This window comes from Aquarana catesbeiana, linkage group LG04, assembly GCF_042186555.1.
Source record: "Aquarana catesbeiana isolate 2022-GZ linkage group LG04, ASM4218655v1, whole genome shotgun sequence".
NCBI lineage: Eukaryota > Metazoa > Chordata > Amphibia > Anura > Ranidae > Aquarana > Aquarana catesbeiana.
In genome coordinates this window covers 327,857,222-327,929,310 of record NC_133327.1, presented here as the reverse complement: position 1 = coordinate 327,929,310, position 72,089 = coordinate 327,857,222, and the positions used below count along the sequence as shown (strand labels likewise).

The following is a 72,089-nucleotide window of genomic DNA, read 5'->3' as shown; positions in this document are numbered from 1 at the left end:
GTTTTTGTTTACAAGCTCTGTAGCTCAAGCTGCAGTTTACACACAGAAGAGGATGATTCTTCAACAGTGACCCATCTCTTATGGTACAGTTCTTAATACAAAGTTTCAATCAAAGTCAGCCAAGAACTATTCTGTTGTTTGTTTGCCCTGCCCCATAGTATTCTGGCAATAATCTGTCATGTATTAAATGTTTATGTGTAAAAAGTATACATTATATATGGTATACAGTATATAGTTAAAGCACTACTCCTGGATAATCTTCTCCCCTGCCCACCCCCCTTCATCTGATTGCTGGATTTTAAAAAATCTCTATCTAAATGTCCTTTACTTACCTTAAACTGCAGTCATGTGATTCTGCAGCCGAGTCATCTGTTCTTCTCTTTACTTCCTGTTTGGGGTCCTTCTTTGGGTGACCATGTCAGTGCCAGCATGAATTGCACAGTTCCTGTTAGATGTCCAGTGGCAGGATCCTGAAGAGGATGACGTTAGATGAAGGGGGCAGCAGGGTTACCAGAGATCTGGGAAGAATGTCATACCATTCCTCCCACCCAGAACCAGAGGCAGAGATGGACCTGATGGGGGACTTAGAGGAGTATATTTGGCTTCACAAGGTAAGGAGAAAATATTACATATCACATGAGTTGGAGGGGGGTGGAGGGCAAGGATGGTGACAAAAAACAGATATAAACAGTTTTAAAAAAAAGGAAACTTAAAAAGAACAATTGAACAAACAGGCAGTGCTTTATTTTTTTCTGAAACAAGTTTTGCCTTGCTTTGTTCTTTGCAAATGTTGTGCTGACTTTATTTTACTTAGAAAATCAGTAAAACGCGTAATTTGGTGGAGGGACCCAATGCGAGTCACAACTGTCACATTATTTCACAGTACTGTACTGTACAAGTAGACTCGCTAGCCTTTTAGGCCCACCCTACTTTCCAAGGTGGCCCCAGGTCAATAGAGCAAGCACCTCCAGGTATGCTTCCAAGATGGCTTCCAGCTTTCATCTGACATGTTTACGTGCAGCCAAGGTTTCAACACAAAGGATGCTGTTTTTCCTCCAAAATGTAATTTTGGGTTTATTATGGGGACATTAGGGGCAAATAGTGCTTCCTGTAATATGTCTTTAATGCTGCTGAGAGGTATTTTACATGGTCCAATCCAAATCAGGTATCCTGAAGATGAATTTCTTCACTGTTTACAAATATTACTCTTAGTCTACAGCGATATGCTATACAGCTGAGAAAACAGAAAGAGAAAGAGCTCTTGTGGACAGACAAATAGCTCAATAGCTCTATAAATATGCACTTAGTTTTAGATGAATTTCCAGTTTAATCTGTCATCTTATAATGACAGATTTTCTCTTACTACAAATGATTTTGTAATCGCAAAGGAACAATCAAATACAAGTGAGAACAATTACATGGACTTTTTCTCTGTCTTGCCTTTTTTTCTAAGGTAAGTATTTCATAATAAACTAGTATGCGATGCATACTAGCTCATTATGCCTTTGTCTTACAGGTTTTTTTTTTTCTATAGGGTTTACAACCTCTTTAATATCACTTTATCTATTTACTAACCAGAAGATAAAATGCTTTACATGTGGTAATAAAAGAGGTTGCTGACCTGACTGACGATTTAGAAATAATCCACCTAATTAAAACATACATTTCTTTATAACCATGTTCCCTTCTTTCGTGCTGCCTAAAGCAGATCTAATTGGTGCGTATCGATTTAAACAGATTCCAAGCACAAGCAACACCTCTTGCAATCACAGTGCATCCCTCCTTCTACAGACGTTACAGAAACAGTTCACTCTTCCATCATGGTAGGATATAAGGGCAAATTAATAATAAAGGCTATAAATGTTACCTATTTATAAACTTATCTGAAAGTATTTGCCTTTTAGCACTTGACCAAATGTCTGTATGACAGTGACAACTATAGAGATATTCAGCCAAAATGATTACCCACAGTAGAGGCACCGTTACACTGAGCAAAATTATAAACGCAACTAGGGATGAGCCCGATGTTTGAGTCAAACTTAAGTTTGACTCAAACATCGGGTGTTTGCCCGTTCGTCGAATTTAGAACATTATAGGGCGTTTGCAGGAAATTCGAGCACCCGCGGAATGCCCCTTAATGAACGGCGAGACCATCAATGCACTGCGAGATCGCAGTGCATTGATGGCTGCTGATTGGCCAAAGCATGCACCTGATCTGCATGCTTTGGCCAATCACAGCGCGCTCTGCTGTGAGAGCCAATTAAGGCTCAGGGGGAGTCCATGCCCCACATTATTTTAGGCTGCTTACATAGCGGCCCTACATAGTTTTATGAATGAGAGCAGCAAAATTACATTGGTAAAGGAAAAAAATGTCATTTAAAACTGCTTGCGGCTGTAATGTAATGTATATTAAGCGCCAAAACCTGTGCCAAAATGTAAAAAAAAAAATGGCGTGGGGGTCCCCCTTAAAATCCATACCAGGCCCTTAAGGTCTGGTATGGATTTTAAGGGGAACCCCATGCCAAAATTTTAAAAAATGGCGTAGGCATCCCCCCAAAATCCATACCAGACCCTTATCCAAGCATGCAACCTGGCAGGCCGCAGGAAAAGGGGTTGGGGATGAGAGAGCGCCCCCCCTCCTGAACCATACCAGGCCACATGCCCTCAACATGGGGAGGGTGTTTTCTATAGCGTCTTAAAAAGCCAACGTACAGCTAACATGGCTCGCTTTTATTATGGCCAGCCTAAGGCATACCTGTGCAATAATCATGCTGTCTAATCAGCATCATGATATTCCACACCTGTGAGGTGGATGGATTATCTTGGCAAAGGAGAAGTGCTCACTAACACAGATTTAGACATATTTGTGAACAATATTTGAGAGAAATAGGCCTTTTGTGTACATAGAAAAAGTTGTAGATCTTTGAGTTCAGCTCATGATAAATAGGAGCAAACACAAAAGTGTTGCGTTTATAATTTTGCTCAGTGTATATTGTGTATGGGTTTCTGTGAAGTTGCCTTTTTTTCTGGTATTGTTATTATAAAAATGTTTTATCAAAGCTGAACTCCTGACAGGTATAAAAAGCACACAATCATTCAGTTCCGTTTTCATAAATAAATCAATTGCATTTATTTTTACAAATGCAAGCAGTGTAAGTACACAAATTTGACTTGCTACTAGCCACTTGCAGTCTACTATACAGTCTGCAAAACAGAGATCAGAGTATTCAGGGGAGAAGTAGCACAAGGAGCAAATCGGTTGGCAGAGAGAAGAGCTCATCAGTGTGCTACTTCTTCTTTCACTGTCTAGTCACAGTAGGATTGATTTACTAAAACTGAAGAGTGCAAAATCTAGTGCAGCTGTGCATACTAGCCTATCAGCTTCTAACTTCATCTTGTTCAATTAATCTTTGACAAAAAAAACCTGGAAGCTGATTGGTTTCTATGCAGAGCTGCACCAGATTTTGTACTCTCCAGTTTTAGTAAATCAACCCCAGTGTGTGTGAAGACCTAGTAAGTAAGTGAAAGTGAAACGCAGCAGAAAAATTCAGGTTCCTAGACAGGACTGTGCTGTAGGGTAGAGCTATAGGACTGGATGGACAGAAATACAAATCCTCTGGCAAGTAAAACAGCTCCTATATTTCTAGTGTTTGCAAAGGCGTAACGTTTTTTACCTTCGTGCAAACTATGTATGAATATAAAGAAAACCTTCTGTGTGCTGCTCCCCCCACAGGCCCCCCCCCCTCCGCCCACCCAGTACTCACCTGAGCTCCATTTTCAACCAGTGATGTGCTTGGGAGACTCAGCTGTCCCAGGACTCCCTCTCCTCATTGGCTGAGACAGCAGCTGGAGCCATTGGCTCCTATTGCTGTCAATCACAGTCAGTGCTGTGCTATTTTTAGCAGTGCTTTACCGTCGTTTTAGCAGCCGACTAAAGGGTTATAAGTGTCCGCAAAGCACTGCTCCCGTGGCGCTTTGCAGGCACTTCGGCGGCGCTGCCCATTGATTTCGAAGGGCAGGGGCACCTTAGGAGTGGTGTATACACCACTCCTAAAGCGCTGCAAAGATGCTGCTTGCAGGACTTTTTTTAATGTCCTGCCAGCGTACCTCTCCAGTGTGAAAGCCCTCTGGCTTTCACACTGGAGTGACAGGAGAGGCGCTTTACAGGCTCTATTTTTAGTGCTATAGCGCCTGTAAAGCGCCTCAGTGTGAAAGTAGCCTTATGGTCGCATAGAGCAGGGCTCGGGAGCGACCATGCACTAGTGTCCCAATAGCAATCGACTTGCTATTGGGGACACTGGTCAAGGTAGAGGAGCCAGGAGCGTCCGCAGGGGACCCAAGAAAAGGAGGATTGGGGCCGCTCTGTGCAAAACCACCACACAGAGTAGGTAAGTATAACATGTTGTTTTTTTAAGCCAAACCTTTCATACCACTTTAATATTTCAAAGCAGTGAAAACAATAACAGACCTAATAAGAAAAAGAGATGTTAATGAATTTTTAGGAGCTCCCTGGGATGTACTTTCTGATAAGTCATAGGTGGGTGGGGTGACGGGATGACAACAAACCCGGCACCCTTTGGATTTACATGTCTTTTAAAAATAGGGGCAGAGACAAGTCTATAAGATGCTTGCTCCGGACACCCTGGCAGAGCTGGGCATTACCCATGTTAGCTCTGGGATAGTATATAAGGGCTACATTGCATTGTGACAGACCAGCCCCCAAAAAAAGAAGTGAGTGTGAAGTATTTGTGTGTGTGTCTGGGGGTAAGGGATACTAATGTACACCTGTACTCATTTCCCTAAGAGGGATAGATGTCTGGATACTCTCTTATAATAAAGGGGACTTCCAGATTCCACCATACATCTCCCCAATGTAACCCAAATTCCTTCTTGGGGCACCAGATCCTCATGAAAAGACTCTCTCCCCACTGTATAGTATTTTTTTATTTTTCAATGTAGCATGTCCCCCCTGGCAATGCCTAACTTACCATAAATAAGATAGTTTGCCTAGTTCTCCTTCAAATTGCCAGAACTTACTAACAAGATTTGCCTACCATAATGTGGTTTAATGCTAATTTGGGGTTTGAACAATTTTTTTAAGCAGGATTTTATGAACCCCCAGCAAACTGAACCCCAACAAATCTATTTATCTCTACTCATTATTGAATGCTGAGACTGTCTGGTACAACCCTTTGCATAGCAAGCAGTTTGCCAATGTAAAATTGAAAATATTAAATTGCTCACACCATGCAATTGTCTTCCTCTGTCATTGTCCACTACACTATGATAACTTACCTTAGGGCATGAACATCTGGTCTTTTTTTCCTTTCTTTCGATGTCAAAATGAAAACAAAATGCCATGACTGAGGTTGGGGCGTAGTATTTAAATGGTGTTCTCCAAAAGTGCTTGAAACAGAAACCCTAACACACTTCAGTGACCTACTAGAAGGGTTTTCTAAGCTGTATTTAAGATCAGCAATTCAAGCAGATCTGAAAATTCTTCCGCTGCTCAGTAAAATGTTGAAATTAGTAAATAGTAACACATGTGTTTACTTCGGTAAATAATAACAACTGAAGAACAGAGAGTTTATTCTTTCCCATCTTAAGGCATCTCTGAGAATATCAATGTGTAGTAGAACCATTTGTTAAACAAAGTGCTTACATTTGCCTCGGTGTCCCATGTCAGGCGATGTAACACTAATGATGTTTAAAGAAGAATGACACCTCCCCAGCGAAGGGCCATTATCCCAGCTGACAAATGTACAGCTAATTGACTTGTTTGTATGGCTCTACTCCTGGGAAAATAGGATCGTGTGCTCAGCCCCATGTCATCCAGTAGTGCCAGCTCACACCCACCGATAGAAAATCATTAATAGCATGCTATGGTTACAAATGTCTATTACAATCAATATTCTTTGTGTTATTTATTTCAATCCAATCCAAAAAGTTATTTCTCATTTTGTTGGGTAGTCGCAAGTGACGTGATGATTTTGTTATTGATGGGATACACATCATCTTCAATTATCATTATGATCTGTGTGATTATCACGTATATGCATTGAGGGGAATTTACTAACTGGAGCAACTGGGCAGGACAAGCAATCAGCCCTTGTCTCCTATCTATCTATCTATCTATCTATCTATCTATCTATCTATCTATCTATCTATATACTGTAGCTATCTATCTATCTATATATCTATATATATATATATATATATATATATATATATATATATATATATATATATATATATACTGTATCTATATCTATATCTATCTATTTATCTATCTATCTATCTATCTATCTATCTATCTATCTATATATTTATATATATATATATATATATATATATATTACATTTTTACCATTTCAATGCCACCATACCTGCACCCCCTCCAAGGAGTCACATAGCTTAATGAATATGGTGAAGCTGCTTTAAATTCAATGATTTAATACTAATTAAGCAAAATTTCATTTTGTTTTTTTTTTTGTTTTAACATGCTTTGGTAGTCTAAGAGGCTAATTAGGCAAAGGTCTAGATGCTCACTTAGCAAAGTAATAATGTTCAATGGGATTAGTAAAAAAATAAAAATGAAAGGGATCAACCAAAGATTTGCAAGCTATTGTTTGAAATTATTTTTAATATGATTCAGTTTTAAAAATGGTCACAGCTTTATCTTATCTACTAATATTCACTTATTCCCTTTGCTATGTGAACACGCATTTTGCAAAGAGAACAGTCTTTAATAAATCAGCCCTAAGGTGAGCACAGATTTATCTTTTTTGCTAACCATAAGAACATACTGTACGTTTTGCAAAGTGAACAGTCTTAATCAGTCCTAATGTGCTAGCTATAGGAACATACATTTTGCAAAGTGAACAGTCTTTAGTAAATCATCTTTAACTTTTTTTAAGGTGAGCACAGATTTGTCCAATTTGCTAGCTATAAGAACATATATTTTGCAAAGTGAACAGTCTTTAGTAAATCAGCCCTAAGATGAGCAAAGGTGTCTGTTATTCGCTAACTTTCACTGAGTGGTACATTTTGCAAAGTGAACAGTATCTACTCTTTTGGTAAATGAACCCCAAAGAGATCACAGTTTCACCTTTTCACTGACCTACCTGATCATTCACCTTACAAGTGAACATTGTCTATTCCTTCAGTAAATCACCCCTCATTTACCTCTCTCTGGTTGTTAATTCTGATATTTAAAGCCTCAGTGATTGAAGCCGCCAGGATAGGTATTCCATATAGAAGATAGCACTTGTTTCCCAGCTGATAATACTAGCCTGCTTATTATCAGTATACACTGACAGCAATTTACCAGTGCTGGATTCTCAAATCTATATAGTTCATGTAGATTGATTGTTTCTTTGCTTTTCATCACTTACAATGAATTACCTTCTTAAATTTTAGACCTCTCTACTTTGTCAAACATGCCAGATGGATTTTCTTCCTATTGCAGTTTTACGAGAGAGGAAAGGCTCCCATATGTGTATACTACACATCGTCGTTAACAAACATGACAAAACAGCATCCCACAGCAAGACAAATAGAAGGCTGAAAGAACTCACATCCTCCAAAAAAAAAAAAAATTGATTGGTTTAGCGTGCGAGAAATTATGTAAAAGTATCTTAAAAGAGATGGCTGTCACATTATGATCTGTAACCATAATAGGAAAATTGTGTGACTTTGTAACTGTATTTTGTTACCACATGAATGCTTTTTTTCCCAGACCATTAACCAGCAATGATTCCTCCTTAGATAGTAAGTATCCAAACTCCACGATGACTACTTCGTCCTATAGTATTGATGTGCTGTCATAAAACTAACCCCTAGAAATCAACTAAACTATATATATATATAGTACATGTACACAGTATATAAAAAATATACACATAAATGTATATACAATAAATATACAATAAATATATACAGTGTTTATATATACTGTACACGCACTGCATACATATTATGTATAGTTTTCATATAGTGTGTACTGATGAGTGGCGTTATATAGGTACTTTACATATACTTATAAGTTTATATGGTTCAACTAGTGTGTACTGATGAGTGGTGTTATATAAGTACTTTACATATACTTTTTCAACTAGTGTGTACTGATGAGTGGCGTTATATAGGTACTTTACATATACTTATATGTTTATATGGTTCAACTAGTGTGTACTGATGAGTGGCCTTATATAAGTACTTTACATATACTGTACTTATATGTGTATATTTTTAAGGGGCTATATATATATATATATATATATATATATATATATATTATACTGTATATATACTTATATATGATGTACTGATGAGTGGCCTTATATAAGTACTTTATATATACTGTACATATATGTGTATATTGTTCAAATAGTACGTGCTGATGAGTGACTTTATATAGATACGTACACATACTTAATGTGTATATTTTTCATTTACTGTGCACTGATGAATATATCTAGATAGATAGATAGATAGATAGATAGATAGATAGATAGATAGAATACTGTACATATACTTATATGTTTATTTTGTTCAAAAAGTGTGTACTTATGAGTGGTACTTATATATGCATGTTGTTCAAATAGTGTGTGCTGATTAGTGTAAAATGTGTATATTTTTCATATACTGTGTACTGATGAATATATATATATATATATATATATATATATATATATATATATATATATATATATATTACTTTACATATATATATGTAAACTTTACATATACTTATATGTGTATATTGTTTACATAGTGTGTATTGCTGAGTGGCTTTATATAGTTTTATATAGTTACTGTACATAGCTACATAGCTCCAGTTAGCTGTGCAGCCTATATATATATATATATATATATATATATATATATATATATATACATATATATATATATATATATATATATATATATATATACATATATATATATATATATATATATATATATATATATATATATATATATATATATTACATGCACAGTATATGGAAAATATACACACACGTATATACAGTAAATGTTTACTGTGTGTATATATACACTGTACATACACTGCATTTGTAAATTTTTCATATAGTGTGTGCGGCTTATATATATATATATATATATATATATATATATATATATATATATATATTGCACATATATATTTATATGTGTATATTTTGCATATAATGTGTATTGATGAGCGGCTAGATAGATAGATAGATAGATAGATAGATAGATAGATAGATAGATAGATAGATAGATAGATAGATAGATAGATAGATAGATAGATATAGATGCATTTGTATGTGTATATTTTTCATATAGTGTGCACTGATGATTGGCTTTATTGTATCACCAGTGTAGTGTTTGTTTCCTCCATGCTTGCATTTGGCTATTTTTCTTCCAAGTTTATTTCAATAAGCAGGATTCCCTTGAGGGATAAATCCCAATTTGCTGGAAAAATCCCCCCTTTTCTTTTGAACAGTTGTGAGTGTGGTTGGGGTAGATAGGACAATATGCCCCTGGTGACAACTCTAAATAAATATGGTTTTACAGCTGAGACAAATGTAGACATATCCCATTGGAGTCAGTGGGGTTTGACAGGTGTAGCTGGGACAATCATCAGAGTAGCATAACAGCGTTTGTTATGATTATATGTTTATTATATGTACCGAAAGGTAGTCGAACCGCATGATTGTAAGCTATGATTTGTCTATAGACCAAGAAATAGAAAAGAGCCTTGTTTTCTATGATGTCATAAAGAATTGTTTTGTAAGCTAAATGGTCATATCATATGTTAGAACATGGCATAGATTGTGCCCCTGTGTATTGCACCCCATTCCCTCATGCCATGATATATGATAGTCGTGGAGTTTGTGAGCCCTCTGTAATCTGGAGCTATGACCATGATAAGCCGGCACCATGTACCCACCACTGGCACAGTCCACATCCACCACTTATCCTTCATTCTTCACACTGGCTCAGCTAAGGGACTTGTTATGGCTCTGACTGCAGGAACTCAATCCTCCAATTCCACTGGCGGAATCCGACACATCACCATACACCCCGACCTCGGGGAAGATGGCATTCATCACTTTAATTGCATCACCTGCTGAAAACTTCACATTGTAGCTGCTGGACATAAGAAGAGATCGGTTATTATACAACGCCTGCATCATTGGCATAGAGAGGGCACTCAGGGGCTTGTCATTCAAATACACAGAAATACAGGAGTCAATCTATTCTTACTATTTCTCTAAATAATAGCTTTGCTCTCCGTGCTGTGCTTTTTATCATTTCTAATTTAAATGAATTCAGGGATTCCCTTTTTCTATTAAAACGATGTCTCCAAATGCTCATCAATGCTATTACTGAAAAGTTACATAGGATGAGTTTTTATCTAGTTTACGATATCTCTGCACTACCCAGTTATTTATGCCATGTTTATTTATTTATGGCAAATCTACAACAGGATAACTGCCAAGATCTGGGGGGGATTTGCTAAGACTGGAGCAACAGCATTTGGTGCAGCTTGGCATAGTAACCAATCAGTTTCTAGCTTCATTATTCAGTTCAGTTAAGCTTGAAAAATGAAAGAGAGAAGCTGGTTGCCACGCACAACTGCTTCAGATTCTGTCTTCTTAGGTTGGTCGGTTTTAGTAAATATGTATGTTAGTAATAATAATAATAATAATAATAATAATAATGTTGCTGTTATTATTTCCCCCATGCAGGCATACTGTTCTTATGTTCGTCAAATATTTAGCACAGAATATCCAGAACGCAAACTTAGCTATTTAAAATGTTATAATATATAATAATATATAATGCTATGCCAGGGCTAGAGTTCTGTGTGCGGTTACCTCTACTTCAACCATATAGAAATTCTGGATATATAGCAGTTTAACTTTAATTACTCCATTTATTTCATATCCGTAGCATGTATCGATCAAACTCAAAATAATGGTGAATGGGAGTAGAATATTTTGATGACAAAAAATAAATAACTAGTGAAAATCACTGACTTCATAGTGAGATGAAAAGAAATAGTTCAATTTTTTCATTAAAAAAATAGACATATTAATTTATTATTATTATTAATAATAATAATAATAATAATAATAGTAGAAATAGTGATAATAATAATAAAAACAATAATTATTATTATTTGTGTTATGTATGTTATTATTATTATTAGCAGTAGTATTAGTGGTAGTAATGATAACAAATCAAAGTAATAACAATAATAATAAAAATTATTAGTAGTAGTAGAATAATAATAATATTATTATTAATATTAATACTACTACTACTACTACTACTACTACTACTACTACTACTACTACTACTACTAATAATAATAATAATAATAATAATAATAATACATTATTATCATTATTATTGTTATTGTAATAATAATAATATTAGTAGTAGTAGTAGTAGTAGTAGTAGTAGTAGAAGAAGAAGAATTGTAATAATAATTTGGTGTAATTACTATTCGTTGTTTTCTTTGTCTGATTGCAAAGCAAGGGTTAAAAGAAAGAAAAAAAATGATTCAGCCCACATGTGTGCATACCCTGAGATCCCCAGGTTCCAGCCAACACAAGTGAGCTGTATATGAGAGACTTAGAGGCTGAGGGTATGCTGGGAACAAAGTCCTATTTCCTTCTCCTCAGTCAGGAAAGCTGTGAAGTCCTCCATCCCGTTGCACCTCTAAACATTTTAACAACTCCCAGCATAAACCTTCTCAACCTATAAAAAGGAAGCCTTAACTTTTTATTAAGGTGCTAAATTCAACTTACTGTGGTAAAAACACCAATGTTCTTCTTCTTTTAGGAAGGGAAAAGCCTCAGCCAGTGTGATAAAATTATACTATAATTAGGTGAAAACCTGACTAATTGAGATGAAAATGCATGCATAAAGTTTAGAGCATAACTTGCAAGAGCCCATATGTTTAATGATGTTACTGGAACGTGTTTACATCTCCAACTAAAGTTTGCCATTCTGTCCAAAAGTTCATTTGATTGTGTCCCAAAATATTACCCAGAATCCCAAGACCCTTTTACAAGCTTTGTTCTGGCTGACCCAACTAAACTATGGCTCATTTGCAGATAGTTAATGGGACCCTGTCACCTGATGCAACACCCCAAGTCCTAAATGAGTTTTTACATATCAACTTAAAGAAATATTTACTATTATTAACCATTTCGTGGACAATCTACTGTAAAAATGTATTTCTCGTGGGGAAGATTAATGGCGTTAGAAGTAATATAGGCTTAAAAAGGTTATGCACTACATATACACTCCAGTATACTACCACACTGCTACCGTTGCAATGACTAGAGCCATTGATGCTGGATTACTAAGGAGTTATACACTGTATACTATAGTTGCAACGGCTAGAGCCATTGATGATACATTTCTAAAGTCTATCTATCTATCTATCTATCTATCTATCTATCTATCTATCTATCTATCTATCTATCTGTATTAGCGTTGCAATGACTATAGAACCATTGATGCTGAAAGAACTTATACACTATGGGGTTGTTTAATTAAAACTGGAGAGTGCAAAATCTGGTGCAGCTGTGCATGGTAGCCAATCAGCTTCTAACTTCAGCTTCTTCAATTAAGCTTTGGCAAAAAAAAAAAAACTGGAAGCTGATTGGTTTCTCTGCAGAGCTGCATGACATTTTGCACTCTTCGGCTTTAGTAAATCAACTCCTCTGCATATTGTATAGTTGCAAAGACTAGAGCCATTCATGCTGAAGTATTAGGACTAATACACTAAATACTATAGTTGCAATAACTAGAGTTATTAATGCTGAATTACTAAAAACGTTATATACACGATTCGTAATATAGTTGCAATGACTTAAGCCACTGATGCTGAATTACTAAAGGGAGTATATGTTATAGCTGCAGCCACTAGAGCCACTGATGCTGAATTACCAAAGGGAGTATATGTTATAGTTGCAGCCACTAGAGTAGAGCCATTGATGCTGAATTACTAATATATATATATATATATATATATATATATATATATATATATATATATATATATATATATGCTATAGCTGCAGTGGCTATCTATTGATGCTGAATTACTAAAAGAATTAAAAGGAATTATAGAATATATATTATATATACCATAGTTGCAATGGCTACAGAGATTGATTCTATATATGTATATATATATATATATATATATATATATATATATATATATATATATATATATATATATATATGTGTGTGTGTGTGTATGTGTGTGTGTGTGTGTGTGTGATGTTGTAGAGAGACTATGGTATAGACTATGGTATAGCTGCAATGAATAGGGTTGATTGATTGTTGTATTGTAGTATTAATACTGAATTAATAAGATTAATAAAATAGCGAAACATTTTCAGCCATAAATATTCATTCTAATTGTCCAATCATGTGAAAAGCCAATTCTTCTCCCCCTATTTGGTCTACACATGATTGGATTGGATTAGTTATAGTGATCATTCACACAATTTGATGTGTGCAGCTTCTTTTTTCTTTTCTTTTTTTTTTTTTTTTACTCCTTTAGTAAATCAGTGTCGATGCGGATATATTGGAGTGTCCAAACTTTCTTTGCAGACCTTGAGATGCATGATCAGCGAATTCTCCCCATAGTTAGTATGAGAGCAGATTTTTGCCTAGACTAATGAAGGCTGCTTGGAAATGATGGGCTGTGAGTGCAGTATTGGGTGGGATGAATGAGGAATAATAATGAGGAGAGCAGGGTTCCAGGCTTGGGGACATGACAAGCTCAGACCTTCCTCAGCCTAATTTGGAAGTAGGTCCGGCTCTGCACTAATGATGGCACTGTGATTGGTCCGATGTACGTGTGATTGACACATGTGACGGCTCCTCCCTGTCCTGCAGCTTTATTGTCACTAATGAAGCAAGTTCTTCCCGGCCCTCTCCTATCCGAGTGCTGACAGTCCCAGGCTACAAATTTCAATTAGCAGCTCTAATTTGTGTCCGGGGCTCTGCAAGCCGTGTCAGTGTGTCCTGGCCCGCCGGACGAGTCACAGCTTGGAGGAGGAGGGAGACAAGGAGAGGAAGCCTTCACATCCCAGTGTGGGGGGACTGAACATTCCCGGGACTTATACAGGACTGGATTACACCTAATGCCTGAATAGAGCCTGAAATCTGCACCGGACATACATGGCAGACAAGAGGAGGTCACCTTGTACCATGAGCCTCAAGGCACACGCCTTCTCCGTGGAGGCTCTCATCGGGGCTGAGAAGGAGAAGAGGAAGAAGAAGAGGAAGCTGGAGGATGGACATGGCGACCGGAGTTCTGCAGAGGGATCCGAACTTCTCTCCGGACAACAGTCCGCGGTCACCGACCTGGATCACTCTGTGTGCGGGATACTGGGAGCCTGTGAGTGTACCCCCACTCTATAATAGATGTAACCCCACCCCCCCCATAGATGTACCCTACTTCTTCATGATATATGTACCCCCCTTCTATAGTAGATGTACCCTACTTCTCTATTATAGATCTACCTCCTTTTTATAGTAGATGTACCCTACTTCTCCATAATATATGCATCCTCTTTCTATAGTAGATGTATCCTACTTCTCCATAATATATGTACCCCCTTTCTATAGTAGATGTACTCTACTTCTCTATCATAGATCTACCCCCTTTCTATAGTAGATGTACCCTACTTCTCCATAATATATGCATCCTCTTTCTATAGTAGATGTATCCTACTTCTCCATAATATATGTACCCCCTTTCTATAGTAGATGTACTCTACTTCTCTATCATAGATCTACCCCCTTTCTATAGTAGATGTACCCTACTTCTCCATAATATATGTACCCCCTTTCTATAGTAGATGTACCCTACTTCTCCATAATATATGTACCCCCTTTCTATAGTAGATGTACCCTACTTCTCCATAATATATATACCCCCTTTCTATAGTAGATGTATCCTACTTCTCTATCATATATCTACTCCCTTTTCTATGATAGATGTACCCTACTTCTCTGTGATAGATCTACCCCCTTTCTATAGTAGATGTACTCCCCCATAGATGTACCCTACTTCAAGCTCTATGATAGATCTACCCCCCTTTCTATGGTGTACCCGCCTCATAGATGCACCCTACTTCTCTATGATATATATACCCCCTTTCTACAATAGCTGCACCAACTTTTTCTATAATAACTATATCTCCTTCTCTGTAATAGATGAATTCCCTCCTCTACATATACTCCACTAAATGTACAATTAAATGTACCCCCTTCTCTGTAATAGATGAATTCCCTCCTCTACAATCCATGTACTCCATCTCTGTAATAGATGAACCCCATTCTTTAAAATAGATGAACCCCTTCTCCATAATAGACGAACCCCTTCTTTATAATGGATGACACTCCTTATCTATAATCTATGTGCTCCTTTAAATGTACCCCTTTTCTATAATAGATTAACCCCCATTTTTTATATTAGACGAACCCCTTCTCCATAATGGTTGAACCACTTTTCCATAAAACATAAACCCTCCTCTCTATAATCCATGTGCGCCATTAAATGTACCCCTTTTTTTAAATAGATGAACCCCCTTCTCTGTAATCCATGTGCTCCATTAACTGCACCCCCTTCTCTATAATAGATGGACCCCCTTCTCTATAAAAGATGTAACCCCTTTTCTTTATAGTCCATGTATTCCATTAGATGTACCCACCCGTCCCCGTCTCCCTCTCTCTATACCCTACTTATAATAACTGTACCTCCTTACTTATAGTAGATGTACCTTCCTTCTCTAACAGATATACTCCATTGGATGTAATACTTCATTAACACACTGCTCCAGGAGACACACTGCCCAGGGCAAAAGAACTACTTTCCCTTCACTAAGCAGAAAACTGTACTTTTTTCTCTTTCTCCTCACTTTAAAAAAAAAATCTTTTAAAAAAGTCAACTTTTTTTATCTTTGTATTTCGAGATATATATATATATATATATATATATATATATATATATATATATATATATATATATATATATATATATATATATATATATATTTATATAGATCTATAGATCTATAGAGAGAGAGATAGAGAGAGAGATCTATATATCTATATATCTTCGTATCTCTAAAAATATTTCAGTATGTTTTATTATATAAATTCTTGACTCTAAATATTTTCTATATATCTCTAGGGCTCTATTTATCAATGTTTTCACTCAAGGTTCACACATTTTTTTTCAGAACGCAGAATTCTATTAGAAAATGTGTGAAAAGATATTTACACACTAATTAGATACAGACATAAGGGTTTATTTATCAAGGTTTTTACCTATGATTCACACATTTGTCAAAACGTAGAATTCCCTTAGAAAATGTGTGAATCTTGGGTGAAAACCTTGATAAATAAATCCTTATGTCTGTATCTATATATGTATATAAATATCTTTGTCAATGGCTCGCTATCTCTGTGTATGTATATCATTGACCTAAAGTTAACTTCGTTGATGAGTATCACCTAGAACGCGACACTATGTACATTTTTTTTTAAATTGTATATTTTCTCCAGCAAAATGGACCCACTAATTATATGCGTTCTATAAAACATATCTAGCTTTGAAAAATCCTCACTTGGGTTACATTTGATTTGAACCATTACATACACCGAATCACAGGCCCATAATGTGTTCTTCATTTTAGAATTAAAATCTTAGTATTTCCCCCAGATAGAAATGAAAAAAATTAGGATGTTGTAATTGTCAGTGAACATGGATACATTTTCCGACGTTATCAAAGTGAGGGATGGTATATTTATGCATATTGTTGTGATCACATTTTTTGACATCTTGCTAAGATTGTCATGACAAAGTTACAAAATGTTTGCTGTGTGGTGTGATTGGTACAGAACGATGTGTACCGCTAACCTGATGGGATGGAACTCGTATCTCCTCACACCTCTGAGCATAACCTCTCTATAGAATGCTAGAAAGAAAGAAAAAAATCTAGAATGCATCAAATATATTTTTAAAAAATAGTATATATGTGTATAAATATATATATCTCCTTTAACAAGTAAAAGAGCAGTTTGACAGATTTATGGACTACATATCTATCCTTTGATTGGATATATATATATATATATATATATATATATATATATATATATATATATATTCATATAAATATAATCATCCAACAAACAAAATATATAAAAAACGTAAACACAATCTCCAATCAGAAAAATATTTACTTCCACATGGAAACTTCTGTATAGTGAATGTAGCGATTGTACAGTTCAAGCATCCCTGCTCTTCATCAAGCTGTGTGGACAGAATATCTATATCTATAGCTCAAAAGATGTTTTAAGGGTTGCAACACTCCAGGATATTTTATCACACAAAAATAAAATAAAAAAATAAATATGCAAAACGGTTTCAAAACTGTCCCCAAAATACTTTAGTATATTTATTTATAAGACAAGACATTGGATTGGGCGGTACACCCCATGTGTGTGTGTGTGTATATATATATATATATATATATATATATATATATATATATATATATATATATATATATATATATATATATAAATGTTTACATTTATTTTATTTTATTTTTTTTTTCAATGTATTTATTTATTTGCATACTGATGCTTACACGCTGTTGCTCCCATTGAGTTTTATATTTATGTGTCAGAAGCATGTTTTTCATACGATATACTACTAATAATGTATAAATATACAGCTGTCGCCCTGAGATGTGTGGTTATGCTCCGTGTAGTAGACCCTAGACGGTGTAGGTTGTCCCTGACTCCCGACCCTTGTGTCCTCCCAGCAGCTCCCAGTGAGGACTCATATGGAGGAGTGAAGGCAGCAGCTGTCTCGTGCAGTCCTCCCCTGACGTCCCCCGTGGTGTCGGCCCCGGTGGGCTCCTCTTCCTCGGTGATTCGTGTTGATCTGCAGGGAGCAGAATTATGGAAACGATTCCATGAGATCGGAACCGAGATGATCATCACCAAGGCCGGGAGGTGAGAGATCTCTTCAGTCTCCAGAGCTAAGGCGATGGAGGTCACTCTCCAGGTTTCCAATCCTCGGTGGAAATGTTGAGGGAGATGTAAGGAACGCTGTGAAGTAGCTTGGTGTAAATGTACATGAGCCAGAGAGCAGCCAAGCCTAAAGCTATCCATCATCATGCTGGATGTAGGGTGATTGCCAGGGGGCCAGTGACATCCTCCTAGACATGTCTTGGCTCCCTGCTTCTTGGTAGAGGCCAGCTATTTCACTTAGAATATTTCCATCATGATGTATTTGTTGGATAAACACCATGCACTGTTAATCACCTCTGCCATTACCTAGACTACAGCCTGCCCCAAAACCTGAATTTCTCACACCATTAAGGGATATTCACCTGGACCTGAGGCCATGAGGCCAGCATCTCTGCCAGTAGTAGAAAATAAACAAGACCAAGGATAAAAGGGAACCCTGAAGCTGATTTATGAATCCAGGAGGTGTGATGTGCTCATAGTAACTATTTAGATTGCAGCTCTCATTTTTGGCAATGTACTGGTTGCTTTAGGCAACCCATTTTCCCTCCACGGTGTTCCCTAACCTACAGGTTCATTCCTAGGTTTACAAGTATATGAAGGCTAGTCTGGGTTGTGTGATAACAGTGCCAACAGTGTGTCAACAAATGTTGCCTTAGGTCAAGATATGAGCTTACTTCTGATTTAGGAACTGCTTAGGACAGATTGACTTGGGTCTCTGACTCAATGATTCTGCTAAGGAACACATCCACATAGATTTCCTTCCTAGCACTGATGTCACCACTTTCACCCTGATCATCAAACAATTGCTGATCTTACAGATGTTTACAATAAGCGTTTTGCCTCACTCCCCAAGGAGATCGGACATCTAGATTTACATATTTGAAAGATATCAGTATAGGGTCCCAACACCTAAATTGAAACTTACAGCATGATGAAGTGACTACAGATGGCAAGTCTATTTTATCAGCCTTTAACATGGAGCTGAGTCTGTGTAGTGCTCATTAGAGCGAGATCCATGAATTCCGTCTTCTTCAGAAAAGACATGGTTCAAAGACAGATGTACAAGGAAACCTGGCTATTATACAAGGAACTCAGCTTATTAAAGATTGCAAAAACATATTTGATTAAATCCATGTGTTACAGGCTACATTTCAGTGCCTCTATAACAGTGATCTAAATGCTGTTCCAATCGGCACAATGCAGCATTTGTCCAGTGGATTTTCAGCCAAAGGCTGTGTGTTTTACAGGTGCACAGACTTAGAAAATATGAAGACATTTTCTTGGCTGTCAGTGCCTCTGTAGAGGGTCTGCCATACACCGGGGGCTCTAACTGGACACAGAGTCTTCATAAATCTTCTCAGAATCCACTGGAGAGTACTCCTATCTGGAGGCCTGATGTTTGCTGCATCCTCAGCAATCAGGATATGGGGGTTTACAATATATTGGCCAGCTTGTTACTGGGATTACGTCACAGGGGAAAAGGCAATATGCCAAATGGCCAACACAACCAATTGGCAATTTTGTTTCATTGTATTGATTTCACTCACTGATAAGAGTTGGCATTTGATTGATTTCTGCGAGGCTGATCAAACAAACGGGAAAAAAATGAATATACAACTGGAGTTGTTGTCTCTGACAACCAATCAGATTTTGCTGTGTGAAAAATGAATCAGGAATTTGGATTGGTTGTTTTAAGTATCAACTTAATTTGGTGCTCATTTTTCATTTTGTTTTGATGAATTAGCCAGTTTGGGTCATTAGGCCTTAAGCATTATTTTTATTTCATTAAGTGTCTCCTCAAAGCCATACTAGTCTTTCAATCCGAATGGTTGTTTAATGGCAGCCTAGACAGGCTGACTTAATTTTCCCCCTAGGAAACCAATTTCAGTCTGGAAAGAGATGTTGGGCCCATTCACACCAGAAACTGCACACAACTGAGCGTTTTTGACTGCAGGTTTACATGCATTTGAAGTGAAATTTGAAGCGCGATTGACGTTCGCTTGACGTGCGCTTGAATGCATTTTGCATACGTTCTGTGGTGCGTTTAGCACTGTATTTGCAGTGCATTTTTCTATATGCTTTTGGGTTTAGCTTTCTTGGCTTAAAGGGATGCAGTGCAGTGCATTTGAAGCACATTTGTAGTGCGTTTGTAGCATGTTCCCTTCATTTGCGGCACAGAAAAATGCAGCATGCTCTACTTTTTTTAACTGTGCTGAACTGCACTGCAATGATGTGAACTATGCCCATAGGATTACTTTGATTCTGGGCTGTCTATGCATTTGGAGTGCAGTTCAAAATGCATCCAGCTGCAGCAAACTGCATCCAACTGCGTTCAAGGTAAAAAGAGCCCTTTAACCACTTGCCGACCTGCTCATGCAGATATACTGTGGCAGGTCGGCTCTCCTGCGCAAACTTTTGGACCTGTACGTCAGTCCACAAAAGCAGGATAGCAAGTGCGCAGGGCAGGAGCATGCCCGTGGGTCCTGCAGACTCGATGTCCGCCAGCGGCACGCGATCGCGGAGAGGAGAGGCAGAACGGGGAACTGCCTATGTAAACAAGGAATTTTCCCATTCTGCCTAGTGACATGACAGGGATCTACTGCTCCCAGTGATTGGGAACAGTGATCTCTGTCATGTTTCGGTAAGCCCACTCCCCCTACAGTTAGAATACGCTGTGGGAACACACTTAACCCCTTGATCACCCCCTAGTGTTAAACCCTTCCCTGCCAGTGTCATTTTTACATTGATCAGTGCATTTTTTTTGGTCCCCAAAAAGTGTAATTTGGGGTCAGATTTGTCAGCCGCAATGTCGAAGTCCCGCTAAAAATTGCAGATCGATACTAGTAAAAACAATAAAACAAAAATAAAAGTCCCTAAATCTTTCCCATAGTTTGTAGACCCAATAACTTGTGCGTAAACCAATCAATATACGCCTATTGCTTTTTTTTTTACTATAAATATGTAGAAAAATATATATAGGAGAAACTGATGAATAAATAATTTTTTTTTATATTTTTGTTTTGGATATGTATTATAGGAGAAAGTAAAAAAAATAGTTTTTTTTTTTTCAAAATTGTCGGTCTTTTTTTTGTTTATAGCACAAAAAATAAAAACCGCAGAGGTGATCAAATAAGACCCAAAGAAAACTCTATTTGTGGGAAAAAAAGGATGTCAAATTTGTTTGGGTACAGCATCGCACGACCACGCAATTGTCAATTAAAGTAACGCAGTGCCGTATCGCAAAAAATTCTATGGTCATTAAGGGGGTAAATCCTTCGGGGGCTGAAGTGGTTAAGAGTTAATTTTTGCGGTTTGGAAACAAAAATCACATAGCAAAATATTTTAGGTTATTTCATAATCTGTCTATTAACATAAAGACAGATGATTTACATGCTTTTAAGATAGAGCTGTATAACATTTAAATCTCTATTACAGGCGGATGTTTCCAGCTATGAGAGTGAAGATCTCTGGGCTAGATCCACATCAACAATATTACATAGCCATGGATATAGTGCCCGTGGACAATAAAAGATATCGGTAAATATGCAACTAATGTGCATGTGTACATTTGCTGTAAGCTGTCACTCAAATCTGCTTTGGAAGAAGCTTGCTGAGGGTATTTTAGGATGTAGTGACGTGTGTTACATATGATGATTGCTGCATGAGAATGCCTATATGTGTATATGCAACATCTGCTGTTTAGTAGTGATGTGAAACATTATTATTTTGGTCTCTAAGGATCTAATTCAGCGTACAGATTTATATGATTTAATTATACGTATGTGAATTATAATTATTTATGGCCCGTCTAATCCCCTTGCTTAGGGTTGTGTCAGGAATATTGATTGTACTGCATGACCAAACTCTATTTGTAACTTTTTTTTTTTTGCAATGCAGCATAAAAGCCTAAAGTGGAAGTTCAAATTGTGTCAGTCAGCAGCTGTTCCTAAATCTGTATATATCTATAGATATCTATATCTATATAGATATAGATATCTAGATATAGCTATAGATATCTATACATATACATCTATAGATATATATGTTTGATGTGTGTTTATATTCAGTTTTGCTTTTCATGTCTGAGGTTGCCAATTTATGTTTATATCAATTTTGCTTTTAATCTTTAGGCCCATTGATTTATGTTTATATCAATTTACTTTTAATGTTCGCATTTGCAGATTTGTCAATGTTTTGTGGCTGCATATTTGTTTTATACAAGTTGTGGTTTTGGTGATGGTGTGATATATATATATATATATATATATATATATATATATTTTTAATAGTCTTTCCATATGGCAACTTCAACAGAAATTATATAATTTATTTCTTCTTAAATTCCCTAGAAGTTTACTAGGTAAGCGTCAATCCCTTCATACAGCAGCTCCAATGTGAGATCACAATTAAAAAAAGAGTATTAAAAAAACACAAATACATCTATTCGTCTGCCTGTCTGGGTATATTTCTGAATAACGTTTACAGCTGCTGCAAACAGTGGCTGATATATTAAGAAACCATAGGACCATTCAACTTTTAGGTGTCCTATCAGGTTGAGGGAAGTGTCATCAATTGATTTATTTGATTGTTGAATTACATGTTGTGATTTTAATTTATTTCCTCTTATCCTGATTAGGTGTTTGAAAGGAAAGCAGGTTGGCTGGTGCAATAATTCTTTTCTGAATCATCCCCATGATTTAACTTGTCCATTTGAAATGTGCTCTTTGGCAGTGCAGTTATGGTTGGATTTGTACACATACAGCTATAGAATGGTTTCTGTATATATCATTCAGAATCAGGACAATGTAATTGCTTGCAAAGTATGTGAGTGCTTAGAGTAATTGCTGTTTTTCAGTGGTAAACTGTTATACGGTGTACATGGAATAGCATATTCCTAAGTGGCATGGACATAAATTACAAACATGAAATACAGCAGCATAACATTTGTATTTGTGATGGAATAACAGTGTCGCATTTGTATCAGAACTAGTCTCTTGTCACCGGGAGTGCAGTTCAGTGTTTTATACATATGCGTTTATACATATCTGCAAAACATATTATGCGCTCCACTGGGAATATTAGGGAGTATAGTACAGTTTTCCATACATATATTTATTAACTGTTATTTGTTTCTACTTTAACAGACACATGTATTTTATAGGTGGATTTTACATCATAATTTCTGTTAGTACAGTGCTCTTTAACCTTTGTAGTCATTTAAAATGTTAACTATCTGCTTTTATGTTATCCATGGCATTTACATTTTATGAATGATGAATGCCAAGATTTATTTTACAATTTGCATTTTCTTGAGAAGATCATTTATGTTACCTTATGTAACACTGGAAGTACTTGGTTACAGTAAACTGCCATCATTATTACATATCTAAGCCTAAAAAATACATTGTTTTTGAAAAATATTATGCTTTATAAAAACAGTAATTTCTGTAATGCATTGAGATAGTAAAGGTCTACCAATTGACCCAACTGAATGAAGGTGAATCTGTGAAATATAAGGGTCTCAGTGTAGAACAGCAGACTCTACTAATGTTAAAAAAAAAAAAAAAAATGTTCCTATTAAATTCATGCTATCCATACTGAGTAAACAGCTGTGGAAAAAGCAGGAATTTTAGAATCTTTAATTTAAATATGTCTCCGCATTGCAGAATGCTGCAAAGAAACTGCATTTGGCTTTACAGTGTGCTGTGCATGGCTGCTGCAATTATAAAGTATGGCTGCGTCCAAAGTGTAATTTGTGGCATTAGTTCAGATGTTGATAGACTCATTAAAAACACATTAGGGTTGATTTACTAAAGGGGTAGAGACTGTGCAAAGTGAATGTTCACTTTGTGAAGTGAATGTTCACTAATCCTAGTAAATAAGGTAGTCTGTATCCACAATAAATACCCAATCGTGTGCAAGAAATTAATAAAAACAGTATTTTTGCTTGCACATGTTTGGATTAAGTAAACACAGTTTCACGTTATTATTCCTTGCACAATAATCAAAGGCAACACAGATTCATCTTTTTTCTACCAGCTATCACTTTGCAAGTGATTGCGATCTCCAGTACCTTAGTAAATCAACCCCATTATTTTTAAGTGAACAAACGCATGTCTAAGTATGATTTCTCCTATTTAAGTCAGATTCTCCTTTGGGAGGTTTAAAAAGTGTTTAGCTAAATGGCTGTTTCAGATTGGTAAACCTTTAGCCAATCAACACTTATCACCTTGGAGGTTATTTATTGAAGCAGGAGGGTGCAAAATCTGGTGCAGCTCTGCATAGAAACCAATCAGCTTCCAGGTTTTAGGCTACTTTCACACTGAGGCACTTTACCGGCACTATATCGCTAAAAATAGCGACTGCAAAGCGCCTGTAAAGCGCCTCTCTTCCCACTCCACTGTGAAAGCCTGAATGCTTTCACACTGGAGCGGTGCGCTGGCAGGATTCTCAAAAAAGTCCTGCAAGCAGCATCTTTGAGGTGTGGTAGGAGCGGTGTATACACCGCTCCTACAGCGCCCCTGCCAATGGGCAGCACCGCCACCTTTTAACCCTTTTCTGGCCGTTAGTGGGGGTTAAAAGCGCCCCGCTAGTGGCCGAAAAGTGGCGGAAAAACGACGGTAAAGCACCGCTAAAAATAGCGGCGATTTACCGCCGACGCCCACCCGCCCCAGTGTGAAAGTGCCCTTACTGTCAAAGCCTAATTAAACAAGCTAAAGTTAGAAGCTGATTGGCTAACCTGCACAGCTGCACCAGATTCTGAGTGCACCAGTTTTAGTAGATCAACCCCACATTATTCTTTGTGCTGAAGAATCTGAAATGTGCAACAATTGTTGCATCACTAGAAAGCCCTTTAGTGTTCTTGAAACACTTACATTTAATAAAATTGTACATTTGATTTAGAAAAATATATATGTACTTATGGGAGAGTTTGAACAGTTAATTAAAATACCTAATTTAGAATGGGGGTTTAATGTGGGTTTACTTTTAGATCAGATTCTTTGTACCTGGGAAGAACCCTTGAACCTAGGTTCTAGGTCTACACAGGGCCTCCATTTCTACACATATGCAAGTTGACACTAAACCTCTTTATCATGATAGTTGCAGTCCAGTGCCAGAACCTTTGATGCTCATGGAGGCTCTGTCGGTGCTGTGGGGTTATACTATGCTGAAGAGAAGTTGAGGAATTATTTACAGCCTGGGCCTAGGAACCCCAGCCATCCCCAGTCACATGGGAAATTATACCCCCTTTATCATTTATTTCTTGAATTTCACTCAGTGCACTTGAATTTTGTCTACATTGAATCTACATTGCTGGATGATGTGATTGACATTGAATTTACATCAGGGGACATTGTTTATTTTCTAGTACTTTTTCGTGGTATGTGTGTTTTTATTTGCTATTTACATTTTTTGGTGAATAAGTAACAAGGAATATTACATATCCCTTACTCATTCAACTAGGAAGGAAGATGAATATCTGGGTGCTCCCTTATCCTAAAGGGAGCTTCCAGAATCCAATAGGTCCCCCGTAGACCCCCACATCTATTTTGGGGGACAGATTGTGGAAATAAAGACCCTTGTCTCCATCATATGTCCCTTTGAGAGAATTGCATGGGGTCCCCCTGAATATTCATAAATTATCTTTATCCAGGCATGAAGTCTGGATGACCAGGAAAGAGGGGAACAGTGAGTATGTGCCCTCTCCTAAACCATAGGAACCATACCAGCCTGAGGAAGGAGATGAGGGGTAGTTGGCAAAGCTTTCTCCCTTGGAAGGCACCTTGTTTCCATGTTGATGAGGGCAGGAGCCTCATCCCCACATTAGTTATTGGAATCTTATTGGAATCTGGAAGCCTCTTTTAGAAAAAGGGAGGCTGAAGATATTCACTCCACTCCCTAGGTTAAGTAAGGAAGGAGTAAGAAGTGCATAGTAGGCTCTGTTACTCATTCACAAAAAATGTAAGTAGTAGGTAACAGCATTCACACCATGAAAAGGTCCTTTACTGTCTCTTGATGTAAATCCAACACCAGTTAGATCATTCAGCCAACATGATGACCCATTGCTACTTCCTGTTGAAAATGCTAGTGCTTCTGGAATGTAAAGACAGGAAGTGATCTCAGGTGATGTCATTGACCAGGATCCATGACCTGTTTGTTTACAAACAAGCCGGCAGAGAGCTGTCATGTGGAGATGGTATTGCTAGCACTGCTAAATGACAGATTTGTTGATTGGATAAAGGTTTGTTGATAAACACTAGCTGGCGAGGATCTTTTATTTAGCAGCGGTAGTACTACTGTGACTAAATTACATATCCCTGGCCACTGTTTCTGAAAAAAAAGTCACTTTAAAAGGCGTACATCCTTCCACTCCACAGCACAATATTCAGGTTTAAAGCCAATATCAAGCCTTATAGTGCAGAGGGCTCCACTTTTTTATCATGTGCCCAGAGTTGGGCTTTAAAGCAATCCCAAAGAATGTTGTTTAGTTGATTTGTGTATTTTCATTGCATTAGTACTTGTCTGCCATGGTAGTACCAAGCTACACATACCCTTCTTTAGCAAATGCTTGCAGATTGGCCTTGAGAAAGACAACATGCTGCTCTTATAGACTTCAGTTGGGATTGCTGCTATATTTTGATTTAGCAGATTTTTTTCCTGGGATTGCCAAACCTCTTGCAAATCAAACTTTGCTTGAATTACTTATCCCTATATGTTGACTCAATTCACTTATATGTACGGCACAGTTATATTAAGTTGTTGAGTGTCTATGTACAATGCAACTCAAAAATATTCATTGTACATTCAAGTGCAGCCACTTTAAATATTGATATGTAGCTCCTAGGCCAAGCACAATCCTAATAATTTCTGAGTTAGGGATGGGTGACTTAATTATTGCAAAATTAATTGACTCCAATGTGTTTCATAAAAAAACTGCCAAACTTAATTTCTGAGAATTGAGAATATACAATGCAAATGTGTCAATTTGAGGCTTTGCTCACTATGCATCTGTCAGCTTATCTGGTGGGATTATAAAACAGTAATGATGTAGGGGCCATCAGGAGGGGCCAGCAGGGGTGACTGAAATTTTTCAAGCAAGTGAAGGTTTCACCTGCTGGAAAGGTAAGTATAAAGGTCTTATTTTACAGGGTGGATTTGCTATAAAATTTTTATTAGACGGGGTCTCTTTAACCACCTCAGTACCAGCATGTTTCACCCTCTTCTTTACCAGGCCTTTATCCTTATTTTGTCATATTTTGAATAAAAAATACTCCATGATACATGGAGTATTTATAGTATATAATAACCATTGGATTCTTCATTTTATACTTTTTGTTATAAAACAAAAATGCCAGCAGAGTCGGAAAACTTCTGAATTGGAAAGTAGATACCACAGGGTTATCTGAATTTTGACATCATTTTAGGCAATGGAGAAACATGGTAGTATTGAGGAGGTTAAAACATGGACTTTGGTAATGGTGCACTAGATACAATGCAGTTTATACAAAGAGTAATCAGGAGGTGAAGAGGTTACTGTACAGGTCACATACAGTGGGTGGGTGGAGATGAAAGAGTTATTGTAGAGATGTGCAGGAAATGTGTGATGAGGGGTAATATACTGGTCAGATCACAGACAGGATGGGGCTGACATATACTGTACTGTAGAGGAGTGAATGAGAGTAGAAGGATGGATTTTAATACTGTTGATACTGGATTGCACTGGTGCTGGCTGATACTCAGAAGGCTTTCTTTCCTCTACACTAATCCCCATCATCAGCCAGTAAAGGAACTGTCCAGATTCTGATCTATGTATGGCCACTGTGGTTGAACAGAAGTGATCTACCAATCAACTACTGTTCAGTTGCCCTGTTCAAAAAATTTCCCCTCGATCAGTGCTGCATTCTATAGAAGTCTCCCCACTGTCAGAATACAATAACAAAGCAGGGAGGATTCCCTAATCCACCACAAATATGTGAATGTGGGGAATTGGGTCAGTTACTTATCTGACACTTAAGCCTAGGACACACAAGCCGAATGTCGGGTGGCATCGGCTGGTTCATTAGAAACCGGCAGACATTCGGCCTGTGTGTATGGCAGCCGGTCTGACAGAAGCTTCTGTCAAAGGGTCATGACAGAAAAAAGTCTCCCGACCGCCTTCGGCTCAGCGCTCTCAGCCAATGGCTGAGAGCATTGTCCAGAGTGCTCTGGAGGGGGGGTTGGGAATGGGGGGGCGTCTCCCTGTCAGAACACAATAGCACAGCAGGAGAGATCATTGTACTAACATCAGATTGTTAATATAGCAGCTCTGACCTGAGCTGTCGAAAAAAAAAAACTAGTAGTGTATACTGTCCATTAGGCAACACATCATAATGGTCACGAAAGCCAATATTCTTCAGCCACCCATTTAGTGACATCACTGCCCTAGCCCAGTGTACCTTCTAGGCAGGGGTGGTATGGACGAGGGGGCAGGGTGGCAATTCCCCCCCCTGGACTGATCTAATGCCACCGCAGCAGCTCCGCTTTACTTAGAGAGTGACCCGGCCTGCCAAGACCCGTTTGTTCCACTGCTGACCTCTATCATTTGTCCTGGTTGCTAGGATCACCTGCCACCTAGCGTCTAGCAACCAGTGACGTCACAGTACCGAGGAGGAAAGTGATCTCGAGGCCCCAGCATTCAGAGCAGAGGATGATCTTCCTCCTCCTCCGTGCCTATTACTGCTTGGCTCCACCCATCTCCTCCCTCCATCTACTCCTGTGCGGCGGCATGCACCTCAGAGCCTGCCTGAGGGAAGGGAACTGTCACTGACTGTGCCAGGAGCACCTCTCCAGACTCAACCTGCCTGAGCTGAGGTTGGGAGCAGTGAATGAATTACAACATATGTGTCATTTGGAGCATGTGTGTCATAGGAGCATGATCTGGCAGCAGAGAAGGAGGTCACATCCTTAGATCTCAGCCAGGGTTCATTCTGGGACTTTTAGTCTTTTACTTTTGGGGATGTGACCCCCCAAAAGTGAAGGACTACAGTTCCCAGCATGAACTCCTCAGAGCTCAGGATGTGTCACACACCCCCGCCCCCCAACTAGTGAAGGACTACAGGTCCCACTGTCCCGGCTTAAACTCCTCAGAGCTGAGGATGTGTCCCCCCGGCCCTTCAACTAGTGAAGGACTACGGGTCACAGAATGAACTCAGGAGATCTGATTCGGTGGTTCAATGGGCCACTTGACTGAACTTGCTCCCCAGGCCTAAGGCTGCCAGCCCTTCCCTGCTTGTAGGGTTAATAGCAACTTTCATGTAGGCATTTTTACACAGACATTTTCCACTTCTGCTTACTTGGAAATAGTATCAATCAATAAAGTAAAAATATGAAATTCTCTATGTTTTAATCTGCTCTATATCATATGTGACAGATTTCCTTAAATTATAAGAAATTGTGTTTAACAATGACGGTGAAATGCTGAAAGTTAATGTATTCTTAGTGAATATAGAAAGCAGACCATACCAAATTAACCTTTTTTATTTTCAGATAGTTGATTAAATGCTTTTTTACCTAATTGCTTCTGCATTATTAAATGACTGTATCCTTTTTTTTACAGTTATGTTTACCACAGTTCAAAATGGATGGTTGCAGGCAACGCAGACTCTCCAGTACCCCCACGTGTTTATATCCATCCAGACTCCCCAGCCTCTGGCGAGACATGGATGCGACAAGTCATTAGTTTTGATAAACTAAAACTTACCAATAATGAGCTGGATGACCAAGGACATGTAAGTATTAGCAATAACAAAATATCTTAATATAAAAGTAGTTTGTATATTATCATTCTACTCTATGTTCTCTTCTATGTTTGTTTTTTTTCGTGAAGTTCTTCTCATTCCATATACTGTACACTACATATGAGAATTGGACCATTTTTTTCCTGGTTGATTTAAGATCTAGGCAGTGGTACTTTAGCAGCACTTTGTAGACTCACACATGCAGTGCCATGACAGGACACCTTCGTTGTATTCAATATTCACTTTTAAAATCGCAAGTATTTCTGAACTGCAGATGTAAAGGAGTTCTAAAGCATTAGTCCCCTCTGAACTTATATCTATGTTTTAGGCCAATGCTGGTGGCCTCTTATGTCAGGAATGGGGTGTTTGTTTCTGCAACAGATTTTATGACAGATATTACATAGTAGCTTCTTATATTTGTTGTTGACTTCTGCACCAAAATGTTTGCATATGGGTTTCAGGTCCACTCACTAGCCTTGACATCTATCTGTGGAGGTTTACGTTGTCTCCATAATAATTTTCGCCATAATTAATTTGCTAAAATATCTATTATTTTAAATTAGAGTGGGTGTACTAGGGGTATTAAGAATCTTGAGTTAGCAAGACAGAGCTGGGAACTTGGATGCAGAAATCTCAGTGATGGAATCCTAAGAGGTACAGGAAGTAAATTCGGAGTGAACAGATCATTTGATGGTGTTGTTCATTCGAGAAAATACAGTTTTAAACAAACACATGTGAAATAAATTATTATATGTGAAATCCTCTAATATGAATTTTAGCATGAGAAGACATATTGTAAGGCTTTGGAATCAATAACATTTTTAGGAAAATATACATAAAATTTTAAATACTTAATGAGCTTTGCAAATTAATCCAAGATGTATTTACTAAATTTGCCAACGAGAGAACCAATTGACATCTGCTAGCAATCTAAAATGAGGGATTGTAGTTTTATAGTGGTGCTTGAAATTATTATCTTTTTAAATAATGGCTAGATACAGTCTTGTCCTTGGAGGTATCGGAAATAATTCAGCTAATTTTAGTTGTGTCAGTTTCAAAAGCAATAGAATATTAGCCTTGTTTAGCTGTGCTTATACAATAAAGCACTAGAATGAAATTATAACATTTCCATCTGTCATCTTTCAGATGTATATCTGAAGACATGGCAGATATAAATTGTAAATGTTCTTTCTGTCCCATACCTCTGCACCGGTTTACAAGTGAACAAAGGCAGCATTTGTGAAGGAGTCTTATATTCATACCAGTTTATTTATTCATTACAGGTATATACATTTTTACAGGTATACAGGCATATTTATTTATATAGCACCAACAATTTACACAGCAATTTATTGTACATTCACATTAATTCCCTACCTTCAGGAGTTTTCAATCCATGATCCCTATATCACATATGCATGTACCCATATACTAAGGCCTAAATTGACAGGCACCAATTCACCTACCTTAATGTCTTTGGAGTGTGGGAGGAAGTAAGCCAGAAGTACCTTTAAGAAACACACACGAGCACAGGCAGAACATGCAAACTCCATGCAGGTGGTGTCCTGGTTGGAAGTGGAATGCTGCAAGGCAAGTGCTAATTACTAAGCCACTGTGCAGTTTACTTTAATCTGTGTTCTAGGTCAATGAAAACAGGGAAAATTCAGGAACATCATATGTATGCTTCTAATTCCTTTTTTTTTTTTTATGCAACTGTGATCTGAATTCCTGTTAGGGGGTGGCTACATTCATTCTCCATGGCCACACTGTATGTAGGAATGTAGCCAACCTCTCTTGCAGTGGCGGCTGGTGTTTTTTTCTTTTGGGGGGGCGGCAAGCAGCAATCCCCCCCCCCCCCGGGAGGGCAGCTGGGACAGCCAGAACATAAAATCCCCGCACTAACCCCATCTAGTAAGCGGGTGGGCAGCGTGCCCGGTGGCTTTCTTCCGCCTTGTGTGGTGTGGATCATGGTGCTTTCTAGGCATCCAATAAGATCGCCTGACCTTCCAACCAATCAGGCACCGGGTATCAGACCTGCGCTTCCTGATTGGTGGAGAGGCAATTCAGTGTTAGAAAAGCGAATATTCATTTGCTTTTCCAACACACCTGGGTGGTCTCTGAGCGCAATGCTCTGCGCTCTGAGTCTACCCTATTTTATAGTCTATTAGAGCCTATAGCTCTAATCAGGTGCTTCAAAAAAACACCCCTGCTGCTGTAATTCATGCGCCCAGTGTCCTGAAAGGGGCCGGACGCATAAATAGGGGTGGCTGTGGTGGCCGTGAATAGATTCATGCAATGCATGAATCTATCCATTAACTGTATAGGGGGTGGCGTGGATAGAGGGGCCGGCGCCCATGCATCCTCAATGGACAGGCCGCTCCTGCCTTCTTGTTATCATCCAAGATGAAATACCGGTATATATGGGATGTGAGTGTAAAAAAATTAAAAAAGGTTCGGGAGCTCACAGAGGCAGGAAAACACAGTAAGGAGCAATTTAATGAAATATAGTTTACATGGCTATTAAGCAAACAATGTGTATGGATCATTTTGGAGAAAAAGGATATTGTTAATGTCAGTTTATTCCATAAAATATAAAAAATAGCTCAACAATAGAGGAAATATGTATCTTTTTATAACAGCAAAAAATAATATGCTCTCAGTTAATAATATATTGGCAACAGCAAGAACTCAGTCTATCATATTAACAGTTTATTCCTCAGTCTAGCTATGAATCTCATCTCTTGAGCCTGTTTCTCATCAAAGTTTCTATAAGAATATACTGACCTGTTGGCAATATCTTCCCTATGGGTCAACTCTGGAAGTATTAGTCAATGTGTTTGGGCCAACCATTTCATGCTTAGTCAGTTAAGCTTATGCCTTTGTTTTTATCCAGGGAGAAAGCTATAAATTCTAGCATCTAGCACCATACTTACAGGTGCATTGATAATTGGGAGCTCCTTCCAGTGATTCTTTTGCCTTGAATGGAGTTGATTATTAGTTAAAGTGATTGTAAACCTTATTTTAAAAAAAAAAATAATAAGCCCTTCATACTTACCTCCACTGTGTAGTTCGTTTTGCACAGTGTGGCCCTGATCATCGTCTTCTGGAGTCCCCCTGGCGGCGCTCTCGGCTCCTCACATCGGTAAATCCCCTGGGAGAAGCGCTCTCCCTGGGGGTTATGGGGGTTACCTTGCGGGTGCACTCCCGAGTCCAGCATTTGCGTACATAGACACAGAATGCCGGACTCGGCCCCGCCCCCCGGTGCTTACGTCATTGAATTTGATTGACAGCAGCGGGAGCCAATGGCTGCGCTGCTAGCAATCTATCCAATCAAGACCTGAGCACCCCGGGCAGAGCAGGTGAGCGTGTCTCCGCTGAGGGAACGAATAGGCTCAGGTGAGTAAAATGAGGGGGGGTGGTCAGTGTCAGAGGTTTTTGCACCTTAATACCTAGGATGCATTAAGGTGAAAAAAACATGAGGGTTTACAACCCCTTTAAAGTGGTTGTAATGACAAAAAAAGTTTTTTTACCTTAATTAATTCTCTCACAAAGTAAAAAAAAACGTTATCTGTCTATGCATCTCACCCCATCTCCACCCCAAACACTTACCTGACACCACTCGATCCAGTGCTTTCCTATCTGGCAGCCCTGCTCTCCTCTCTTCTTCCTTTTACAGATAACATAGGCAGCAGTTGGGGCCATTGACTTCCGCTGCTGTTAATTAAATCTTGTGACAAGGGAAGCAAGCATGCAGGTGGGCTCCCATAGGAAGCGGCTTCCTATGGGGGTTCACTAAGAAGAGGAGGAGCCAGAAGAGGGGGACCTGAAAAGAGTAGGTTGGGCCACTCTGTGCAATACCATTTCACAGAGCAGGTAAGTATACCATGTTTATTATTTGAATAAGAAAAACCTTTACAATCACTTTAAGGCGCCACATTGTGTTACAAACTGTTGCTATGCACATGCCTGTGCCCACAATAGTTGCCCCTCCTACATGCAGCATCAAGACAAATTGGACTGTCACATGTATAATTCTGTATAGGTGAGTTTGCACATCCAAAGGCACAGCAATGAGTGTGTGGCTCGGTGCAAAACAACTCCTATATACCAATAACCAAGTTTAAGAGGCAAAATTCCCTGTATGCATATTAATGCTTGATTTTTAATTAACTTGAGTGTATTTCTTACTTTAAATAAAAAATGCAAAGACACTTTATTGTGACAACATGTTTAGTTCTTTAGTTTAAGTCACCACTGCTGTTTATATATTTATTAGTATATTAAATTATATTTATATATAATGGTACCTATGGGGGTCTACTGTTTATGAACGGATGGACTGGGATTGCATATTGAGTAGGAACCTAACATTCAACTTTATAGGTAAAAAATGTCAATATAAATTCCAATATCAGTTGAATTAGTTGAAGCTGAGCTCTAGGCAGCTATAAACAAAAAAAAATTAACCCAGTTGTTAAATAGAAAATCCTTAAATGTATTTTAAATACACCTGGAATAAGTAACTGAATTATTTGTTCATTTTTTTTCTTTGGTCCCAGTCACAGCAAGCCTGGGAGAAATAGGAGCAGCACTTTAAACCAATCAGATTTTACACTGGACAGTCCTATCAGTCTAGCACTGGGAGCTTGTGACAGGCAGAAAGAGCAGGATGGTTACCTTATAAACAGTGGCAAAGCTAGAAATTCTTTCACCCGGGGAAAAGACTCAGTTTTGGCACACCCAGCCCTGGGGAGACGTTCTCCATCCACACACTCCCAGCCCCCTGCCCAGAGAGGGAAGTATAATATTTACATAGATAAGTCACAGAATGGTAATAATAATGTATACGTTAGTCATTTCAAAGTTTTTGTAATAGAGATTTCAAGCCTCACTTCTATAGCAGATTAGAAGGGGCGCCATCAGGAAAGAAGAAGTGAGCCAAGAAGCGGGTCTTTATTAAGTCCTGCTTCTGTGTGCTCTTCTTCCTTCCCGGTAGCGCCCCTCCCAATCTGCCATGGGGGGCGAGGCTTGAAATCTCCACATAAAGTGCTGCTGCTTTCTTCTGGCATGGCGGCTAGGGTTGCCACCTTTTCTTCAAGCCAATCCCGAACGCATTAGAGGCACACAGTATTTTTTTTTTGTCGTATACACAATAGAATTGTAAAAGACCTGGGACACCTTTGGGTGCCCCAAGGAGAGCATGCTACACAGAGAACAATGGGTGTAGCCAAATTGTGTTAAAAGTGGGAGGAGCTCAAAGGCACATGGTTATATATAACAAAAGCATTCTTGTACCCATAAAATATGCTATAGTTACTACAACAAATGTCACTGTAAAAATATGAACTTGGCCTACCTTATGAGTTGACAGTGTTAGTCAGTGTGGGGACAGTGTCAGTAGGGCACTAGAGAGTGTCAATAGGGCTTAGATTGCTGTCAGTAGAACAGTGGATGGTGTCAGTAGAGCAGTGGAAGGGGTCAGTAGGGGGGAGGTTGGTGTCAGTAGGGCAGTGGATGGTGTCAGCAGATCAGTGGACGGTGTCAGTAGAGCAGTGGAGGGTGTCAGTAGAGCAATGCACGCTTTCAGTAGAGCAATGGATGGTGTCAGTAGGGCAGTGAACGGTGTCAGTAGGGGAGATTGGTGTCAGTAGGGCAGTGGACAATGTCAGTAGGGGAGAGGTTGGTGTCAGTAGGACGGTGTCAGTAGAGCAGTGCATGGTGTCAGCAGGGCAGAGGTTGTCATCAGTAGGGCAGTGGATTGTGTCAGTCAAAAGAGCAGTGGATGGTGTCAGTAGGGCTGTGAACTTGGCAGTAGGGCAGAGGATGGTGTCAGCAGTTTTATATTTTAATTGTATTTTTTTTCTTACAATAATCATTTTTTAAAATATTTTTTAAAATACTATTTTTTTTTTTTTTACAATTTTGTAGGAGCCCATTAGGGGTTTTTGGTGAAAAATCAGGGCCTAAAAAGACCCCTGATGTCTGACAGTGAAAGGAATTGAGGACACAGACTCTTCAATTCCTTTCTCTGAAGCCTCAGATGCACTGGACAATGAATGAATGGAAAGTGCCCTGTGCTGAGCGGCTTCCCATTCATTCACAAACTGAAGCATAGTAAACACAGTTTACTATGCTTCAGTTAGTAATGAACAGAGTGAGTGATCAGTACCGATCACTCACACTGTTCATTTAGAAAAGGAAGGGGTGGTAAATTAAATATTTACCGGCCTCTTTCCCCGTTCTCCATCCTGACACATCACAGCAGCCGGTGGGGAGGTGGGAGGGGGGTGGGAAAGGACAGGGGGGACCCAGGCAGCAGAAAGAGAGGAGAGGCAGTAGGGGCAGCGTTTACTAGAACTGATCGCCATTTGCTGTATTTTCCTCCTGTAGTTGCTGAATCTGGCCTTCAGTAGCTGCAGGAGGAAAATACAGTAGATGATACTTACTATAGTAATGACACCCCCGCCGCCCCCACCTGACTCTAAGGCAGCAAGGTAGCAGGCTGAGTCCCCTGGGTCCGGATCCCAGCTCCCCTGTGATCAGTGGCATTGCGGGCTCACAGAGCAGCCAGTGGTGTGTAAATGCAGCTCAGTGGCTCAGTCCAGCCTGACCCAACCTCCCAAATCCCAGCTAGTGTCAGCACTGCAGATATCGGACCCTCTCAGGTTGTCGCCTGGGGCATGTGTCCCCCCTGCCCCCCCCAATTTCAGCTCTGTTAATCAAAATGCTGCTCGCTCCTTGTTGAATCATGAGTTTGGAAGCAAGGTGGTGACCAAGCTGGTGACAGATGCTTTGGCAGGTAGAACTGTTCATATACAAGTATTCAGCTAATTATTTAATTATTTGCCTAGAGTTTCCACTTTTCGCTAGACAGCTATTGTAGATGGAGATTCCTCTGGTTTTATTATATGGGTAACAGTTATCAAAAAGGACTTTTACTAAAGTATAAAATTTCCAAAAAACACAAAGTACCTGCATTTTTAAAGCTGTAAAGCTGTAGTTCATGTCCACCAGAGTAAATGCCTAATTCTAAATGTAGAATTTTGGCTCACATCTTTTTTATAGTGCTATAACAAAATGTGAAAGCAGACCTAATGGTCTTTGCAAAACTGTGGTGTTGATTTACTAAAGTAGTAGAGGTTGTTCACTTAGCAAAGAAAATGTTCACTTAGCTTAGTAAAGGCAAGCTATGTTGGTTTGGGGTTCGCTTTTTAAATTTGTTTTAATGCTTCACTTGGTAATATTAATATGTTCTTTCTTATTGCACATATCTGTTTTAGTGCAGCTGATTCTTGAATGCATTGAAGTAAATGTATATTAAATGTATATTCAGATATTTCAAAGCAAAAGTACTTTAAGCTTTCAAAGGAGACACAATTTTGGGAGTGGAGCACTGGAAACCAATGCTTTTTCTGACAGTTATAATGAGGACAGCCTCAACTAATGATTGAACCACGCACAGATTAGATTGTGGATGAGAATTATATAGGGTTCTTTTAATGCTGGCTGTAACAATGGAAATATTTTTTCTATTGGCCTCAAATTATGGTTTGGTGAAAGACTATTTTTAAAGGATTTGTAGTGGGATTGTTCTGTAATGTAAGGGAAGAAATATTTTTACAAGCTGGAAATACAACTATTTATTTTGTAAGAAAGAGTGCATGTATGTGTGTGTGGATTCTTAGTGGGTCATCTGGGGTTTCTAGTTGCCTATTTTTTCTAGAGTAGTTCAAGATTTCAGAAAAAAACAAAGTTAACACAGATAGCAAGTTTCTCACAGCTGCAAATGGTGCTGAACTACAAATACACAGTAAATATACATTCAAGATGATGTTAAAACAGGGGGTTTCACTAGTATATATTATATAGCAGATAGGCTCAGGGTTTTCTGCTGGGGCCCCAATTGTTAGTGTGGTCCGATTCAAGATTGATATTGTCCAAACTAATTTTTAAAAGTGATTTCCTTAAATGTATTTTACTTACAGGTCTACTCTAACAAATCCCTGGGGTTTTCTTGATGCAGGCTGTTGTTACAATTGTTTAAATTGTCCTCAAATTATGGTTTGAAAAAGACTTTGAAATACTATTTATAGAAGATTTGTAGAAGGACTGTTCTATAATACAAGAGAAGATATATTTTGCAGACTGGATATACAACTCGTTATTTTCTAAAAGACAGTGCATTAGTGTGTATAGGTTCTTTAGTGTGTCTTCTGGGGTTTCTAGTTGTCTATTCTTCTGGAATAGTTCAAGATTTCAGAATGTACAGCAGATGGACTCTGTGTTTTATGCTGAGGTCTTTATTTGTTGATGTTGTTTAATTTAAATGCAATTTTAAAATGAAAAATAAAAAAGAGTTTATTCTTACGTGCTTTCTGAAATTATATTGCACAGTGCAGTCACTTACCTTTTCTTTGGTGCTCCCCTGCTGGTGTTCTCCCCTCCTTTTTTCTTTTATGAATGCATCCATAGAAAACGCTGTGCTATGGGGGCACCCATGTCAGGCTGTGCGACACACACAGTATGGCTCGGTCACACCCCCACTTCCTTCCCAAAGAATTCAACTGACAACAGCAGGAGCCTATGGTTCCCACTGCTCTCAGAGGCCAAGAAAAGTGAGCAGAGGCACTGCAAACAGGCACAGTGCTGGATTGAGAGAGGACACAGGTAAGTATGGGGTGAGGGAGTAGTTAGTGGGATGGTTTTTTAATTTAATGCAGGGTATGCATTAGGGTAAAAAAAACACCCAGACTTTAGAACCACTTTAAGACTGACATTTTAATAGTGACTGGTTGAATGTCTTTCATATTTAAAGGTTCACTTATACATAATCTAAAGGCTATGCAAGAAGGGAAAAAAATAAACAAAAATGAGTACTTGATGAGTACTGCATCCTAAATATTACTATAGAAGCATGTGAAAAACTGCAATGGACTTTCTTGGTACTCCATGTACAACAATTACAGAATGTATAGTTTAATAATGCTTAATAAAGGTCAAACTTATATTCCAGGTCAGTAGATTCAGATTGATTTCCTGAGTTAATATACCACTTTGTTGGCTCTCCCTAGGAACATTACCCATAGGAGATGTGTTTAGGTTTGATTTAAATACATTTTGAGTTGATATATATATATATACAAATATTTACGATCCATAGAGTAAATGAAGCCTAAAAATGGACCCCCAGAGATGCCAGGTGCCGGTCCAGGCTTCTGGGTGGTTCCCGGCTTTAAAGTGGGGATCTTTCAGAGCCTTGACTGGCTGAGTGACATCAGCTGACAGCAGGATTTGGCCCGCTGATGGCTGAAAAGGGGTCACAGGAGTGCACTAAGTGCACTCCTGTGAACTACAGGAGAAGTAGAGCCAAAATAGCTTTGGCTATATGTCTTTTTTAAGGGCTAAGTTTATTCACCTGTCATCCCCTCTCAAATAAAAGTTTCATTGCTGGCCACTTAGACATGTAAATGCCAGATTGAAGTGGTTGCACTTGATATGGATTAAATAGAATCAGTTAGAGTAAATGCTATAATTGTGGTGTAAGGGCCACTTTTGAATTGGATGTAAATTGCATGGAATTTTTAAGGAGATATTAACATTATATAGTTGTTGGTAAATTTCTATGTGAACATGGGTTCATAGAAAATGTATGTAACTTTCATTTTCTAATGGTCATTTCCAAAAGTGAAGCTCTCTGAAACAATGCATTTTCCCATAATTTCTGCGTGCATTTTCCCATACCAACCCTCCAACCACCCATGCCTTGCTATTACTTCATCAATATGATGGGTGGCTCCACCAATCAACAGTGGGGTACAAGTGGTAATCAGAGGCAGTGATCATGGGAGCTGGTTGCTGTCTCCTTAACAGAATGAAAAACGTTTCTGGAGACTTTTAAAGTTACACAAAATATCATAAGGCTCATGCAAGCACCTAGTGGTGCCAACTAGAAAATGTAAATTGGTATGACATGGATAATGTAGTAGGATTCATAAACAATACATATTTATAGTTTAAGCTCTTCCCACCTGCAATATGACTATTAACATTTCCCAGCATGATGACTCATACATTAACAAACATATTTGTGAGTACACGTGAGCTGAGTGCACGTGGACTGCGAGTCACGTGAGCTGGGTGCACGTGGACTGTGGGTACACATAGGCTGGGTGCACGTGGACTGTGAGTCACGTGGGCTGTGAGTGCACGTGGACTGTGAGTACACATGGGCTATGAGTGCTGTGAGTACCTGTGTATTGTCTTGTTGAGTACCTGTGTATTATTGAGTATTAGTGTCAGGAAGCTAGTTGTTAGTTAATTTGGACAGGGTATAATCCTGAATCCCCATCAAATTAGTAGGTACGATGCCCGGATGGGTGTGTAGATGCGACTCAGTGTACATCTTGCAGCATGTATGTGTTCCTTCGTCATCCGATAAAGGGCAAATACTGTTGTACAAAATGTAAGCACGTTGTTTCCCTGGAAGCCCAGGTTGTGAATCTGGGGAAGCAACTGTCAACGCTGAGAAGACTCTCCATACTAAAGTAGAGTTAGGATCGTACCCAGCAGGGGCCAGCACAGAGGCGGGTGGAGTTGAGGGGCAGGCACCAAAGATGGATGACAGTTAGGAAGGTTAGAGGGGAAAGTGCCAGGGAGGCCGGTCCTAGGCTGGAACATCCCAATAAGTATGCCTCGTTGAGTGACATTGGTGAAACCAGTCAGGGACCAGCACTGCTTGAGCTGAGTGACTCCCTCAGCTGCCAGGGAAATAACTCCTCCAGTAAGGGTGGGAGAAAAGTCAAGGGAAAGGAAAGACAGATTCTGGTGGTAGGGGACCCAATTCTTAGAAGGACAGAGAGGGCAATCTGTAACAAAGACCTGGAGCGCCGACTGTATGTTGTCTACAAGGAGCTCGGGTTTGGCACATCACAGATCTGGTGGACAGATTATTGGGAGGGGCTGGGGAAGACCCAGCTGTCATGGTGCACTTGCATGGTGCAAGTAAGAGGAAGATGGAGTGTCCTTAAAAATGATTTTAAAGATTTAGGTGCTAAATTGAGGAAAAGGACCTCCAAGGCAGTATTCTCAGAAATACTACCGGTGCCCCGAGCCACACCAGAAAAGCAGAGGGAGATCAGGGAACTAAAGTGGCTGAGGACCTGGTGTAGAAAGGAGGGGTTTGGGTTCCTGGAGAACTGGGCCGACTTCTCAGTCGGTTACCAGCTCTTTAGCAGGGACGGACTGCACCTAAATGAGGAGGGTGCAGATCTGCTGGAAGTGAAGTTGGCCTACAAGTAAGAGGGGTTTTTAAACTAGTCAATGGGGGAGGGTCCAGAGGTAGAGATAGTGAGCGCGGAAACAAATTCCTGAGGGTAGTATTGGGGGCATTAGCGATAGGTTGACTAAAGCACCTAAACCCGTGGCAAGTATAATAACAAGTCCTATTTGCAACCTCAGAACACCCAATGAGGAGATAGTATGGGACCGGTCAAAACTACGTGGCATGTTCACCAATGCCAGGAGTCTGGTGGACAAGATGGGAGAACTTGAGCTACTGTGGTACGAGGAGGATTTTGATTTTATAGGAATTTCAGAGACTTGGTTCAACAGCTCTCATGAATGGCTGGCAACCATTCAAGGGTATTCCCTATATCGCAGGGATAGAGAGGGCAAAAAAGGGGGAGGGGTATGCCTGTATATCAAGAATGATGTACACGTGAATGTGAGAGATGACATCTCTAAGGGAGCTAGGGTGGAATCCTTATGGGTAGAGCTACAAAGGGAGGAAACTAAGAGGAAAGTAGTACTGGGAGTATGCTATAGGCCCCCTCACCAGAGGGAGGTGGTGGAGGTGGACCTCCTATCACAAATTGGATTAGTGGCAAGGATGGGAAGTGTCATCATAATGGGGGATTTTAATTATCCAGACATAGACTGGACGGAAGGAACCGCACACTCATCTAAAGCTCACCATTTCCTAAATGTCTTGCAGGACAATTTCATTGGTCAGATGGTAAACACACCAATTAGAAACAAAGCGTAACTAGGCCCACTGATTACAAACAATACAGACCTGATCAAGGATGTGGAAATACGGGGCAATTTAGGAAACAGCGATCACAGGTCAATTAGTTTTAGTATAAATCACACAAATAGGAAACAAAAGGGGAATACAAAGACACTGAAATTCAAAAGAGCCAACTACCCTAAACTACGAGCCTTGCTAGAAGATATTAAATGGGATAAAATCCTAGGAACAAAGAACATGGAGGAAAAATGGGTGTGCTTTAATCACTTGCCGACTGGCTCATGCCGATATACGTCGATGTGGCATGGGTGCGCAAAACAATGCACCCGTACGTCGCGGCATCATCAGCGGCTAGCGGGCTCATGCACGCCCGCTGCGTGCCACGGTAGCATGCCCGTGGGTCCAGTGGACTCGATGTCCGCTGGTGGCCCGTGATCGTGACATGGAGAGGCAGAACGGAGAGATGCCTATGTAAACAAGGCATTTCCCTGTTCTGCCTAGCAACATGACAGGGATCTACTGCTCCTAGTGATCGGGAGAAGTGATCTCTGTCATGTTCTAGTGAGCCCATCCCCCCTACAGTTAGAACACGTCCAGGGAACACACTTAGCCCCCTGATCGCCCCCTAGAGTTTATCCCCTTCCCTGCCAGTGACATTTACACAGTGACCAGTGCATTTTTATAGCACTTATGGCTGTATAAATGCCAATGGTCCCAAAATAATGTAAAAGTGTCAGATCTGTCTGACGCAATGTCGCAGTCACAATAAAAATCACAGATCGCCGCCATTACTACTAAAAAAAAAGTTATAATGAAAATGCCATAAATCTATCCCCTATTTTGTAGATGTGATAACTTTTGTGCAAACCAATCAATATACGCTTATTGCGATTTTTTTTACCAAAAATATGTAGAAGAATACATATTGGCCTAAACTGAGGAAGACATTTTTTGGGGGGGGGGGGATATTTATTATAGAAAAAAGTACAAAATATTGCTTTTTTTTCAAAATGTTTGCTTTTTTTGTTTATAGCACAAAAAATAAAAACCTCAGAGGTAATCAAATACCACCAAAAGAAAGCTCTATTTGTGGGGAAAAAAAGGATGTCAATTTTGTTAGGGTACAAAGTCGCACGACTGCGCAATTGTCAGTTAAATTGACGGCCTCACCTACTATGTAAAAATCAAGCAGCCACCACTTTGCACAGATGCTTGCTCTCGATTCTGTCTTTCACTGAATGTCATTGGCTCCAGTGATGGTTGGGAACCAATCAGATATGTTCCCATAGCGCCCAACTGTCCCTGATTTTGAGGGACTGTCCCTGATTTGGGGCAATATTCCTCTGTCCCTCTTTCCTCCTCATTTGTCCCTCATTTTGGTCTGATCTATATAGTTGTATATAAAATGCACTTTTTATCTTTCAAAAAGTGTTTCCCAGTGCTAAACCTTTCATCCAAATTCAAAATTTTTGCATTTGTAAATTCTAAAAGCCAATAGAAAGGAATAGTAGTGATAAAACAAAAGCCCTTGTAGATTTAATAAACATTTTTTGGGGGTTATTTCTCCTTTAAGGGGTGTGGCAGGGGGTGTGTTCTATGCCTACATATGTTTGCTAGTAGGTGTTCCTCATTCCCATCTCAAAATGTTGGGAGGTATGGGTTTCTGATCATGTGGCCACTATATCAGCTCTGGAGGCTTTGCTGACAAAAATGAAAGCCTTCAGCCTGTTGATGAACACTGCCACCTTTGGGCTGTATTGTTCATCTGCGGTACCATTTATTTATTAACTAGCAGTTTTCAAACTTTGTCAGTCTATGTTAATTTTATTATAGAATCATATTATAGGATATTATTACAGGGTTTTCTAAAAATGCTCTGTTTGTATTAATAGAAACATATTTTTTTTTAAATAAAACAGTGCACTAATTTAAAGTCACTTTTTTTTTTTTAATATGTGTAGAAAATCACTTGTAGTCTTCATTGCAAGCCAGTGTGACAGGATGACAATACAGAAGCACAGTTGGGAGACTTTTTTATTTTAATAAAAGCTGCAGAATTTAAAGTCATACAGATTGATTTAAAAAAAAAGCAATCTCCAATCACGTAAAATACAGAAAGAATACAGAAAATTATAACAGATAAGATTTCTAAATCCTTCTTGATAAGACATTAAAACGTATCTAGACCTAAAAGCAAAAATGTGGTATATTGCAGCTTACCAGTTCTTAGATGAGGTAGCTGCATTTGTTTTCACTTTTCAGGTTAAAAACATTTTTAAAGCGGTTGTATACCCGCACTTTTTTTTTTTTAAACAAAAAAACCTGCAAGGCAAAGGCATAATGAGCTAGTATGCAGCGCATACTAGCTCATTATGAAATACTCACCTTAGAATGAGGCCTCGACATCTGATACCGGTCCACGTCGAGGGAGCTGACATGTTCCCTTGGCGTTTCTTCCGGGTATCGCGGCTCCGGCACTGTGAATAGCCGAAGCCACGATTACGCTTTCTTCCCGGCAAGGTTCGGCAGCGTCTGCCAGACCTTCAGCCGGGCCTTCACAGCCATGCGCCACTGATATCAGCAGCTGCATGCAAAGTAAATATTTCCTAAACCGTACAGCCTTATTATAGGCTTACCTGTAGATAAAAGTTAAAAAAGGGTATACAACCACTTTAACAAGAACAGAATACACCTCTGAATCTTTCCAGAAATGCAATTTCCTTGTCACTTCCTGTGAGCCTAGAAAAAAACACAAACATTCTTATCCTAATTTTGTAAGCTATAATTGCAACAATCCATCATGTAATAGAAATGAACAAAGGCAGACACGTTTGAAGTTCAGCCTGTGTGCAGATATATGTAGACATGAAGAGATAAGAAGTGTAATATTTGGAGGATTACCAGGTGAAAATAAGCCTAAAAAAGAAAACAAATGCAGCCATCACATCTAAATACTAGTAAGCTGCAATATATTCAATTTTTTTGGTTTTGGGTTTTAATATAGTTAAACATATTAAAGCAATATGGACTAAATGTAAACATTTTTTATTATATCATTGTTAAAGTGGGGATCGAAAGTTTGGGCACCCCAGGTAAAAATGTGTATTAATGTGCATAACGAAGCCAAGGAAAGATGGAAAAATCTCCAAATGGCATCAAATTACAGATTAGACATTTTTATAATATGTCAAAAAAAGTTAGATTTTATTTCCATCATTTACACTTTAAAAATTACAGATTATTGAAAATCTATGGATAGACCTTAAAAGAGCAGTGCGTGACAGACAGCCCAGAAGTCTCAAAGAACTGGAAGACTTTTGTAAGGAAGAATGGGCAAAGATACCTCAAACAAGAATTGAAAGACACTTGGCTGGCTACAAAAAGCGTTAGCAAGCTTTGATACTTGCCAAAGGGGGCAGTACAAGATATTAACTCTGCAGGGTGCCCAAACTTTTGCAGATGCCATTTTTTTGTTTTCTGTAATTTTTAAAGTGTAAATGATGGAAATAAAATCTAACTTTTTTTGACATATTATAAGAATGTCTAATCTGTAATTTGATGCCATTTGGAGATTTTTCCATCTTTCCTTGGCTTCGTTATGCACATTAATACACATTTTGACCCTGGGGTGCCCAAACTTTCGATCCCCATTGTAAATGAGTTGATAGTTATCTTCCACATTTTTATTATTAGTCTGTTTCATGAACACCTGTTTTACATTCTAGACGTTTAGTTGATGCAGTTCATATCATTTGTATAGTGTGCCACTCCACATCTATTTATTGAGGGATAAAAATGATTGTCTTGTTATTTAATAGGCAGCTTCATGCTTGTTAGAAAGTATGGTTTGCTTATTTTTCATTAATTCAGTAAAATTATTTTTATTATGGGTTCAAAATGCCTAAACATGTTGAAAAGATATGGAATAAATATGAAAACACATATTATGAATTTAATTGGATTTTTTTTAATGAGTTGATTCACATCAGTTAAATTAATTGATGTATTATTCATTTGGAGAAGTGCTATCTCATCGGGTGTGTCATCAAGAAGGTTTTCTAGTAAGCAGTACAATTGTGCAGGGATTACCATTCCTTTCTCTGCTAGCAGTAACTGGTTTTAGCTAACTACCTATACCTGTACATCTTGCCAGAAAAGTTACAGTGGACTACATCCTGGTTCCCATGCCTTCTTCATTCTTGTCTGGTTGGGTGTACCATTTCTTGTAGACAGGGCTGGACTGGGACAAAAGTTTGGCCCTGGACTTCATCCAGACCGGCCCACTTTAATTTTGCAAACACGCACAAAAACAGTATAAATGTATGCAATTCTGCAAAAAAGTCCCTAGAGAGCCCCTCTTACATCAGTGTCCCCAGAGAGCCCCTCCTTATATCAGGGTCCCCAGAGAGCCCCCCTCCTACATCAGGGTCCCCAGAGAGCCCCCCCTTACATCAGGGTCCCCATATAGCCTTCCCCTTACATCAGGGTCTCCAGAGAGCCCCTCTTACATCAGAGTCCCCCGAGAGCCTCCGCCTTACATCAGAGTCCCCAGAGAGCCTCCCCCTTACATCCGGGTCCCCAGAGAGCCCCCCTTAAATCCAGGTCACCAGAGAGAGGGCAGGCAGTGAGAGCTGCCTGCCCACTCTCCAGCTCTCCCATGCTGCCCGCCGCATGGCTGCAGAGAGCCCATGGCCCGGTAGAGGGCTGGGACCCTGTGGTTGGAGACTCCTGGTCTGACTCGGGGCTATGGGCCTCAGATTCGGGGCTATAGCCCCAAAAGTCCCCTCCTAGCGATGCCACTGGCTGTCAGTGAAACCGGCCCACTGAGCCATCGGTCCACCAGGAAACTCCCGGTAGTCCCAATGGCCAGTACATGCCTGCTTGTAGAGTGCCTACAGTAACTACTAGCTATTAGCATGCCACAGACTTGACCAAGCACCAGGTTATAATTTGCTCAGTGCAGTGCCATTGATCAAGGAAAGATCCCTGTTAGTTCACTGTTTTTCTTTTCTTCTATTTTGGGTATGACCTTGACCTGATTTCTATATTCATCTTTCGGCCATCTGCCTTAACTTTCTGACTGTAGCACAAAGTATAAACACCTTTGGGTGACTTAAAGCTCTAGAGTGGCTCAATTGGGAAGCTTTAAACTGTATCTAAACCCCAAAATAAAAATGTATTATATTGCAGCTTAGCAGTTATAACATATGATGGCTGCATTACTTTTTCATGCTTGTTTTCCTTTTTTTTCACCTACTAATCCCACAATAACAAACTTTCTGTCCCATCATGTCTACACTCACATCTCCACTGTACCTATGGAGGGAGTCCCTTTTTTGGCAAGGCTGAACTTCAAACACATATACCTTTGTTCATTTACTGTTATAGTGGATTGATGGGATTAATAATTTACAAAAGAAAGATAAGATCATTTTGCTTTCTTTGCAGCTCAAAATTAGGACTCTGCATTTCTATCAAAGTGAAAAGGGCATTTTTGTACAGGAAAATGTTCCTAGGCTGAAATATGAAACATTATACAGCCACCACAGCTATAGACTGGTATTAACTCTAGATGTGGTTGTGTGATGATGAGGAGGAACTGTGTAGGAAACAGTAAGGGGACCATTATGTGTTATTTTAACAATTTATATAATACATGTTTTTTTTTTTTACCCATTTAACTTTTATATATTGAACGCATAGGGTGTCAATGAATTATTTTACTGCTTCCCAGGGCAGGGTTAACCGGTAGCCACTATAAAAAAATAAAGTTAAAAGAAAGAAGCATATTTAACCCTTTACTGTTTTTTGAGATTATACGTCAAGAAAACCAAGTACAAATAAAAATGACAAAAGACTATTCTCTGATATTGTAATTCAACCCCAAACAGAATAACTCACTGATCCAAATAACACTCTTGTTTTTTTCTTAATTATTATGTATTTCACAGTTGGAATGTCATTTAGCTGATTGAAGTCTATCACTGTAACAATGTACATTTTGCTGTGATGAAAGATGTGTTGTAACTTTTGCCTAATTGGAAACAAGTGACTATTTTCCCTATTACTGAAAGCAAGAGCGCATATTGTTCCTATGAAAAGCCAAGGCACATCGGCAACGACATCAATAGGATTTGGGAATGGTCAAAGTACCATTTCCATCACAGTTTGTTCTTGATTATTCATGCCTTCCATGACGATTTTGAAGTCATCAGCATTGAAATAAGTAAGTATTAGCTTTTGAAGTTGCAGGATGAAAACCAAACCACAATTGTAAACGCACTCTTGATGGCTATTCAACTGTGAATAATTAGGATCAGAATAATATTTAGCACTGAGTAAAATATTATTACAGGCTAAAATATGTAACTAATTTATAACTAATGATCAACTTTCGGTCACCTCATTTCATTACATTTTTTGGTCTCTTGGGGAAAAAAAAAAAATTCTAAATTTAAACAATAAAGGAAATGTCTACAGTAAATAATGAATCAATGCAATTTTTCACAGATAATTCTTCATTCAATGCACAAATATCAACCACGTGTCCATGTGATTCGGAAAGATTGCGGGGATGAACTGTCCCCAGTAAAACCAATTCCAGCAGGAGAAGGGGAGAAGGCATTCGCATTCCCTGAAACAATTTTCACTACTGTAACAGCATACCAGAATCAACAGGTACACTTTTAAACTTTTCTTTACTAGCTTGGGTGCAGCTGGATAACAAGAGAAGAAATAAAAATCAAACCTTTTAATGGAAAACCTAATATACTGAAACGTATAGAATATGAATGCAAAATGTGTTTATTTTTAATGGAAAAACAACTAATACCACGTACACACGAGCGGAATTTTCGTCGGAAAAATCTTGGATGGCTTGGATGGAATTCCGCTCGAGCTTGGCTTGCATACACACGGTCACACAAAAGTTCGCTGAACTTTCAACCATCAAGAACGCGGTGACCTACAACACTACAATGAGCTGAGAAAATGAAGTTCAATGCTTCTGAGCATGCGTCGAATTGTTTCCGAGCATGCGAAGGAATTTTGCGCTTCGGAATTGGTACAAACGATTGGAATTTCCGTTCGGAACTTTTTCCGACCGAAAAATTGAGAACATGCTCTCAATCTTTTGCTGGCTGGAATTCCGCCAGCAAAAGTCCGATGGAGCATACACACGGTCTCATTTTCTGTCCAAAAGCTATCATCGATCTTTTGCTGGCCGAATTTCCGATTGTGTGTACAGGAATATTTCCAGGTTGCCAGGAAGCACAGCAGATATGCCAGGCTAGCCAACCTGTGCTCAACACAAACATTGAATCAGACATTGAGGCTGATTTAGTAAAAGAGTTGAGAATCTTCACCGAAAATTTGTACAAATATTCACAATTGGATGATTGAAGAAAATCTTCACACAGTTTTTTTTTTTTATGAAGATTACCAACTCCTTTACTAATGAACCTCTATGAATATTATTATTGTTTTTTTGTGTTACAAAATATATTTTTTTAATTAAAACACTTAGTTTTGGATATATATGCAGCAGGTAATATCTGAACTAAGATAAATTAAAGTAATAAGAACACATATATAAACCTAAAAAAATATCAAATGATAATTTAATTGTAAGATAAAAAAAAATAACTTCATATCATTTTGTTTAGTTTTGCAATCCCTGTTCACAGCATGTGGGACAAAGGGCTATACACTTGGAAAAAGACAGTTATGCCCCGTACACATGGTCGGACTTTGTTCGGACATTCCGACAACAAAGTCCTAGGATTTTTTTCGACGGATGTTGGCTCAAACTTGTCTTGCATACACACGGTCACACAAAGTTGTCGGAAAATCCGATCGTTCTGAACGTGGTAACGTAAAACACGTACGTCGGGACTATAAACGGGGCAGTGGCCAATAGCTTTCATCTCTTTATTTATTCTGAGCATGCGTGGCACTTTGTCCGTCAGATTTGTGTACACACGATCGGAATTTCCGACAACGGATTTTGTTGTCAGAAAATTTTATATCCTGCTTTCAAACTTTGTGTGTCGGAAAATCCGATGGAAAATGTGTGCCGACAACAAGGTCCTATCACACATTTTCCGTCGGAAAATCCGACCGTGTGTACGGGGCATTACAACTGCAGGGATGCATTCCCCTTTAGGGAATTTGTCTCTGACTTGTTTTCAACTGCTAAGGACGTGCATATCATATATACATATGCACATAACATTCATTCATAGTAAATCAGAGTAGGGTAATTCTGCGGGATTGCCTGAAATTGACTTTATGATATTAGGAGATAGTGTTGTCATTCTTCTTAGGTGATTTTATACTGTTTCTTCATTTGCTAGGACAATATTTATTTTACGGCAATACCATCACTATCGACACTTTTAACTCTGACTCTGTTAGGGCAGAATTGTGACAGACGAAGTTGCTTGTTTTTTTTTTTTTTTGAATGTACATACTTTGAATTTGTCAACCTTATCCTTCTTTTACTTGGTGAGCTTGTAACCTGGAAGTAGCATGTGCATTTTAGGTGCTGTGACACCTGATATGCACATGCTTTCTACAAGTGAGTGGCTCATTAAGTAATGAATCAAGGACAAGAATGACAGCCATGGAGCATGCAACTTTAGAAGCAAGTCAGCAACAGGAGCTCTCATTTTGTGTCCTGACAAATTTCTTTAAGGATGCAGAGGCTCATCGTTGCTCACAATCTATAATTCTTTGGTCAAACTTAATCATTATTATCAGTAGTCACTTGTCAATTTTCACTTTTTATTAATTAATTGCTTCACTTACTGTTCTGATATATGATGATATCTAATACTAATACATGTAGAAATATATAAAATAGAAGCCATAAACTAATAAATAGATGTATGCGGTGCAGAAAAATATTTTCCTTTTAATTAATTAAAATGTATAAGGCTCCATGCACACTGACTTATAAATCGCTGCTTCTAGAGGAGTTTTGTTTGTTGAAGCAGCTCGATGCTATCCTATGTGTCCATACACATTAGGACAATTACAGGCATATTTTAATCTCAGTGTTTAGAGGCAGGAAGAAAAAAAAACCCTTCTGGTTTGTGTTTCTGATTGGAGCTTTTTGGTAGAAAAAATGTGTAACACTCGGAAACTCGCCAAACTGTGTACAAAACCCTCTATATGAGCATTTTTTTTTCTGCCATGGTAATTTATGTTTTGTTTTAAGCCCAGTGTGCATGGAGCCTTAGAAAGATTGCTTGTAAATACCTTTTTGACATTGATATTTAAGAAAAGAAAGGGGAAACAATGCATTTTATATGATCAATTTGCTTAAGATTTTGAAGATGCATACGTTTCATTGTTTTTTTTTTTTTTTAAACGGTATAAATCGCTTTTTTTGTACATTTTTCCAGATAACGCGATTGAAAATTGACAGAAATCCTTTTGCAAAGGGATTTAGAGATTCTGGGCGAAACAGGTAAGTGTTTTTTCTTCATGCTAAATTAACACATTTTAACGCACTTAGTACGACTCTTTCTTTTTGAATTTTACACTGTACTGAATAAATTTCACAAAGAGAAAATGTGGTCTGTTTAAACAGCTTGTTTCTATACATAGTTTGCATCATTTTAAATGTATGTAGAGCTGCTTGGTATGTACTTTATATGATTTCTGATTCCTGATTGGCACAGTTATTGTGTGTTACCTGTTCACACTTTGAATGCGGTGAGGGAAACTGGCGTTTCATGTCCATTTCCTGCACCATGTTCAAGCACTGCATTTGCGATTTGCAGTGGGTGTCAATTCAATACTAACGACGCCCTGGTGTGAACCGGCCTTCAATGTCAAGCCGGCTGTTAAGGTCTGATTACTTAAATCTGCACTGGGGTTGATTTACTAAAGGAGAAAAGGTTATTCAATTTGCATAGTAAAAATAAATTTGGGAACTGACTAGTGTGAAAATACTGCCAACATCCTATATAGAATCATGAGGAGAACATGCACAAGGTGCATTGGAAAACGCCCCCTTTGACTTTGATGGCAGAAGTAAAGTATAAGGATGCAAAGTAGATAAAAAGAAAAGACCAATGCAAAGCATTTTAAACCATTGTGTCTATATGTGATATATTTTCTAGCAATATTTTTGTATTCAATAAAGTTGAAACGCTGGTGCCTTTTCTTTTTATCTACTTTGTATCCTTATACTTTACTTCTGCCAATTTGCATAGTGAATGTTGGTAAATAAGGTGAACCCACTCTCTATATGCCTGAGATGTAATATTTACCAAACATTTACTGCAGGTTAATGTCTGTGCTCCTAATTTATGTGTTTTAAATTACAGGGATTGATTTACTTGTCAGAAAATGTTTGGTAAATGTTACATAGACTGATTTTTTAATATACCCCTAATGCCGCGTACACACGAGCGGAATGTCCAACAGAAAAAGTCAGACGGAAGCTTTTCATCGTATATTCCGATCGTGTGTACTTTTTTTTCCGAAAATTCTGACGGACCTATAAATAGAACATGTTCGAAATATTTCCGACGGAACCAATTCCTATTGGGAAAACCGATCGTTTGTTTGCTGTTCCGATGGACCAAAAATGACGCATGCTCTGAAGCAAGTAAGAGACGGAAGCTATTGGCTACTGGCTATTGAACTTCCGTTTTCTTTTCCCGTCATAAGTGTTGTACGTCACCGTGTTCTTGATGGTCGGACTTTGGTCGGACTTTGGTGTGACCGTGTGTAGGCAAGACCGCTTGAATGGAATTCCGTCGGAGTTCCGTCGGAGAAACCTTCGGAGTTTATTCCGACGGTGAAACCAGTCGTGTGTACGTGGCATAAGAGATTACTATGAAATTGAATAAAACAGGTAAACATTACAATTATTGCTCAAAATGTGGATGATTAATGCACTATACTTTTCCTTTAAAGCAAAACTGTAACATCTAGTGTTATTTATAAAAGTAAAAAAATTGCCTTTCATAAAATGCTTACAGTTCTTGACCCTTTGGTCATATAAACTAATTCTGTACATTAATCTCATTGTCAGTCCTGAAGGGGATTGCTTCAAGCCTGCAAAAGACTTCATAAAGGCCTTGTGACTGAAAAGGCATTTGTTTGTTTGACTAACATTGGGGTGTGCATGTTTGGGGGAAGGGGGTGGGGGTGTCTAGTTTCAAAGAATACACGAGAAATAAAAATCTTTTACCTTTTTTTTGCTTTTTGTGATATCAAAGAAGGCAAGGATTGCAGTCATGGATAATATCTAAATAATAACTAAATTAAACTTGTGCCCTTTAATATGATCAGCATCCACCTGATCTTGCGCTTATTGTTGAACTAATTAATGCTACAACAATCTGCTTCTCTATTACATTTCACCTCACCCATACACAAAGAACATTATCATTTTCCAGTAGGATTAGTTATTTTACAGAGAGCAAGGCACAAAATACAAACTGCAGAATCTATAAAAGCCATCAAGAATCTTGTATAATTTGGGTTTATTTTTCCTTCTCGCATTATTCATTGAATAATATCAAAAATCCACTATTAAAAGGGTTTTAAAAATGACGACCTTTAAGTAACGACACATTGGGCAACAGACCAGCCACACGGAACAGTCTCCATCCTAGGTAAACAATGTCTTGGTGATTCATAGATACACTATGCTACCAGACGTATTGGAATGCCTGCCTTTACACGCACATGAACTTTAAAGGCATCAAGTCTTACTCCGTAGGGTTCAATATTAGGTTGGCCCACCCTTTGCAGCTATAACAGCTTCAACTCTTCTGGGAAGGCTGTCCACAAGGTTTAGGAGTGTGTCTATGAGAATGTTTGACCACTCTTCCAGAAGCACATTTGTGAGGTCAGATACTGATGTGAATAAGAAGGCCTGGCTCACAATCTTCGCTCTAATTCATCCCAAAGTTGTTCTATCAGATTGAAGTCAGGACTCTGTACAGTCAAGTTCCTCCACCCCAAGCTCGCTCATTGATGTCTTTATGAACCTTGTTTTGTGCACTGGTCCAAACCATTTGGTGGAGGGGGGATTAAGGTGTGGGTTTTTTTTTTCAGGGGTTGGGCTTGGCCCCCTAGTTCCAGTGAAGGGAACTCTTAAGGCATCAGTATACCAAGACATTTTGGACAATTTCATGCTCCCAATTTTGTCAGTTTGGGGATGGCAAATTCCTGTTCCAACATGACTGCGCACCAGCGCACAAACAAGCTCCATAAAGACATGGATGAGTGAGTTTGGGGTGGAGGAATTTGACTGACCTGCACAGAGTCCTGACCTCTACCTGATAGAACACCTTTGGTATAAATCAGAGCAGAGACTGCGAGCCAGGCCTTCTCGTCCACATCAGTGCCTGACCTCACAAATGCACTTCTGGAAGAATGGTCAAACATTCCCATAGACACACTCCTAAACCTAAGTTCATGTCCATGTGAAAAAGGCAAGGGGTTTCAATACTTTTGATAGTATAATGTATTATTCTCTTATTTACTAAAGGTAAATAGGCTGTTCACTTTGCAAGGGAATTGTCCCTAGAGCTTAGCGAATGAGGTGAAGTTTCGCTTTGCGAAGAATACCCAGTCACGTGCAAAGAAAAGAAAAACATTGTTTTTGCTTGCACGTGATGATGATGGGAGTTATCTGAGCTTCACCCCATTCACTAAGCTCTGGGGAAAATCTCCTTGCAAAGTTAACAGTCTATTTATCTTTAGTAAATTCACCCCTATGTATCCATCAGCAGTAGGGATGAGTTTAAGGTTTGGTTTGTGTGTTTGAATGCCAGGAAAGTTTCTGACAAATACTCAAACATATTCCTGAACCAAATATAATGTAAAATAGCAGTATAAGTAGTGCTGTTTTACATGATAGCTTCCCGCTGTCAATGGCGGGGCAGGCATCGTTGAGTACCTAACAACCGGTGATATCACTAGCATTCCCTTAAGGGACCAGGAATCCGTGGCTATGTAAGAAAAGGATCCAGAGGTAAGCGCATGGGTTCTTTAATAATTCATAGGAGACCCTTCAGGTTTGATATGAAATTTAAGGGGGCTTTCCTCCCCAAAACAGGTGCTAAGCCCCCCACAAGTTCTATACTAGACCCTTAGGTTCTGGTATTGATCTTATGGCCAAACCCCAGACAAAAAATATAAAATAAAGCATGAGGTCCCCTATAAAAATCCATAGCAGACCCTTATCTGAGCATGTAGCCTGGCAGGCCAGGCATAGAGGGGGTGGGCGCATGCTCGAATGTAGTCCCTGGGTGCTTTGATTACAAACAGAAGGAAGTGGCCGGGAGCTGACATTTTTCTGACAGATTTAACACGTTTTTCTCTTTGCAAATGTCAGCTTTTTCTGTAGTGGGTTGTATATATTGCACTGATGTGCCACTTCATAGGCAGGGTAAAGGGCATTCTCCAGGCATGTTGTTCAATAGAGTTTGGCATTTTTAATGTTTCACTTTAAGCAATACTAAAATTGCTGCTCCACACCAGATCAAATTAAAAAATAGTTTTGCTTTGGTACATCTCCCCCAGGGCAGTGCCCAGTCCCCATGCCATTTGTTTAACAAACTCTTGAATATTAGCCTAGAAAATGGCCATAATATTTTAACATTGGGCTCCCATTGACAACATCGGGGTTCAGAATCAACACCTGAACTTTTGCTCCCTGAGGCCTCCTCAAACTTAGCCCATGTATATTCAGCTTACCACTACATAGCAAGAGGTGGTGCATTAAAATAAAAGAGAACCAGTTACTTGAAGTAACTTTTTGTAATTCTTTAGGGAACCTAAAATAACAGGGACTGTTATTCACGTGTTGAAGCCTAAGGGCTTATGCACACTGCAGCTCAAAAAAGCTGCTCCTACAGGCTTTTGAGCTTTTATTTTTTTATTGTTTTCTGCCTGGAAACTTCCCTCCATGATAGCCAATGTGTCCATGCACACTATGGCTTTTTCAGGAGTTTACAGGCATATGCTCTTACAGGCAGAAAAAAACCAACCAAACACGTGAAAGAGCATGAAAAGGCATTAAAAAGCTCAAAGAAGCTCAAAAACACACACACAAAAAAAGAAAAATTAGCAGAGGGGAGGGTTTGTAAAAAAAAACGTTTCAAAAAAAGCTCAAAGAAGCCTTAAAGGAGCTCAAAGAAGCTCAATAAAAATGTGCAAAAGAGCCCAAAAAAGTACAAGCTTCTTCAAGCTGAAAGAAAAGTTCAAATGTTGTAAAAGGAGCTTTCTTTTTAGCTGCAGTGTGCATGAGCCGCAAGAAGTTCTACGCAAGCAGCTGTGGCTGAATTAGAACTGAAATGCTAGTAATTTATATTTGTACCTGAGAAACTGCTCTTCAGATAGGTTAACCTTACCCATGGGTTTCTAGTTTTGAATGACTAGTTTTGAGTATTCCATGTCAATATCTTATCTGTCAGATGCCTTTAAGACTGCTGTCTAGTCTTAAATAGAGGTGAAGGAATAAGAAAGGGTTAGAACTTCTGTTGGGTTTTTGTCTTGCAGGTATATCACACAGAGGTTTCCCTGATTTATTTATTTTTTTGATAGTTGTCCATTGCAGAAATGTCCTACCTTTTTGAAATCTCTCCAATGGGCACACAGACAGTAAAAAAAAAAAAAAAAGTATATACATTTCTGCTTTACTAAAACTACGATTGAACATAACAGTTTTCTGCTGATTATGGTTTTTAAAAGTTTAGAACATAATTTACTAAAAATACATGTGTTACATTAGTTTTACAACCAATGTTTACATTTTATACGGGGTAAGATTACACAAAATGTTAACATAAAAAAGAATATTCTTTAACCTAGCTGGTTTCTTCTGGATCCTAGCTTTTAGCTAAGTTCAAGCTACTCTCTACCTGTACATATTCACATTTCACATAAATGTTTACTCATGGCCTGTTTAACTCTTGTATCAAAGTAATACTATTTATAACTCTTGTATCAAAATAATACGATTTATAACTCTTGTATCAAAGTAATACTATTTATAACTTTAATATGCAATTCATATATTTTTGTACATTTATTAAAGTAATACCGTTGTCATTGGAACGAGGAGGGTAGAATTAAATATTAGCGTGTATGCGTTGCTGTTAGGAAATGACTTGCTTTGCCTCTTTATTGCTCTTGCTTCCACTGAGAAAGAAAAAAGTATTTATTCTTTTACAAAAAGGAATGTTTTCTCCCTCTAGCTCATTGCTTTTGTTTGATCTACAAGAAGGGTGACAGGCTAAAATCTGGTTTAGTTTAAGAGGTGATTTAATCACAGCTCAGAATTAGTCTACTTTAAGACCTTGGGACCTTACTTCACAGATATTACAGTCTCTGGACTACAAAGAAATAGACTTGAAAACAGAATTAATTCCTGAAGCACACCATTTTCCAATAAATAGATTAAAGGGAATGTATAATTTTTTTTATATATTTTCTTTATAATGTTCAGAATTTAAAAAATAATATGTCCCTTTTGTATTCCGTTTCTTGCCAGTTCAATGTGAACATTTTCATATGAATATATCATCTTTACCACTTGTAAGCAGCAGGTGGCACACTTACATCTACTCTGCAGCTCTTCCACAAGCTGACTTATCGCTGTGTTGTGAATAGCCCATGTTATGAAGAGATCGTCAACTGAATTACACATACACTGCAGAATATGCTAGTAGAAAGACACACCCCTCCTTCTTAGAATATATCTCCAAATATGTTTTCTTTTATTAAAAGAAGCAGTTAAAAAGTGAGCAGTCAGTGCTGCAATTACTAATTAGAATTCTCTGCCAGGAAACTGTTATGGAAGCACCCTGTATAAAATATGTGTTTAAAAATGCAAACAATATTAATATAACATATTATTTTATAAACTTATATCAAAATGTAAAATAAAATTTGCCTAAAACCTTTTGGTAACTTCCCTTTTAGGAAGACATTGTTTATTTTATTTTTTTCCCGCACTATTTTATTTTACTGTTAAAGCTATTTAAATATTTTTTAAATTATCTTATACCAAAAAATGTAAAATAAGTGAAAAATAATTGTAATAATAAAGATCAAATCATGAACCTCAAGGACTAAACATGCAGACTTCACTTATCTTAGTGAATATAGTCAAGCTCTGTTCACTATTTTTAATTTAATAATATTAAACAAAAAATGTGAAAAAACTGAATTTTTACATGCACATGATTATGCACTAGGGTCGTCGGTTTGAATCCCAACCACGGCACTACCTGCCTGGAGTTTGCATGTTCTCCCTGTGCCTGCGTGGGTTTCCTCCCACACTCCAAAGACCTGCTGGTAGGTTAATTGGATTCTGCCTAAACTGGCCCTAGCATGTGTATGTAAGAATGTGAGTTAGGGACCTTAAATTTTAAGCTCCTTGAAGGCAGGGACTGATGTGAATGTACAGTATATATAAAGCGCTGTGTAAATTGATGGCACTATATAAATACCAGTAATAAATACATAAATTATTGAAGTGAACACAGCTTGATCATATTAACCAAGCTCAGTTAATAGTCAGGTTCCTAAGTGAGCAGGCTGTACTCCTTTAGTAAATAAGTTCTAATGAATTGGAGTTCACAATATTACTCCTGTGCCTGGACACATTGGATAAAGCTGGCCATATGCTAATAGGCTGAATGAAAGAAGTTGCACAGATTCCTCTATCTACACAAATGGTGTGGACAGATGGATCCCGCTGATGGGCTATTGTATTTTGACAGCCTCTAGCACCAGCTGTCAAAATAACCAAACAGTGCCTGCAGATTATTGGCTGCAGGTGCTATTTGGCTGATGATTTCTGGTCCTGAGTAATCAGCTTTTGTTGAGCCGGCAGGGCCACCTACTGTTAGAGCTATAATGGATTCCTATGAATCAGCCATAATTCTAACAGTGTAAGGCCAGTTTAATTATTCAACCTAGCTACATTCAGGGTATATTTGATATTGATATTGACAATAATGATATTGACAAGCTCACCAAAAACAAGTTACTAATCAATCAATAAATAGTTGTATACTCAAATGCTTTGTTGTTTATAGCAAATAACTTTACTTACTACTTACTACCACTATAATTTGCAACTTTTGTACTAGTGATAAAGCTGTTTATATTTATAATTATAATATATCTGTGTAGGGGTTAATTTACTAAATCATCACCTTATCTATCTTTCTCTTTTCAAATGAATATACAATTTGTTAAGTGGAAAGTCTCTACACCTTTAATAAACCAACCCCATTGTCTCAATTTCTAAAGTTGGGAAGGTTAATTATGGGCAAAAGTCAAAATGTGACAATGTTTTAAAAATAAAATAATTAAATGTTATACAATACAATTTTTTAGTTGTTAAAATAAAATCCTAAATATTTACCAGTTAAACAGTAATTTTAGGTATAATACAATTATATATATATATATATATATATATATATATATATATATATATATAATTTCAACCTCCTTAAAGACATATATAATAGCAGGGTTTATTTAATAGATATCAGCAGCTTAAGCCGTTAAAAGATATCCTGGAGAATATTAGCAAAGTGAAAGCAAATTTATGTGGTGAGAATAAAGTTTCATTCTTTTGCTAAAGTTTGAGTTTAACCCTATAAAATGTTAAATCAGGAAGGCAAAACAATTTCTACCCTGTAAATAATTGTAAGTATTTCATTAAATATATGTGGCCACTTGATTGTATAAATTAAATTGGTGATAAAATGTGGAAATTGTTGGAAGGCATCTTGTATAAATTATCACCCAGCCTATACTCCTCCAGGAGGTACCTTTTTATCTCCTTTTTAACTAGAAGTGAAAAGTCTGGGTTACTTCTGAAAATAGAGGAATTTTTTTGCCAAGGTTTGGCTAATAAACACTTTATAGCCTTTGCCTGCACAATATCTGTGATCTCAAAAAAACTTGGCGTAATACTGTTTGATGATTATGAGTAAGTTCTCAAACTAGCATTAAATAAAAAACAAATCACTTACAGTAAAAGAGTTGAAGAAGTTTATTTTTAGCAAAAAAAATGTTTGTTTTTTTGGGAGAAAATGACTTTTTCACGTTTTTCTGGGTTTTCTAATGTGCATTGTATAGGTAGGCAATGCGAGTGTACATTTAATGTCTGAATCATTTTGGAAAGTGAATTTTGTAGAGACAGCTAAATGTTTAATGTTTTTACATTTTAATGTGGCAATTCTTTACATCTGCGTGTGCTGTCAAAATATAATAGTTGAAATATATTAACTGGAAATTTGAATTTTTGTAGGATGGGTTTAGAAGCCCTTGTGGAATCATATGCATTTTGGAGACCATCTTTGAGAACTCTGACATTTGAGGATATACCTGGCATTCCAAAACAGGGTAAATATTGTTACACTTTGTAAGATACCTAAATATAGCAGAATTATTTAAATTGCAGAATAGATCATATTTAAGTAATGGATAAAAAAAATCATGTTTTACGATGATTCCTATTATTTTTAGAAAATGTGAGTTATTATTGTTTTTTGGGGTGAGGCCCAGTTTTTTGTGCACATGTCAAAAAAGTATAAACTTTTAGGACTTAAAAGAATATATGTCACTTTGCATTTATTGTGGTATCCGCATGCTATATACAGTTCCTAGGTCAAGTTACAGAAATAGGTGTCCGTCAACATTTTTATCTTTTTTATTCTTCTTTGAAATAGTAGTCCGTCTAAAATGTAATCGATACTATTTAAAAAAATATGTATTTTAACAGTGGTTTGAATTTGTATGATGAAATAAAGCCAAACTTTAGCACAGTTACAAAATGCTAATAATTATATTTACGTATTCCCTTTTCTTTTTTATTATTACTTCATATGATCATTTTGTTTTGTACAGTAAATATAGCTATTAACCACTTGATCTCTGGAAGACTTTAAACCCTTCATGACCAGAGCTTTCCTTGCTACTCAGCACTGTGCTAATTTAACTCACAATTGCGTTTTCATGCAACACTGTACACAAATGAAATGTATATCATTTGTTTACAGAAATAGAGCTTTCTTTTGGTGGTATTTGATTACCACTGGGTTATTTTATTTATTATATAAATGAAAAAAGACTAGAAATAATAAAAAAAAAAACAATATTTTCTACTTTCTGTTATAAAACATATCCAATAAAAAAATCAAAACATCAAATTTCTTCATAATTTAGGCCAACTTGTATTCTGCTACATGTCTTTGGGAGGAAAAAAAAAGCAATAGTGTATATTATTGGTTTGTGTGAAAGTTATAGCATCGAATAACTATGGTATATATACTGGAATTGATGCAGCTATAGATGCTATAATGTAATGGCGGTGAGCAGCAATTTATAGTGTGACTGTGATAGGGTGGTGGGAAATCTGGCGCTAACAGACACTGACTGGGAGGGCCAATAACTGACACAGATGTCACTAGAGACATAAATACAGTGGTCAGTTAAAATACTGTACACTGACACTGTACTAATGACACTGGCTGGGAAGGGGTTAACATCTAGGGGCAATCAAGGAGTTAACTGTGTGCCTAACAAGTATAATATGTGTAATGTGAGCTGCTTGTACTAACAGATCTGTCTGTTTTTTCTCCCTGCTTTTAATGATTTAATGATTTTAATGATTTATTAAAACTGTAGAGTGCAAAATCTGCTGCAGGATGGCTTAGAAACCAATCAGCTTCCAGTTTTTTTGTCAAAGCTTAAATGAACAAGCGGAAGTTAAAAACTAATTGGTTGCCATGCAGAGCTGCACCAGATTTTGCACTCTCCAGTTTTAGTAAATCAACCCCAGAGTTCTGTGTGTTTGTAAACACACAGAACTCTGTGTGTGATTGGACACAGCCAGCCAGGTTTCAGCCAAAAACATCAGGAATAGCCCAGGGATGTGGAGCACATTGAAGCGAGTTTTTAAGTTCTAGCCAAAATTACAGTGGCTACTCATTACCTTAACACCAAAAACAAAAGGACAGTAAGGCTCTGCTATGACAACTGGTTACCTTTTTTCCTAAAGGAAATTTTAAATAGTAAAGTGAACTATTCTCAGACATTACTTTATTTGGTTTCACTTTAAAGGACAGACATTAGTTCTCCATCTACACAACTGGCTCCTATACCAACATCTGCCCTATCTGAACTTGCACCGTAGTCATCTGGTGGCCTAAATATGCCATTCTTTTTAACTAAGTTTAAGAATGCCTGTCATTAGGAGGCCAGTACAATTCTGCACTCTGTCATCACTTTAACAAAAGTATCCTCTGGTTCTTGTAAGTTTTGGTACTTGTTGTTAGGGATGGGCAAACGGTTTGGCAAAAGCATGAAAAAAATAGTTTTTTAATATATTTTTGGGGGATATTTATTATAGCAAAAAGTAAAAAAAAAAAAAAAAAAAAAGGTGTTTTTTTTCAAAATTGTCGCTCTTTTTTTGTTTATAGTGCAAAAAATAAAAACCGCAGAGGCGATCAAATACCACCAAAAGAAAGCTCTATTTGTGGGAAAACAGGGATGTCAATTTTGCTTGAGTACAACGTCGCACGACCGCGCAATTGTCAGTTAAATCGATGCAGTGCTGAATCCCAAAAAGTGCTCTGGTCAGGAAGGGGGTATTGTCAATCATGACGACTGCCTGATTCCAAAAATAGAAAAAAATAAAAACGCTCTGCCTCCTTGGAGGCCTCCCACTGACTGCCTGCTCTGCACTTTGTCAGTTCTTATATAGGTAAGGGGCGGGGCCACACAGCTATGTCACTCGTGGCACCGCTCCTTCTGATGTCACATGCCACTTGGTGACATAGCCTAGTGGCCCTGCCCCTTGCCTATATAAGAACTGTCAAAGCGCAGAGCGGGCAGTCAGTTGGAGGCCTCCCAGGAGGTGGAGCGTTTTTATTTTTTTCTATTTTTCGTGTCCGACGGGCGTTGTGATTGACGATTTATTTACATCTAGGGACACAATTTTTTTATTTTTTAACCACTTCCCAACTGCCACACACACATATACATCGGCAGAATGGCACAGGCAGGCAAATGGACGTACCTGTATGTCCTAATTAAATTTGCCGCCTATCGGGCACGTGAGCCCGCCATACGCCGCGGGTGCATGCCCACAGGTCCCGTGAACTCGATGTTCGCTGGCGGCCCACGATTGCAGCAAGGAGAGGCAGAACGGGGAGATGCCTATGTAAACAAGGCATTTCCCTGGTCTGCCTAGCAACATGACAGGGATCTACTGCTCCCTGTCATTATACAGTAATCAGAGGCTGTTTGTAGCTCTGATCGCTGTATAAATGACAATGGTCCCAAAATAGTGTCAAAAGTGTCCGATATGTTCGCCATAATGTCGCAGTCCCGATAAGAATCGCAGATCGCTGCCATTATAAATAATAATAAAAATGCCATAAATCTATCCCCTATTTTGTAAACACTATAATTTTTGCGCAAACCAATCAATATACACTTATTGCGATTTTTTTTACCAAAAATATGTAGAAGAATACATATCAGCTTAAACTGTGGAAGAAATTCATTTTTTTATATATTTTTTGGGGATATTTATTATAGCAATAAGTAAAAAATATTGCTTTTTTTTCAAAATTGTCTCTTTTTTTGTTTATAGTGCAAAAAATAAAAACCACAGAGGTGATCAAATACCACCAAAAGAAAGCTCTATTTGTGGGTAAAAGGATGTCAATTGTGATTGGGTACAAAGATGCACGACCGCGCAATTGTCAGCTAAAGCGACGCAGTACAGGATCACAAAAAATGCTCTGGTCAGGAAGGGGGTAAATCCTTCCGGGGCTGAAGTGGTTAAGGTTTCTTGTGGTGTTTACCTTTTGACATTTTTTTGGTGAATGGGTAGGGAAAAGATGTACCCGATACCCATACACATGGGGGGGACCAGGATCTGGGGCCCCCCTTGTTAAAGGGGGCTTCCAGATTCCGATAAGCCCCCGTCCGCAGACCCCCACAACCACAGCCCAGGGTTGTCAGGAAGAGGCCCTTGTCCCCATCAACATGGGGACAAGGTGCTTTGGGGTGGGGGCAGAGCCCCTCCTGCCCCAAAGCACCCACCCCCCATGTTGAGGGCATGTGACCTGGTATGGTTCAGGAGGGTGTGAGCGCTTGCTCGTCCCCTCCCCTTTCCTGACCTGCCGGGCTGCATGCTCGGATAAGGGTCTGGTATGGATTTTGAGGGGGTCCCTATGCCCAAAGGTCCTGGTATTGACTGGGGGGGGAACTCCATGCTGTTTTTTTCTTTATTTTTTCAATAGCCGGGTGACAGTACTTGTAACGGCGAGTCATTTTAAATGTGATTTGACTCTTTTTTTTTTTTTTCTTTAGAAATGTCGTTTTTGCTGTAGCATGTTTTACGCATGTTACAGATGCACCACTTTACAGGCAGACTATGGGGGACCCCCCCCGGCACTATATTTAAAGGAAATTTTCATTTTTATTGTTGCACGTTAAGCATAATTAAAATCACCGCTCCTGAAAAAACTATTGTTTTTTAAAAAAAGTCTTCAGTGATACATGTCCCCCAGGGCAGTACCCAGACCCCCATACCCCTTTTATGGCCAATTACTTGCTTATAAGCCTTCAAAATAGGCACTTTTGATTTTTCCTGTTCAGCTCACATAGACTTCAATGGGGTTTGCCCTTCTGGTTAGAATATTTGTTTGGTCCATCCTTACTTGTCATGTGTATAACGCTTAAGGAAATCGATAAGTAACACTGTAACCGTAGGATTTTTCTATCGGTGTTGCTTATCCAATAGTGCTGCAGTGTTTGAACAGGATATGTGAATTCTGGGCTGGCAGCTCCTACACACAAAATAATTTGCACAATTTCCTTGGTTTGTAATGTAAATAAAAGATCTGAGATTAAAACATCATATTATGCGTTATTTATCTATATACAAATTATTCCATTGTGTGATCAAATAGTAAACAGAGTCAACATGTTTCAGGGGTCAGAGACTGCCTCTTCGTCAAGGCTACAATGATAGAGCAAAAGGATATATAAATAAATCTAGTGTATAGTTTCATATTGGCAATATTTAAAATAGCAGGTTATTTGAGCAGCAACCATATGGTTATATGCTGAAAAGGACACTGAAGCCCATGTGTAGGGGGAGCTTTCAGACCCACTCTCTAATTGAATCTTCATATGGCCCCTGTGTAAGCAGAACAGTCAGGGAAAGATGAAGAAAAATGATTTACTGTTCTAACACATTCAGCTGTGTATGTAAATCTGAGTTTAAACTATTAAAGTACTATAGGCAAAACCTTTTTTTAATTTTGGAATAGAGTAAGGGAGTGTTATAACCTCTATGAGATTCCCCTTCACTTCCTTTCCCATAGCCAAAATCCCTCCAAAATGTGGGAATCCTTGAGTGTCACCAGGGTCATCAGAGCTAGTGTCCTATTTCGGTGAGAACAGTCAACGGGACAAATAGAGAGGGGAATCTTCCTAACGGGGATACAGAGAACAAAAAAAAAACTGACTGGTGTTCCTATCCCTCTCCATTCTATCCAAACTTAAAAAAATATACTGCCTTTAGTGATATTTTAGCCTTTTTAAGCCTTGGGCTTTATAATCAGAATGTTAAAATGTAGCCTTGTACACATGGGAGAATGGACTTGATATCTTCTATCAAATCTAAAATATAACACAATAATTTGCAATATAATATATCTTGTTTACCTGAAAAAAATATACCACACTTTTTTATTTTACCTGAACATAATCAATAAATAAAATACTTATTAAATAATGTATGCATTTGCTTTAATGATGAACACTTGGAGGTAACTTGTAGACAGATGGACTTGATTTGAAACATTTTTCATGATTCATTCTTAAGAAATAGCACATTCTGTAATGAATTACCTATATATAAAAGCAAAATATTTCACTATGATTGCAGAACTTTAACACTTAACACATTGTCCTATATGTAAAAATGAAGGCATTGTATGAAGGCATTGCACTCACTCAAATTGAATGATTAATAAAAACATTGATATATGAAAGCATACTAAGGAACCTACTATTCTATAAATCATATTTGCATAATATGACTCATAATATAGGTCCTAATACACCAGATATCAGAATAAGATGTTGGCAGAGAATCACTTTCATCCTAAAGAAGAAATATACTAATACAGTAAACAATAACTGTACTATTTATTTGCCTCCCAAATACTGTATTGTAAAAAATTGGTGGGGAAGTATATTTCGGGAGTGGTGGTTATAAACATCAGAAAACACACACAGATGGCAAGTGCGCTTGTTATTGGCTGTGATCTGAGTCATTGTATAGTTTAGATCACAGACACAATATACAGAGCTAATCCAAGCGGCTCTTTACTTTGTGATCACTGTGATGACTAATCACAGTGATCAAAAATGTAAATACTATAGTGTTTACATCTTACAGCCTGCCCATTCCTCTTACAGCATGGTAAGGAGGAACTAATGAATGAAAGAAAAAATTTGAAGATCACAGGCAGCGGCTATTTATTCTGTTTATTTAAATGGGAGATCATTTTAACCAAATCCCCACCCTCCTCTCCTGTACATATTAACTCCAAGCCTTTTTCTATAGTGATATTAACGTGTTACTAAACCCACAACAGTAAAATCAGTTTGTATATACAGTAAAGCGTGTTTGTTTTACTCACTGTGGAACCTATGGGGTTAAGCCTGCTCATTGTGTAAAAAGGCTATTTGATCCTGTCTTCTCTGATCAGCACAGGGACAATCAGCACTGTCCAGACAGAGGGTCAGGGGTCCTGCAGCCTCATAGGACAATCAGAGGAGAATGAAAACTCCTCCTACAAGCTTTAACCAGTGCTGAAAGAAGTCACGGGACTGCTATATACTGCTGATGACAAAAGGTGATTAGCAGTTTATATTTACTAAAATAATTGCATTTCCATTGGAGCTTAAACCATAATTATGTGTTGGGGCATGGCCTGGCTGGAGTCCCTGCTGAGGCTGCTGAGGCTGCCATTCATTTCACTTCATGCACATGGGTCTGCTTCATAATGTGCAACCTTTTCGTTTGACATTGACACAGCTTGGAGCTAGGACAAGCTCCCTGCCTGCACTCACAGTGGTCTAGTTGGACTTTACCTCTTTACCTGAGCGGCACATAAATTGTGTCTGTTTGGGTCACGGTATATACAGACTGCTACTCTAGTGGTTAAAAAGGCTTCAGTAAGCATGATGTTAACCAGGTAGTCTTGGACTGCCTTGCAAACAGTAAATTAATACTGCGCGTTCGTCTAACAGTACTGTTGCCTTGCTTGTCCTGGGTGCAGTGTTGACTACCTTTCACACCAGTGCTCCCAATACAAGTGCTTAGCTGTATCCTTGAGCTACAGACAAGTAGGTGGGATCTGGCTTAACCTAGCTTAAAAGAATGATGGCCAGCCTAGGGCAGATTCCACCCATTTGTATGCAGCTTGTGGATCTAGCCAAGTACTCTTAATAATAAGAATGGTGTGTCTGCCACACAGTGCAGCAGTAGAATTTCTGAGGTAACAAAGTACTTATTACTTATATACTGTTTTCAAGGAAAAACATGTATAAAGGATGTAATAATCATCATTCCTGAGAAAAAAGTTGCTCAAGGCTCCTTTCACTGCAGGACACATGTGTGAAGCCCTTAGCAATTGGTCAAAATGATTGATTAGAGTAGGGGTCTCAAACTGGCGGCCCTCCTGTGGTTGCGAAACTACAAGTTCCATCATGCCTCTGCCTGTGGGAGTCATGCTTGTTAACTGTCAGCCGTGCAGTGTCTCATGGGACTTGTAGTTTCTCAACAGTTGGAGGACCGCCAGTTTGAGACCCCCGGATTAGAGGGAAGATCAAAACTTTTATCCTCCCCCTTAGCAAAGATCAAATGACCAAGTATTTAGGTCTTCACACATCTAGCTACCACTGAAGGAAGCATATACCTTATCAGAGATAAATATTTCTGCCTTATTTTTACTTTGAATGTATCCATCCTTGCAAGACTATTAACATAGCATATTAGAAATATATATATGTATATTCACAATGTGTTTTTTTTTAGGAAATGTAGGCACTTCCTCTTTACTCTCTGGATCTGGAGCTGCAGCCACTCATCCACATCTTTTGCCAGGTTCTCCATGTTCTTCCCCTGCTTTCCATCATTTGGGAGCAAACACAAGTCAACTTTGCAGCCTGAGTCCAGCAGATTATTCAGCCTGTGGTCGATCTAGCCTAGCACTTAATAGATATAGCACGTCACTTGCTGAAACGTATAACAGACTCACCAATTCAACCAGTGAAGCTTTTACAACCCCAAGAACCCCTTCCTACGTTGGCATGGCAAGCAGTGCCACAGTAAATATGTCTATGACAGGAGCTGACAGTGACAACTTTGGATGTCCTCAAACAAGCCTATCTATGCAAATTTCAGGAATATCTCCTCAGCTCCAATATATTATGCCTTCACCAACGGGCAATGCATTTAGCAGTGGACAGCCGCACCAAAGCTCTTACAATGCCTTTCGACTGCACAGCCCATGTGCACTGTATGGATATAACTTTTCCACTTCTCCCAAACTAGCTTCTAGTCCTGAAAAAATTGTCTCATCTCAAGGAAATTTTTTGGGCTCATCTCCAAGTGGAACCATGACTGACAGACAAATTCTGCCTTCAATGGATGGGGTTCACCTTCTTAGTGGTGCTGGACAGCAAAATTTCTTTGACTCCAGAAGTTTAGGAGGTCTAACACTATCAACATCTCAAGTACCTGCACATATGGTTTGACCATGAACTCTTTATATAAAAGGGTTCCTTTCAGGATTTTTTTATTCAGTCTAAATATTGATTGTAAATAGAGTACCTAAGAACTGAACTTTAAATCAGTTTAAATTTTGCTTGTAGATATGTATATATATACATTACAAAAAGACAAATGCACTAACTTGCTATTAACTATTTTGTTCTTTTTTTGTACGTTTTGTACTTCTTGTATTTTGCCTATGCACAGAATAAATAACAAACCAAGCACAACCACTTACATAGCCAAAGGCTTTCAAGTGTCCTATTATTATACTTGTACATTTATCAACTTCAGTATTGATTATAAACATAATATATTGCAAACAACTGAAAATAAGACATAAGATTTTGACTGGTTGCTTCCCACCAATCAATGGACAGTTTCATAAACATGTGTATTACTAGGGATACTTAAATCTGAACTCCAGCTCTCCTTTTTTTCGTCAAATATGTAGCAAAGCCTCTGCTTTGCTCAAATATAGTAATCTCAATTGGCTGCCTGCCATCATCTTCACAAAATGCGTCTATATAATCTGCAGAACCTCTCTGGAGCCACTTAGTTTCCACAATGGCTTCATTTGTCATTAAGCCTTTTCTTTCTATTCCTTCTGTTGTTGGTCTGCCGTCTTGTTTTTCCCACCGTTAAACAATATTGGTGGCAGCGTGTTTGGAGGTGTGCTCATTCCATCCAACATCATTTATGTGCATGGTTTCTTATGTTGTATTTGATTGGCATTGTCTGTATGCAGAACCAAGTCATCCAATAATACCCGCTCCTTGTGATTTCTAGGTATCTTCTAGCAGTGTACAGATGCTGCTACACTTGTGTGTTTTTACAACTGCTAGGAGAGGTATATTTTTGTTCCACCCGAGTTTTTATTAATGCGTTTTCTAATATATTTCATTACACTGAATACATTTTGAGGGGTTTGGATAGCATTATATGCTTGCAGTTGCTGGTTATGTCTGGGTGCTCTGGTACACTGACTTGAGAGCTGCACACTGCTGCTTCTGATCATTAGGTGAAATGATATTTGGGCAGCACAGGGGGCTCAGGACATGTTGATCTTCTTTGTAACAAGACTGCTTTTCAAAGGAGCCAGTGCTGTAGCTCAACTTTAAAGGGTTTATTGCGGGGGTTCAACATAAATTTTACATAAAGGGGGATTGAATTTGTTCTGTGTGCAATTATAGCATATGGAAGGATGGTATTGTTAAGGAGGTACGCCTGCAATACTGCTAATTTAGGTTGGAATGACAGTGTTAAGTGAATTTTAAATTAAATAAAAGGATATAAATATGAAAGCTGGAATATAGGAGATGTCTTTCCTATCTTATTTATCTTAGTTGCATTAGTTGTGCTACCAAAAGTAAGAAAAAGTGCACATGCTTAACAATAAATCAATAAATATACACTGATAATAAATAAATCAAATAAATCAAATTCATAGAAATTCATAAAAATTCAAAGATTTTAAAAATGCGCTCCACAAAACCATACAAATTGGATATCCCCAAAAAATATATAAAGTGCTATAAACAGAGTCCATAACCAAAGAAAATAGTGTGTGGATACAGCAGCCCAGATGATCCCAAAAAATAAACAGAGTCTTCACCGCTTATGAACACCAACAAACAAAAGCAGCTTACCAGACCTCAAACTAAAGGACATCTGGCCACGCTTTCATTGTGGGTTATATAATACAGTGTAAAATTGTACTATGTTTTTAGAAAACCATTCCTTCTGAATATTTCAAATCATATTTCAACTACCAGGGTCGCAAAGGTCGCACTTGCCACTGGGCCCTGGCGTTCCGCTGCTGTGGGGGGCTAAGACCCAGCATCCCCCCTGCACCTTTGGCTAGACATTCACTCTATACAGTGGAGAGGGGCCTCTGACCCAGGCAGGCATCGGCTTCAGTGCACAGGCAGAGTGACTTACTTGTGTACTGAAGCTGGTGCCTGCCTGGGTCAGAGGCACCTCCCCTCTCCACTGTATAGCTGAACTGCTGGAAGGAGGGGCAGAGGGAGATGCAACGGGCATCACAGAACTGTCAATCAATATCTGCAGGTGAGTGGCCATGGGGTGACCAAGATACTGAAAGTACACTGTTATGTGTCTTGGGAATATGGGAAGATACCGAGATGTGCTGGGAGTTGGAGGCGCAGAGATGTGCAAGTGAATAAAAAGCAGAGATGTGTTTAAGGGGTTTAGGGAGTGCAAAGATCACTTGCTGCAGTGTACAATGGTGTGCTGGAGGGATACAGAAGATGCTGGGGGGTGCAGAGGTGTTTGTGTGTGTGGGAGGGGGGTTATGGATGTGTGGGGGGTGCAGAGATGTGCGGCAGAGTACATAGATGTGCTGGGGGGTGTTGAGGTGTGCTGGGGAATACAGAGGATGCTGGAAAATACAGAAGATGCTGGGAGGTCAGAGGTGTGTATTATGCTGGGGCTACAAAGGCTTGCTTGGTGTATGGAGGCATATTGAGGGATAAAGAGGATTCTAGGAGGTTCGCAGGTGTGTGGTAGGTGCAGAGGTGTGCTAGGGGTTGGAAGAGCAGTGATGTGCAAGTGGATACAGAGCAGAGATGTGTTAGGGGTGTGGGGGGTGCAAATATCACTTGCTGCGGTGTACAATGGTGTACTGGAGGGATACAGAGGATGCTGGCAGGTACAGATATGTGTGTGTGTGTGTGTGTGTGAGGGGTGGTACAGAAGTGTGGATGGTGCAGAGATGTGCGGCAGAGTACATAGTTATGTTGGGGGGTGTTGAGGCGTACTGGGGAATATAGAGAATGTTGGGGAATACAGAGGATGCTAGGAGGTGTGTGTGTGCGGGGGGGGGGAGGTTTGGAGGTGTGTCGGGGGTTAAAAAGGATTGCTGGTTGTATGGAGGCATATTGGGGGATAAAGAGGATTCCGGGAGGTTCAGAGGTGTTTGGGAGGTGCAGAGGTGTGCTGGGGAGGTGTACGGAGGATGCTGGGAGGTGCAGAGGTGTGTGTAGGCAGTGCAGCAATGTGAAAGGGTGTACAGAAGCGTGCTAGGAGGGGTACAGAGGTGTGCTAGGGGTACAGGGGTGATTTGGGAGGTACAGAGATGTGTGGGGGTATGGAGGTATGCTGAGGGGTATGGAGGCATTCTGGGGGATGCAGAGATGTGCAGTGGGGTATGGCATTGGGTGTTTTTTGTAGAACCACGCCCATTTTAAATGCCCCACCCCTACTTACAGTAAGATACGTTCTCCGCCTAAAATGGCTGGCTGAACACATAGAAAAAAAAGGTGTCTCTGAAATTTTTTTGGAAAGGTTAGCAGCTATTCAGAAAGTAGTCCTGCTGCAG

The 72,089-nt window shown here is 38.6% G+C and overlaps 1 protein-coding gene across 2 annotated transcripts; it reads left to right on the top strand.

Moving 5' to 3' along the window:
- The first annotated feature begins 13,897 nt into the window (after nt 1-13,897).
- TBX18 (T-box transcription factor 18) lies at nt 13,898-68,979 on the top strand. 2 transcript variants are annotated; one of them, XM_073626890.1, is made up of 8 exons: nt 13,898-14,425; nt 17,868-18,060; nt 21,514-21,615; nt 29,675-29,846; nt 48,394-48,561; nt 51,291-51,355; nt 60,191-60,285; nt 68,012-68,979. In XM_073626890.1, the coding sequence occupies exons 1-8, from the start codon at nt 14,206-14,208 to the stop codon at nt 68,731-68,733; spliced, it is 1,737 nt and encodes a 578-aa protein (XP_073482991.1). In that variant the 5' UTR covers nt 13,898-14,205; the 3' UTR covers nt 68,734-68,979. The 2 variants fall into 2 exon arrangements, with proteins under 2 accessions (XP_073482991.1, XP_073482992.1); XM_073626891.1 differs by having other exon boundaries at nt 13,899-14,425; nt 17,871-18,060.
- The last annotated feature ends 3,110 nt before the right edge of the window (nt 68,980-72,089 follow it).

Coding starts and splice junctions, on each gene's coding strand:
- TBX18 (XM_073626890.1), top strand. CDS start 14,206: ATGGCAGACAAGAGGAGGTCACCTTGTACCATGAGCCTCAAGGCACAC. Junction 18,061..21,513: donor ATCATCACCAAGGCCGGGAG/GTGAGAGATCTC, acceptor TCTCTATTACAG/GCGGATGTTTCCAGCTATGA. Junction 60,286..68,011: donor ACCTGGCATTCCAAAACAGG/GTAAATATTGTT, acceptor GTTTTTTTTTAG/GAAATGTAGGCACTTCCTCT.